Source organism: Anguilla rostrata, chromosome 8, assembly GCF_018555375.3.
Source record: "Anguilla rostrata isolate EN2019 chromosome 8, ASM1855537v3, whole genome shotgun sequence".
Taxonomy (NCBI): Eukaryota; Metazoa; Chordata; class Actinopteri; order Anguilliformes; family Anguillidae; genus Anguilla; species Anguilla rostrata.
Genome location: NC_057940.1, coordinates 20,523,783 through 20,579,815, shown reverse-complemented (window position 1 = coordinate 20,579,815; position 56,033 = coordinate 20,523,783). Strand labels below are relative to the sequence as shown.

At 40.5% G+C, this 56,033-nt stretch overlaps 1 protein-coding gene across 1 annotated transcript; it reads right to left on the bottom strand.

Moving 5' to 3' along the window:
- Nucleotides 1–477: 477 nt before the first annotated feature.
- wnt3a (wingless-type MMTV integration site family, member 3A) lies at nt 478–32,927 on the bottom strand. The gene is made up of 4 exons (XM_064346964.1): nt 32,486–32,927; nt 14,402–14,643; nt 2,045–2,310; nt 478–1,260 (listed from the first exon to the last, which is right to left on the bottom strand). Exons 1-4 carry the CDS (start codon nt 32,578–32,580, stop codon nt 781–783), a joined length of 1,083 nt encoding a protein of 360 aa, XP_064203034.1. The 5' UTR covers nt 32,581–32,927; the 3' UTR covers nt 478–780.
- Between the last annotated feature and the right edge of the window lie 23,106 nt (nt 32,928–56,033).

The window sequence follows — 56,033 nt, the reverse complement described above, 5'->3', positions numbered from 1 at the left end:
TTGAAGAGTATTCAGAATGTCAATGAAACGCATTGGAAGACAAATACAACAAGCTCCAAGGAGCATCTGAAGATTTATGGGGTTCGGACAGTGTAGCTCCCTGCATTCTGGAGACGACGACCCAGGAAGATCCCTGAGGCAGTGCCCCCATTGGAATTCACAAAGCCACGTGTCACGCACAAAAAAACAAAAACACTTTAAACGGTTTCTCATTCTTTTTTTTGTGTGTGTGTGACAATTGTTTGAGATCGCAGGCGCCTGAGACCCCTCACTTGTAGTCCCATTCATCCCTTTCAGCACTCCCCCCCTCCAAAAAAAAATCTTGCATCAAAAAACTGAGTCCTTGATTCCTGTTGTAGAGTTAGTGGTTTCCTCAGTGCTCTCTGTGCAAGCTGGAGCTTCAGTCAGTCAGTCCTCCACAGAGGTTACCCACATACAGGTTTCTCAACCTAGCAACAAGGGGAGGTGGGGGGGTGGGGGGTGGGGGGTGGGGGGTTACCTAGGACCAAGGCTAAATATCTTTGCCAAATGGCTATCGCCTACGCCGATTATATTCGTGGAGCGGTCTGCTCAATTCTGCACAGGGTTTTTTTGTGTCTTTCGTGTGTAAAAAAGCCGCAAGAAAAGGCCACATCTCCTCCTCACTCGAGACGAGCGTCAGCAAAAGGGTCTTGAGCCTTCTGGCTCCGTCTGCTGCCTTCTTCTCTCAGTTGAAACGGTTTCATCAGAGGAGGGGATCAGATAGGAGCGCAGCACGGGGTGGTGGGGGCAGGGGGGGCCCTATTTGCAGGTGTGGACGTCGTAGACCCGCACGCACTCCTGGCAACTGACGTAGCAGCACCAGTGGAAGATGCAGTGGCACTTCTCCTTGCGCCTCTCCGTCCGGGTGTTGTGGCCCCGGCCACAGCAGAGGAGGTCGCAGCCGTCGATGCCGTGGGACGTTAGGTTGCAGGCGCGGTCCCGCGTGCCGAACGACCCCGTCTCGGGGTTGGGCTCGCAGAAGTTGGGCGAGTTCTCGTAGTAGACCAGGTCGCGCTCGGTGGGCGGCTTGAAGAAGGTGTACTTGGGCCGCAGAGTCTCCACCCACCCCCGGGACTCCCGGTGCTTCTCCACCACCATCTCCGAGGCGCTGTCGTACTTGTCCTTCAGGTAATCGCCGATCACCCGGAAGTCGGGCTGGGACCACCAGCAGGTCTTGACTTCGCAGCTCCCCGACAGACCATGGCACTTGCACTTCAAGTGCATGTGGTCATTAATAGACTGAGAAACACAAGGAGGGAAGTCTTAAAAATAACATTTTAGCCCCCAAAGGGCTAAACATAATAAAATAACAAATGTGGTGCCGAAACAGTGTTTTTTTATTAGTATAGTTGCTGGCTACATCCTATTACTGTAAAGTTACTCATAATGTTATGCATATTAGTTTGAAACCCTCCCAGAAAAGGCTATTACTGCCACTTCAGAAACATTCATAAATGGCAGTACAGGTTGTGTTTTGGTAAATAATTTAGGTCAGGGCTTTAGTCTGAACTGTAAACACAGTGATGGACTCAAATGTCTTTTTGCTATTTCATTCGTGTTTATTTAGTACTAAATTGTGAAACTTATCTTTCATATTTATCTTTCATATTTAAAGAAATAGGAATACACTGTACTGTAAAATGCAATCTTCATAACTAGTCTGGAGATTATATTTAATATAAAATATATTTTTCTTTTTCTTTTCACATATAATAATGATAAGTTGACTTCAGATAATCGAGTAATTTATTAATGTGTATTTCATCATAAAAATCTAAACACTCCATATTATGGTGCCAAATAGTGAATAGCATTCTGACTCCTATTCCATTGACATACAAAATATTACATTTTAAAAGGCATATTTTGTGTTCCTCATGATGTAAAAAGTAATTATTTCTGTGGAATTCAAAAGTGAGAGAGATTTATTGAGGACTGCTGCCCAGGTCTTACAGTGTACGTATAAATGATTATGAGGATAAATAATTTGTGTGTATATCTGTCCTGAGTAGGTGTTCCTTACCGTGCGTCCGGCCTCGTTGTTGTGTCGGTTCATGGCGGAGCGCGCGTCGGGCCGGTTCTCCCTGGCGTCGGCAAACTCGCGGGACACCATGCTGCCGAACTCCACGTCCTCGCTGCAGCCGCCCCACTTCCAGCCCTCCCCAGGGGGGCCCTTGTGCCGCGTGTCGCAGCCGCAGATGGTGGCCGAGCCCTCGGCGCAGGAGCGCGTCACCGCGAAGGCCACCCCGGCCGAGGCGATGGCGTGCACGAACGCCGACTCTCTCGTGGCTGCGGGAACGAGACAGAGGAGAGGGAGTCGCTCAGCTTGCGTTGCAGTGAAGAGGCCCAGCTTAATGTCAGAGTGAAGTTTATGTACAGAAACGTCTGGGTTCTACCACTGAAATCTCTCCATACATCTCCATATATGTCTACTTTATGATAAATATAGAAGGACATAAGGGAGGAGCAAAACTATTATGATTTACTTCTCCATTAAATATAACACCTGCTATAAAATGATAATTGAAGATAATGCCGTCACTCATTTTCACTGGCTTCCTGCATATGCTCTAGTTGCCAATTCAGAGTCTTTACAGTGACTTTTAAGATGATTTATTCCATGCCCTTACTATGGACATCGTATGTACCTTTTTATCTTACTACTTCACATATTGTTGATTTTCAAAGCTGGATACTGATGCAATTCCTTGCTCAGGGGTAAAACAGCATTGCTATCTCCTGCAGTTGAACCTGCAGCCTTCTCTAGGAGAAGACTTTCTCTCTGTACATTGCGGGATTACTTTGGTTCCTGTTTGTTTTTCCATCGCAAAGAAATGATCTGCCTACCACTAACAGAGATTTATAATTTATTTACTAACCCACTGATAATCTTTTACTGAACTACAGATGCTAACTACAATGATATTAATCATAAACTATTACTTGACTCAAATTCCAGACGCGAGTCCTGTAAAAAGTCAGGCACTGAAAAGTCAGGGAGTATCGATCGAGTCCAGTCGGGGGGCCATGGGTTTCAGGAAGGACAGTGGGAGAGCCGTCTAATTCCACAAGGAGAGGGCATTTAAAGGATTGCACAGTGCCTGGTACACAAATACGTAAGTGATTGGTTGAATGAGGGCCATGCAGCATTGGTTTTACACCGTCAGCCAGTGAGTCACTGCAGATCAGGAACATCCGCACGCTGATGGTAAAAGACTTCTGCCAGAGCTGTAATTAATGGGTTCAATTAAGCTTCTGAAAGGTTATGCAATAGACAGCCTTTCTAGACGTGTCTGGGAAACAATGGCGACATTCACACACCAAACTGCAGTTGGCTCGACGCTCGTATTTACAAACAGTGCTGGTTACGCTTGTCGGTAGCGCACACAAATTTTGTTAATGCCATAATAGCAAAGCTTTGTGCTCCTGGTGGACTGTCTCTGACGCTAGTATGAAGCTCCTAGAATATATGTTCTTGTGATCTTTCAGATCAGTTCTCACTCTATGGTAGTGACTACAAGCATTAAGGTGTGTTTGAGGTTTTGTCAAAGCTTATGTTCTCATGTTCCTGCACACACAAACACATGCATATATGAACGAATGTACTCGCAGGCATACTCAGGCTCACCGCGAATGTAGACGAAGAGAAACCAACGACTTGTTAGAGCTGTGTCCTAAGTCATTATACAAGCAAATGTTGGAGATTACTTGCATTTGTGTTCATGTATCAGTATGATCTAACTTTAGAGTGTAACAATTGATGATGACCTATATCTCAATAAAAATTTCCAACTCATTGCTTTGTCAAAACACATAGGCTACCTTTAACATGTCTGAACAAAGAAAAAACTCGCTATGACTATGCTGTCTTATTCCAATGAAATAATCATGTGGCAACATAGTGTACAGTATGGTTTTTTTTTCAGTATTCATGTGCCTCCCTCAATCTAGGACCTACAAATTGATGTGCATATATTTCCTTGTCTTGCTACAATTGAAATGTTGACAATGAAACATAAAATAAAATTTTTAAGTAAAAGAACTTAAGTAATTATGGGGGTGGTGGGTGTAACTAGTTTAAAACAGGCCTTTAGGATTTCTAGCCTCCTGCTCCTCATTTCTTCACTTTCAGAGGTGCGCTTCATTGAAACACAGTTCCCGGATCTTGTACGGTCTTGCACTGAAGACAGCGTGAGCGAGAAGGTAGCGGGATTTCAACAGTCTCCTGCCCCGCTGCAGGCTTCAACCAGCAGACATATTAGGGGCATCGAGAGTGGTGATGCAATAGACGCCCGTGGCATCTGCCCCCGTGTACTCCACAGTGTCTGGCGTGGCTCTGCACCAGGCCCGGTGTCTCGGCACGCTCGATTGTCTCGCGTCGGAATGACTTCAATTCAGTCTTTTTTTTTGTTAACGATATTCCTTGAAGCAGAAAAAAAAACCCTTCGCTGGCATTCCCTTCTCTGCCTCTGAAAGGAAGGCGTGACCCCATTGCAATTTGAGAAATGAATAAAAATCAATTATTCTTATAAACCCCACCCCACTCCCCCCTCTAAAAAAAATAACTTCCCCACCTGCAAAACCGGGCCATGATAATCCTGTATTTCCCATTAGTCGCTAATTTGGTCGAGCGGAATGGCTTTTTACAATCTCCCAGCCGAGACGCGGGGTGGCCGGAGGTGTGAATAGTCGGGGCGTGAAAGACTCCCATTCAATTTCCATTTAAAACCGTGGAGTCGCCCACTTTTTATTATCAGGAAGCCAATAAAGTGAGGGGCTGGCTCCTCCCACTCGGTGACAATGATGCTGCAAAGACTGAGGAGTCGAAAAGGGTGGGGGGTGGGGGGGAGATTAGCCGGGAACGGATGAGAAGAGTCAGAGAGAGAGAGAGAGAGAGAGAGAGAGAGAGAGAGAAAAATGTACAGACGCAGAGGAGGCGGGGATTCGGCCCACCTGAGAAAGGAATGCGCCACTGGGCCTAAGTGGACTGATCGCTTGTGACAGCACACTACTAACCCCTCCCCTCCACCACCGCAGCCACCGCCACCGCCACCACCTCCACCACCTCCACCATCTCCTCCCCTCCCCCTCCCAACACACTTTGCTGGACCCCGGTATGGCAAGTGGTCCGTATTACCTGCTGGGGGCCTGAATCCTCCATTGTGCTGCCACTGTCACGCCCTGTTAGGTCCACAATGGCCCCAGATATTTTATATGAAATTTGCCCTCGCCAGTGATTAGTGGGGACCAAGTTAAGTCATAGCAACAGAGAACTATGCATTGGCCGGACCCCGCTTGTCGGCAGACGGGGAAATCCCTATTCAAACGGTTTAATAAAACAATCTAGAGGGCGTGTGAATGGTGAAAAGCGCTTTCTCTCCGGCTTAATCTCATGGTTGCGGAGATATTGTGCTCCAAGCCGGGCCCAGCGGGGAGTGGGCTAAGGTCCCCCCATCAACTCCATTTACTGCACCCCTCCTTTCTTTCTTGCAGAGAGTTAATGATATACCGGTGAGCTAGCCTCCCCCCAGCATGGAAAAACATGCATTTTATGAAAAGGAGGGACCTCCTATCACATCCTAAATGGTAACAGTTTCTCAACTAAAGGTCAGAGGTCATAACCTGAATTCCCTGACCTTTTCATGGGGTGGTTAAGTTGGGCATTACCACTGAGGAGCATGTTAAGTGCAGTTTTTCCTCTTATCATTAATTAAAGAGGCTATTACGACAGATATTTAAAAAAATTGGCAGACACAGGTAATCACATCAGTCTAGACTGATGATAAACAATACTTATAGTGTAATTTACATATAAGCAATAATTCAAATTATAGGTTTGTTTTAAAAATGCATTTCAGATCTTTGCAAACTAAACAACAATTAAATTACTAATTAGTGCATTTCATCTAAAGGGAAAGTTCACTTTCTGGAGACTTTTGATATTATTTCAGTTTTAGTGCATGCTTTCTACTGGCCCGGCCAGTTTTGTGTGCAAAGAATGTTATTTTCAATATTTAAAGAAGTTTCTGATGACCAACCAAATTTGAATTACTGATACAGATTTGTGTTTTAAAGCAAAATAATTTACTTTATGTAACTCCAAAGCAGTTTTTACAGTGACGTTATGAGGTTGTTCTTGTGTATAGTGCCTGACTATATATTTTTCCAAATTATGTTTAAACTTCTTTTCTGTTGGAACTATTTGCTATGATGCATGCAGTCTGAGACTGCTGCACTCAATGAAAAGAGCTGCATGGCTTCCTATGTCAACAGTACTACATGTGGAGAGAAGCAAATTACAGCACGAGAGAGAGGACCTCAAAGCACTAACAAATCATCAGGACTGAAAATGGTCTGTTCCTGTGCAATTCCAACTTGTGGGGAAAAAAATATCAAATGGTCTTTGTGTCACTTTCACCAATTACTTTTACATAACTAAGGTCAATTGAAAGTGGGCCAGTTGTCCACAACTGGGGTATTAGCAAGCCAATTTAACTTTCCTCTTTGAGCTCTAAGCCTCTATCAACTTGTAAATTCATTCATAAATTTGTGCTAGAAAAAATAAGATTTGGTGACTTAGCTGAAACTTTGACTATCACCGTCAAACATAATCGTATCTTTAATTTCAAATTCAACTTCTGTAGCTTGCTTAGCCCATACCCATGGAAGTGAAGAGCTCACGTCACTTTTGAACTTAGAAGGAGTCTAAGACAAGCGGGCTTTCTGGGTGTTTTGAGCATGCTCAGACGGCCATGCTGGACCACGCAGAGCACATGCGCGAATTCTCTCCTTTCAACAGGGCCGGATTCCTCCGCCGTGTGTTTTGACACTTCGGTTAATGTAAATGAATGATCGCTGATGCAGACATGGCCCCAGGGAGGTCCTGGGAAATGGACAGATGGGGGCGGGGCTTGGAACCGCACCTGAAAGAGGGCTGATTACACTGCCACACTCGACAGTATTGCCCGACCCTCCTACCTAGGCCCGGTTCGGGAGGCTAAAGCACCTCAAAGCGCAATCTCCAAGCTGCCTGACCTTCAACAACGCTCCAAAATATGCAGATATTTTCAGTAAACATAGAGATTTCAATCATATACAGCTGTTGGGATCTGAAGTCTGAGAAAGTCAGAAGCGATCATCAGAAATTACACACCTCAGAAACAATGAAAAAAACAGATGGATGGATAAAGCACAGATGAATGATGGATGGATGAATAAGTGTGTAGCAATAATACTTTTAAAGATATGTTTTGCGTGCCTAACCAAAACCCTTTTTAGTGAAATCAAAGAGACTATGACCTGAAAGAGCGAGAGAACTGGTTTGTTCAAAGAGAGTGAACTTCACAACCAGCCATTGCAAAAACCTGAGATGAAATGTGAATTAATACGCAGTCATGTTTTCATGGGGCATAGTTTCCACACAATGTTTCTACATACTCTGCACCATAATTACACAGTGGGAGTGTATTCACTTTTCAGCTTCGTTTTCGTCTTGACAGTCAGTGAAAGCCAACTGGATTTGCTCTGATGCCAGAGAGTCTGACAGTCCTAATACTGACCTGACCTTGAACACACACTGAGGACTCTTGCCTTGGGTTTAACTGCGGGTTTCTCAGGAAGTGCAGAAATTTCCATTAATCATTTGGTTTTCATACTTTGGAAAGAGCATTTTCTATATGCTATATGCTTTCTATATTTCTATACCAATTTTTCACCGGAAACATTCAGACAGTTCTGACCACCAGTGCCCCATGCTACCAGTCTACCCTCCTACCAGTATGCTCCCAATTCTGCCAGTACAGTAAAGGAATATGTATTCATTACAAAAACAGATTTTTCTCTAAATAACATTTTGTATCATATCTGCAAACAACTTTATTGTCAGGAAAATTTGAACAAAATGGTTCAAGTGGTGGGTTGTCAAACAAACACCACTGTACTGAGCAGAGCTAAAAGACACTGCAATGAAACACAACAGTTATATGACCAAAAATGAATTATCTCATTTTGTCACTCTTCTTAACTTGACCAAACAATCAGACACAAATCAATCATTGGGCATCAATGGTCTGCCAGACATTCGACCCCACGCTGGAGCTGGAGTTTTCATTCAGTTGGCTACCTGCTCTGTGTGAACTCCCAGAGAAACTGAGAGTGACTTTTGCATGCAATGACCTCTCGCTATCCATCATTCATACTGTAGCTCCAGAGGATTCTACTCATCCTCAGGCAAAAAACAACTTTTCACAAGATGAAGCCCAGATTCTGTGCTCTGTCCTTAACTTTCAGGAACAAACTTTTTTTTTGTCAGTATCAGTGACCACCATGTTCCGGATTTACATGGTGATGAAAACAGTCAGTTAAATCTGTTCATCAAAGATTATGAAATTGAGGGGGTGATTGCATTTAGCCTCTGTTCTGTGTTGACATGTGGTGTCTCGTACCAGTACTGGCAAGACATGCTCGCGTCCGCATTTGCCAAAATGTGCATTCGAGCAGATTGGCAGTAATGGGCTAAGAGTGGGATGCAAAGCCCTTGGGGCTGAGTGATCCTTTCACCCCCTCACACACACCACACACACAACACACAAAAACCATGAGAAGACAAACACACGCCCGTCTTCACGGCAGACAAACAGACAAGCCGGAACAATGCGGATGCATGGACGCGTACAAGCATCAATCAAACGAAACGAAATAAAAAAGTGCTACTACTAAGCCCCATCAAAAGGCCATGAGCCAGACTCATCCCTTCTCTGACAAAGGGCTTAATCCGGGGGCTTTGACCTTTCACATTATCAGGGGCCATGGTGACCTTAATCCAATCAAAATGATTAACTAAAGCTGGGACCTAAAAAAGCTGAACCCCCCCACCACCACCACCACCACCACCACAAACCCCCTTCCCACTCCTCCTCAAGCCTCAGCTATTTAGGGTTGAGGGGGAATGGGGGAGTCACAGTGTATTTACAAGACAATGGAGCTGGTCTGTGAACCCATATCATTACTGGCCCTACTTGAGTTCAAGCCTTCTCCATCATTGTAACAATCACTCAAGAGTTTATTAAAAGCTATTGCCCCCCCAACCCCACCTCCTACTGCAGTAAACATTAGTCTTTTTTCAGGCCTGGTTGACAGGTTAAGAAATGACCCCCGCATCCCCAATCCCTGCCCCCTCTTCTTCAAGCCCTATCCAACTCCTCTCTGAGTCTGGTGACTTATTTGGGGGTAACAGCTATCCTGAGTCCACCATGCTCAAAGGATTCAGTGCCAATTATAGCATCTTGACATTGTTTATTTGTTTGCCCTGGTTAGGCCAATGAAACTGATGCACTGGGGGCCAGTTTGATGTAGACATATTTTGCACTCTGTGTCAGGTTTATGACCAGCATTTAATCATGTTTATTATAGGTGTCTTAATGATGTATTTCAATCAATGATGACCTACATTTTCAGTTACATTTTCATCTTTCAAGCCCGCCTTTTTCATTTCAAGATCTTTTTGAAGATGTCAGATCGCCTGGATATTACATTATTATACTAGCTATAATTTATCTCTTCCAGCTGAATTCTGCTTTGTCTCGGATTTGTTACATCAAAGGTTTGGTCTATATATGTATATATATATATATATATATATATATATATATATAATAAATGTAGAAATAAACATCCAGAATATCTGACATCATGATATGCAGTGGATAAAACTGGTCTCTGAATAGTCTTCAGGATTTATCTTTTTAAAATAAATTCACAAAATCTATTGTTTCATTATTCAATGATTAATTTTAGGTTTTCTGAACTTAAACATACCCCAATAATCCTACCAAACACAACAAAACATACGTTCCCTTCAAGACTCATATGTAAATGGTTGGTATATCCAACCAAAAACATAACCTTCATTCTGTTTACTCATGAACAAAACTACCAGCCATAGGCCACAGGCAAACAAAGTCCCTGTTTTTATCCCATATAGAATATGAAATGCATAGGATGAAAGTGATTTCAGAAGCGTGGTGATCACAGTGTGGGTGACCTGAAAAGCTATGAGGCTAGGGTGGGAAAGTACAGGGCAGCACACCATGGTTATCAGGGCCTTGATTGTGGGTTTGCTCCTGCTGGTGGTACATCATTTCATGCACAGTGAAGTATGGACCACTCCAGCAAGTCCTGTCCTCAGTCAACAAGAGGCATTTCCTGACTGAGAGATGATGGAAGGGACTTAAACTTTGTCAAGTTATGAACAAGGCCATATGATATACCTTACCAAAACTGGTGCATTATAAGCCATGCAGTGAACTTATTTTCAGTTGGCTATATATATATTCTAAAAGAACAAAAATCAATAGTGAGGTCCGAATGAAATTTAAAATCAGTCTTTAACTTGGCTTTCAACACCACATTTAAGGCATAATTATTTTTAGTTTAAATAATTTTATTGTTATCATTTTTATCATTGCCTGATAATAAAAATAATTTTTTATAAATGTTACACTGCTTTAGACAGTACTTTCTGAAATGCTGATTCATCATATTACTAATGAGCTGTCTCATTATTATTAATAAGCTGTCTAGTGTGTATACAGCCAACCATGCTGAGACTGCTTAAGCATATGCAATAGAAAGAAGAAACAAACATGCAAATATAACTTCAGGGTAACACTTTACGATAAGGTTACATGAATTGGCATTAACTAATTAGCTGCTAACATGAATTAATGATGTACAAACACATTAATTAAGCTGTACAGATGAACTTTTCAGTACTTAATAGTTCACAACTACATTAGTTAATGCCAATTCATGCGACTTTATTGTAAATGTTTACCAACTTTTGATTATTGTATGGTATTATGGAGAAAAGCTGGCATCAGCAGAGTCTAAAATATTTTGCCAGAGGAACAAAAAGAGCTGAAAATATGACTCCTCTGCATGAAAACCAAGGGCTGCGGTTTGTGTTCCCTTCCAAAAATGTTAATAGAAGATGATTTGAATTGTGTGTGACAGACCTGCGTGTGTGTTCTGAAATGTTTTGTTTCGTTTTTGACACCGCCACTGCTACTCACTGAAAGGGGCTGATTAATATATCAAATAACAACTGTCCTCTTTCGAACCCTCATCTGACTGTGGATTTAAAACTGTGGGATATGCGTTTATTGCTGCACTTATAAAAATAACCTCTCAGGAAAGGGGGAATTGTAGGGAATTCCCTTTGAGAAACAAAACACACCCAACCAAATGCACATACATCATTCCACCTATCAAAACATCTCCACAGCCGAGTGGCTCAAACTGACTGTAGTATTTAAAGTAGGATTTAAAATTCCATGAGAAATTAAATGTAGAAATAATATGACAATATTTAGAATTGTAAAAGTAAGCTCACTGAAAGTTCTGAAGAAGGATGTGCACCATTGGTAATAAAAAGACAACTACTCTGGATGGACAGAAAAATAAGTTGTTGAAAACTGACAAGAGCACTGAGTTTACTTAACACTTAAATGAGTATACTTAGACTATTAAGCCAATTCAATCAACAACAAAACAATTGTCAGCAGCAAATGAATAACACTCATTGTGGGAAAGGGGATTTTTAGATCTAAGCATTTACAGTATATTCTATTTTACAAATATGTGAATCAGAAATTAAAGCAAGAACAAAATTACCAGAAACACAGTATCTATAAATAAGGAAGTCACTGTTTAATATTCCTTTAAATGAGTTTTCCAGCTATTCCTACCATCACAATCTATTATTTATTATTTTTCAAACAGTATTAGCTTTAAAACAAGGTTACAGAAAATTATATATCATGCTAAATACAATTACTAAAATGTAAAGGTTACTGTTAGAACTGTATACTGTGTAACTGTTAAAACTCTTTCTTCAGTTTTACTTTTTTCTGAGGGGTAACTGTCTCTCATCAGTCTTTGTGACTCTGTGATGTGGCTGTCGGGCATGGCTATGCAGAAGGGGATGAATGAAGCTCAGGAATTCTTCTCCTGCTGTTTTTTGCTGCCCCTGTTACTCTCTCCTCTGACTGGAGACCATAAAGCAATGCTCCGGAGCCCTTTTAGGCCGTGCAGGAGAGGTCAGATTGGATCTGTCAGCACAACAATTTGTGCAGTGACGGGAATCTGATCGGCAACCCCTGCTGTCCGTAATGCTGTGGTGAGTTTCTGGACCACTCCCCCAGCTAACTGCACTGATCTAAGGGTTCGCTCAGCTTCATAAAGCAACTCTTTAGTGATGATCAGTCCTCAGTCTGATTTATGTCGCCACCTCTAATGAGGTGATCAACATAAGTGTTTAATCAGTTTTACGCACCGTAACTAATGTGGTTTTCAGTGTGTCGATTGGATCTGTAATATGTTTCTCCTGCATGTTGACTAGGGGTTGTTTAACACAATACTCTGTGTTGATCATCTCTATGTATTAGCCATCTCTCACACAGAGCAGCTTCTGGAAGCCTCTCTCAGGGAGCCTCAGGTCTGGACCGCAGGTGAGGAGGTGACACCTGACCCCCAGACCATCTGCCCAAAAGGTGGGCGGTCTCCAGGGTGAGTCATTAATGATGGTGTGTCTCACAGCTCAAAGAGGAGGAGGAGGTGGATGGCATTAAGCTTTGGATTAGTGGGAAATGGCAGGCCTTGCTTACATGCTGGGTCAACCATCCGCTGATCAAGAAAACTCTTCTGAAAGCATAACTGATTCTCCCCCAACTTTCTATGACAATTCTACACAGTAAAACATTCAGAGTTAAATCAACTATTACAGAGTGAAAATGGTCCCTACTTGGACTCACATCTACTCTGTTTGAGTTGAATTAACACTTTACTGTGTACTATTGTGACCAGAAAAAAATATTTGTGTTTTAATGAGCTCTACTTTAATACACCTCCTCCATGATAACCCTGAAAATGATGCTCTATTACTGAAGAGTGGGTGTGACCTAACTAATGTACGCAAGCACCGTATTACCGCTAACTGCAGTTTAAAAAAAAAAAAAAAAAAGAGCCATCTTTGGCTCTCAAACACAAAAACTGCAAGTTGAGATGTCACAAAATAAAGAACATGTTTGTGTCCATTCCAGAGAAACTGAAAGCCACTGACCAATCCGCTGAATAGGGACCAACAATAGCACATAGTGAAAGCATACCCAAGGCAGATTGAGGCAGATTGAGTTTAAGGCTAGCTAGACATGTGTGCCATAATGTCATTAACAGGACATGAACAAGAGGACGGTGGAATGGCAGCAGCAGCCAGCTCTGCACTAGGCTGTTTCTGTTTATTTTTCTTAACTGAATCTATCACTGTCAACAAATAAATCCAGTAATGAACAGCTGTAAGCTTATTAACAAATACTATGCCCATTCAACGAAGCACTGTCACCGGGTTTTTTTTTGTTTTTGTTTTATTAAATTGTCATTTGTGTCTTCTTTTTTCCTGCTGTAAAAATCAACTACTGTCAATAAGTTAAAGAAAGGAAGCAATGCAAGCTAAACCCAAAACACAATCCAGTGTGATCACTTTGATGCCTGTAAATGTTGTGTTTGCATTGGACATGGCAGTACATGAACTGGTGCTGCATGTACACACTGTGCATGCACGGCTCTTTAGAATGGGTGTTGGCAGCCAGGCTGCTGTAAGGGTTAAATGTTGCATCACTGCACACCATGCATTGCTCGACCTGACAGCCAAGAAATGATTATAGCTTTTCTCTGAGCACTAGCTTCACTTAAAAAAAGAGAAACGTGTGAGGACAAAAAGAAGAAACACCTGTGTTGTTAAAGGCAAACAAAGCCAACACTAATGTTGCCTCTAATACACACTTTCTGGAGTCTTCCAGACACGCTGTTTTCAGTCCTGGCCTTGTTGTCGTAAGTTTAGACAAGCTGACTATACATTTTGACATTTTGACCGCAGTCATATAAAATGTTTCAAAAAGGAACAGGAAAAAGACAGCCCCGAACTGTATAAAAGTGTCAACTGTTTTGTTCAGAAAGGGGAATACCGTACATCTTAACACTAGGTTGTTCACGCAGCTAGACTCTGACATCAATTACTTCCGCATTTCCAACATGATGTCAGTCAGGGCACTGGGCAAGCTGTTTCTGAATGGAGTAGAATTTCACTCTCAAGGAGTAAAATATTTCTTACAGTCACAATCTGGGGACAGGAGTCATAAACGGAATGGAGTGTGGGATGGAGCCTAAGTCGCGTAGACAACCTTACAATGCAGAGAAATACATTCAGTAGAAAAACCCTCACATGCATGCATGTTCTTTCGAGTTGCAACATATGGCTGCAAATGAAATGGAAATCACCCCAACCATTAATCACACATGTATGGCACGCTTTGCGTGCTCTTACCTTTGTCCAGCACGGGTCCGAAGATGGCAAGGTTGTCATTGATGGTGGTGCAGTTCCAGCGCCGGCCGCGGAACTGATGCTGGCACTCCTGGATGCCGATCTTGACGCCCTCGGCCACGCTGGGCATGATCTCCACGTAGTTCCGGCAAAACCGCAGCTGCTTGGGCACAAGGCCGGGGATGGAGCCGCACAGGATGGGCTGGGTGCCCAGCGAGGAGTACTGGTGGCCAACCGCGAGTGACCTGTATCAAGGGGGGGGGGGGAGACATGTGCGTCAGGTGCAGTAATCAAAGCGACCGTCTACCTCTTCCAGGGGCTGTCTGGCCTGTGAGGTCGGATTTAACACGCAAACCCACTCTGGAGCTGAAAAGCTGGGGTTGGCTTCAAGATGAAAGTCCCTGGTGAGCCTAGGGCCATTCATAGACCTGCCTTCACACCTTGGAACCATTCCGCGTAATTACAGGATGCTGCGCGGCCCTTTAATGTCCACACGCTAAACAGGTCTTTGGCTCGCTGAGATACGGTGGCACTGCAATGCCGCGGCTTTGGCTTCACAGAACTTCTGAGTTTTATGACCCTCCTATCCTACAGTAGCTGACGTGCTAGGACTCCTCCTGGGGTGGGTGAGGGTAAGCCTGCATTTGTGTGGCCCTGTCTTAATTTTGCAGTGGTTTTCAATTGTTTGACTAGAACAAACATGCAGATGGTGCTGCAGTAGAGATTGATTGCACAGAGACGGGTTCAACACTAGAGATGGGGTGGCCCACAGACCCATGTTTTAAAACCTGCAGTCGCAAAAATGGCAGTTCCTTCAGCACAACCAGAGATTTGTTTGAATTGTTCCGGCTTGAAGTTGGCATACAATACAAGAAGGGCTCTACTGTTCATAATTCTCTAAAGTGCCACCCCTTCTTCGCAGCAGGACGTCATGGGGGAATTCTACCGATTCACATTTTGGCTCGTTTTCTGAGGACACCTGAGTACAATTTCATTATATTCATAACATAATTATATGTTCATGTATCCCAGACAATCCTTATAAAAACAGTGCTAAAAACCAAAAGCTCATGGACAAGACTTCACCTCTTCTCATTCCTTTTTATAAAGCATCCTGCAGACCTGCTCCCTCATAGTATATGCATGATTCCTTGGGATTCAATCAGAATTTTTTTCCAATGCATCCAAATGAAAACAAGACCAGGTCAAAACCTAGTATATGGCTGGACCTAACACACTTCATCCGGCCGACCAATGGTATAACTTCATAACTTGGCCAACCAATGGTGTAACTTCATCACTCAATCAGTCACAGACATTTGCGTTAGTAGGGGTCCAGCCAAAAACGACTCCTGCATCAAACGCATAACTTCTCTGTGTTATTTTAACAATGACATGTTCAGGCATATCACTGTCACCTACAGTCAGGCATATCACTGATTGACCAAAGTCACCTGTTTCAAGTCTCCTTCTATGCTGTGAGGTCTTAAGGTGTCCATGATTAATCAGTCTTAATCATGATTAATCACAAATAGAAGAGTCATGAACACCTTGGAGAGTAATGTTCACCTTGCCCTTGGCAACTAAGACAAAAAATGATAAACATAAATAATTCACAGCAGAACTAATTCAATAAAGAAAAATCTCAAAACTAACATGTTCCATTTATTCTAAAAAGCAGTATTCTAACATTCTAACAAAGAGTTAGACCAAAGACATTGCAATGTTTACGTTGTTACAGTTCCAGGGGGTATTCCACAAAGCGGGCTTAAAGCAAGTAAAACCCAGAACAGTTCTTTTTACTTCAGTCCATGTTCCATTGCTTACTCTTAGACATTGCTAAGCAACGAAACCACAAGTCTATGCCCATGTGGCATGGTTGTAACATCTACACATATAATGTAAACAGATGCACCTCACACATGATTAGCAACTGGCCAGCAAATGACATAAAGCCTACAGAAAATCAAGATGAAATCAAGCTGAAAAAGGTTTCTTTACTCTTTCCTTTTGGCATGACTGCATAGACAAAATAAGTGTCAATATGAAGAACCCACAACTCATCCAATCCCACATACGTACCGTTTTTGTCAATAAACGGAAAAAAAACATGACATGGTCTTTTCAACCAACACCATTTTGTCCCTTAAATATTAATTATTTATGTAGTTATTTATCATTGTTACAATTGTATCACACCTCCCTTATAACTGTCCCACACACACTTTGCAGATGTAACAGACTACATTCATTTTTGTTGAAATTGTTCACAAAGCATTTGTGATTGCCTCAAACGTACTGTGGCTCATTGTAATAAACAAGTGTACACTCTTTTTAATGAAGTTTCAGTACCCCAGGGACCACGATGCAGTTTAAAAACAGCCATAGACAATTAAAAATGTAAATACAGGAATTAAAATTATTAAATAAAAAAGAAAAAAAAAGACAATGAACTAGAAATGCAAAGTAGGCTATGCATTGTTCCTGCTGCTGGGATCTGATTTAAATTCATAGAGGTCAAAGTGGACAGCATGTGATCCATGAAAACTGTTGATTGGCTTTTGAATCGGCTGCGATCATGCACGCATTGCTTGGGAAATTCCCAAAATTAACAATCCACCGTATGATGGCCTGCTCTTAACGTTGCAGACGTGGTCTTAGCACGCTGGTGGGGAAAGGCGCAAATGGCAGACTTGTCTAACCTGAAAATTCTAATGAGCTACATCAAAATTGCACTGCGCTATGCGATATTGACTGACACAAGCCCAGCAGCAGCTCGTTTCCCACTTCGGTGTGCAGTGAGTCACATAATTACCAAATGGCTCAGATGCATGAAAATTCATGATGAAATCACCATTTTGCCAGTGCAACAGCTCGCAACATGCCGTGTGCTGGCCGGAAAATGAAGTCGTCAGTCTAACTGGTCAGACTGCAGCAACATAATAATGAGCCATTTCTATATTCACATATACGCAAGCCGCCACCTAGAAATCAATAAAAGCAATCCAGATTTTAAGATGAGTATTTCATGATGTGATGGCAAATTTTTGGTTTTCTGATTCTCATAAGTACACCTTATTTATTGAGAATTAATGCCAATGGAGTTAATATGATTCACTCAAAGACTCTGCCAACACTGGAGTGTGCTGACATGCACATCAACTGGTCTGTTCGCTTCAGCTAGTGTTAAAAGTTCAAAGTTCATAAGTTCAAAGTTCATCTGAGCATGTGCATGGACATGGGCACCGGCCAGCCTGTTCAATCTTTCTGACCAAATGAATATTCATAACTTCAATAAAGTCAAATTTTCCATGCACTTTTGGTGTTTCAGAGGACGAAATAGACAATGTAGCTTTTTAACTATTTTAAAGTAAGTATACTGTTAAATATTTTTTCTTTACCACAGTATTCAACTTTGCCCATTATCCTGTCTAGTGGCTGTAAATCTATTGACTACATCATGAACGTGACTTGAATATGAATATAATACTGCTAGCAATATGAAAACTTGTTTTAAAAATGGCAATGTCCAAATTACTGCTATATATATCGGTAACTATATAATTATTAACAATACTCTTCATCTCAAATAAACAACATTTTTTCTAAACAGCCTCATACATGAATTATAATATTATAACATGCCAATAAACAAAATATTTATCTCTCATGTAAAACCTTTCTCGTTCCTGGAAAGAGTTTTTTTTTATTTTTTTATCAGAATTGGGGGTTAATTCCATTTAAATTCAGACAATTCAGTTCATTAATTCAATTTCAGTTCATGCCCTGACAGAATCGAAACAGAATTTACCCAAAACTTGGTTTATTTATGTCTCCAAATAATTCAGGAGCAACAATGATATATTTAGAAGCAGAGGCCATTTCACAACAAAAATCCACATATTTATCCTATGCTGAAAAAAACATTTTTACTCATGGGTGAAATCACTGGGTTATTCAGAGGAGGTGATTTCTGGATGAAGACCAAGAGTTTCAGTATCAGGGTTTTGAATGTTGTCATTGTGGATAGTGTTGATGCAGAACTGCTGCTGCATCTGGTGCTGTGCACCACATTCCATACCTATGAACATCATCAAATGATAGCCTTCAGAGAGAGAACAATTTGAATAATTACAGGATGGGACTCTACCCCTTATGAAAAAGTAATATTTGCAAGCATATGAAAGTCAATAGTATAATAGTATCCTAATATCTGTATATACAGCATAAATTATGCTGCTAATTATTGTTAAACTATAAAATATATTGCTATTTGACTATATGTGTATAATAATAAGCAGATGTAAGTTATTCATTCATTTATTTATCATATGCACATACACACACACACACAGATTTGTTTTTATCAACCTTACAGCAGGTACAAATATAAACATTAACATTACCTGTGATCTTTCTGATAGGTAAGCCACACAGTAGGTCAAACTAATTATCTTGTTAATGAAAATGTAATAAATTCGTTTTAAGGCATTACGTTGCTATGTTAGGTTACTGATGGGTATATGCCCAGGTTGATAATTATAGCACACTCCTCTTAAGTGACTGGATGTCACATTTTATTCCATTGGGTACATTAAGAATTACTTCAGATTCTGATTCAGATTTGGCAGATTCTACCCAACAACTAGGCCAAAAAAAAAAGACTGGCCCTGCCTTGCGTACTCTGTCAGTCTTATACAATCACTACTGAGATTTCAGAGCATTTTTTCATTTTGTTTTTTTGAAGCCTCTTATTTCTGCACACATTCCTGCTCTCAGTGTCCACCTTCTCTTCTATAGCCTTCTACTTCATGTAGCCATTACACAGGAATAATAAAAGCAAACAATTGGTGGTGACTGGTTCAGTATTAGCCTGCCTAATATCAAGTCCTTCAGTTTTTGTAGTGCCACAGTTCTGGACTTGTGACTTTTAGCAGCTAACAAGCATATTAGTAATGCAAGGAATGGAATTTCATTTTGTTAGTGTAATTTTCAGCACGTTTCCTACTGAGCACTGGGTATCTTTGATCTTCAATTGTTCAGTTTAGGCAAATTGTATAACATTTTCTGTAGTGTCCAACAGATAGTATTTTCACCAAGCTGGTATTTCTGACTCTGAACTTCCTGATTCCTGCTCCTTAACCTCCTAGCGATTCCTCGCTAGGGATGAAATCAAGAAAAGGATGGAGGGAGGGAATCACAACAACCAGTCTGCGGTAGACTTAATTCATAATGATGCCAGAACTGGGAGTAAATTACAGGATGTGCCTCAAAATCTTCTGGGGATTCCACGAATTGTCTGTGTACAAATTATGCTGAAAATTTCCATGGGAAAATAAATAAATCTGAAGCAGTGAATGCGCTAACAGAGCAATACAAGCCAAGCTTGAAAATAAATATAGTTAGGCTTTGTACACCCTGTAAACAGTCTATGGATAAACTGGAGGCAAAGTGTTATGAAAATGAGACTGTATGCCAGCTAGCAAAAATATTACCGTATTCATAACCCTGGCAATAGATAACATATATGTGTGAGTTTAAACACTCAAGAACGTTGCACTATGGGAAGTAGAATCACTGTTTACTCGAAGGTATGAGTCTGACATACTTCCTCTCTGTACTACTGAGTGCAGAGTCGACGGTACTGTGCAACGCAGCAAAGTCACTGCAGCAGTAGACAAGACAGTTCAGTGTAACCACAAAATAACTGTGGTTTACTTTTGATTCAATACCAAAACATATATCAAATAGGTAATCTATCATATAATTTTTTACCACATCAGCTCATATCTGTTTTCCTAACCCAAGGAATAAATATTGGAAAAATGATTGAATTATTGGACATAAATTAACATAATTTCATTCAACAGCATGGAAAATACTGTTCTTTCAGCCAATAAATACAAACTTAGCAATAAGCAATACTGGAACTCTACTTGATTGGTACAGAAAAGATGCAAATGATACTGCACCACATAAAACCTTCCTCTATGATCAGAAACTACATATCCACAATGGTAATAAAATTAATTAGATATTAATGAATGGTTTCATTTCCTTAATTATAACACTTAAGACTCAAACTTGCATATTGTATATGCTTTCAAATTAGAATAAAATGTGAAAATTGAAGCACTGGCAATGGGCTGGCAATTTGGAACCTTCAATATGCGAACTATGTACAAGCGTATACACCCCCTGCTCCCGGCTCAGGAGATTGAAGCCAACTCACGGTTCTTCTCCAAAACACAAAGCGCCAGCCAGCTACTTCTTTTCACAGATCATGCCATGGGTGCCCAGAAAGCCAACAGGGGTCACACAAGCATTGGACACCGCTACCCTCACAGACTGAATTCCACCCATATATCCCTTGGGCAACTCAAAAAGCCAAATGTGCACCCTCCCTGTGGAGCTGCCAGCCACTGTTTGTGTTGGCATGGGGTGGATTTGATCTGAGAATACGGTGCTCACTCTTACGTTGCAAGGGGAACTTTTACTCAATGAGCTACCCAGCCTTTGTCTTGTCAATTTTCAATTGTTCCTTTGTGGGGATAAAAACCCAGGAAAATCCAATGGTTGTGAAAAACAAAACACTGAACCTGTTCTCCCAACAAATATGTGCGTGCGATTCCGTAAGCCCATTTACCACAACTTGCAAGCAGACCTCCTGCCCAAAGCACATTGACAGCTCTGACACTGAATACTAGAGAGTTTCAGAGTAACTTCCGCTTCTTGCTGTCGGAGTATGTCAGACACAGGGTGTGTACACAGTCTACACCTATCATCCCTTTAGTTCTCCAATACGTTAACACCCTTTTTGTCATTGACAGCCGTTATCAAAACAAATTGAGGTAGGAATGCATGGCGGGATTTGCCTCTGTGCCTTGTCCCTGATCCGTTGGAAAGTAGTGATGAGCCCTGTGTTTGATTTGGGACATAAACAGTTAGCAGTTCAAACGCTGTGCGATAATAAGCTGCAGTGATGATGTAATTGCTTTGGTTCCAATTTCAATGACGTGGCAGTGTGAGAGAGTGAGGCTTGCCTGGCTAGAAAGACGTGGTAATCCTTTGGTATTTTACCTGACCGGTCGTGGAGGTCTCATATTTTAGCCCTGAAGTTGAAGTGCTGCTAAAACTGACTGTAAATCTTGGGTCTGCTCAAGGGTGATATGAGTGCCGGGTGACAGGGCTATGGGAACACATTTTTTCACGCGCACTGAGCCTGGCTTTTGCACTGGAACACAAGAGTCAAAACAGGTATGAGCAGTCTTGCGCAAAATCAATTAGCATGCTGGCTCTTGACCTCTGCAGCTATGTTAAGCGATAATCACAGCTGACTACAAGCAATGCTTGGGGGTGACCTTTGGCACCATTTAATTTAATCTAGAGGCGTTTCCAAGCACTGAGACTACACTCCAACCTGAGTTTCCTCTTTCAACCTCGAGAGGTACTAATCCTTACTGGCCAAAACACAACAAGACCGAAACAAAGACCTTTTGAACTTCAGACAGGCCAAGGCACTGGGGTCAAAAGCACCACGGTTTACTGAAGTCAAGTATCGCAAACGAGAGAACCTTTATGAAGTGACTATAAAGGCAAAGAATAGTCATGATTTATTATAAACATGAGTCACACTTTCAGCGTGCAGAAATACCAGAGCCCTCAATCTTCTGTAATGCAAGCCTTAACCAGCTTCTAGGCTCCTTTACTTAATATATGGTCTACTAATCACATGAATCAAATGTGTTTACAAGCTCATGGCAGAAAACGTCAGAAAAAATTATTATAATGGATGAGCATTTGTCTTTACGTCATTCTTGTGCCTTCGATCAGCAAGATATGAGCTACAGCCCTTAAGAGTTATTTGCATCATACATCTTTGTCTTTTATTTCTTGGGCTGAAGTAGCATATTTACATAAAGCAACATCACTCATTAAAGTAGTGATTCAGAAACAAACTCTAATACTGTTCTCAAAACGGAGAATGTCAGTGAAAATTCTTGTTTCAGATCTATATATTTTAGTCAGCCAGTATCATTTCGGGACTTGTATATTGATCTGTGATATTCACTGGCTATTTTTTATTTAATCAAAAAACACATAGCCAGGTTCCCTTCAAATAGTTTCCACTTTTCTGTCTGCAAGAATAGCTTTCCTAAATTGGCTTCGCATAGGAAATACTGAACAAGACAGGACAAGAACGAAAGCTGCAATGAGATAATTCCTGTCTGTGATTTCTCACAAGAAAAAAAGGAAGATTTGTAAACGAGCTAACTCCTATTATAGCCTGACCTTACTTTAGGTCTGGTCACCGCATAGCCCAAGGCACAAAATGCCCAGGAACCCCTAACATCAATGGAAAGTGTCTGCATTACAACACGCTCTCGCATCTAACATGCTGAGCTTCCAGAAATCAATACTAAATTAACCATGTTAAAGTGCTATGTGTGGCTGCAAACACTTTTATTTCAACCCATGCAATGGGAAGCTGGTGAAAGATGCAGCGTGGCTTCAAAGATGCATAACTATGGATGGCTTCTAAGTGAATTTTGCAGCCAAGATAAATGTGATAATTAATTGGCAGAATGACGTGTGGAATGGGCAGTCTGCATGCCATAATGCGGAAATAGCTGAGACCTGATGAAAGCTTCAACCAGTGGGTGCGTTGAGTGAAATGAGCAGGTGCACTAAAAATGCCTCTAACAGTACATTCGTGTTGTGCTACAGACACAGATGCATTTAATAATTTATCTGCCACATTTAGAGTGCAATGTCTATTTTCCATGTATTGATTAATTCCAGAATAAAGGACATTCATTTAACTGGAATCTGGTTGGACACAAAAGTACAAAATATCAGTCATTTACTCTGTCATTTACACTGTCTGTTTCATTCCATTCCCAAGCTAGTTTTTCCAAATTCATTTCAAACTTCAATTACACTTATTTATTAGGGTTCAACTTCATAAAATACTTCATGTACATTAAAAAAAACTGCATTTAATTTCACTGTAAAGACAAAATATTATTTTTGAATTCTAGAGAAATTGTTGATTCATAGCTTATTGAATCCATGTTTTTAAGTGTTACAGGCTATGAAGATCAAAGCATGTACTGTTCATCTGTGGAATTAGCGGAAACTAGCGGAAACTCAGAAAAAAATAAAATCCACTACAGACACCATGAAATCTGGCAACTAAATGTCACGGTTCAATTTCAATTTTAAAACAGTATAGTGGTTTGGGACACTGCACTCTTAAATGTGAAGGGGCTCCTCATTGCTCTTCTATTGTGTCAAACACCAAAAGAAAAAAAAGCTTGACATTTGTCAAGCACCAGACTCCCACAGACTTCATACCAGCATGTGACTCATTGCGGGCTGAAATGAATAAGTGTGTGTACTACTTCATTCACCGTTCACCCTGAGAGACTAAAGTGCGGCCGCTTGGAATAGCATTGACGCTAAATGCGCCCATTTCCCCAGATCGCACCAACTCGGCTTCTGCTAACGCCACTTGGCTTTTGATTCTTTGTAATTTGGAAAAAAAAAAGACAGGATTCAGCTCTGATACCATGTTCAGATATTCACCCCCCCCCCCTTCTTGATTTAAAGTGGATCCAGCCCAGGTTTAATGCATACTTCAGCAAGCCCATGCAGAGGACCTCAGAATTACCACTTTACTTGTGGGCCCTCGGGCCATGTGGCTGACTTTGACATCAAGAGAGCATGTTTGGGAGAAGGAATGCACGGCAAGCTTTCACCTCCAGGTATTTGTCTTGCACAAGGTAAGGGGGGTGGTGCCGAAAAGGAAGAAAAAAAAACAGCCAACTGCCTCTCTCTGTACACACGTGTTGAGCTGGAGGAGAGCGAATGTCTGTGAACGTGGCCTACTGCAGGCCCGTGTCCCGGGTGCCTTTCCCGCGACTTCAGCCACGTCTCGCGGCCTGACCTCGCAGCCGGAGCCCGGCGCCTTCCGGCCGACGCACTGAGCATGTCTGACTCGCGTTTCCGATGCTGGGGAGCTCTTTCGTCACCGAGTTCTGCGGCAGCATTGTTCCGATTAATACCTGACTGGTCCTGAAAGGAATGACATCTCGCTTGCTGCAACAAAGATCTTATAAAGACGGCCTGATTAAAAAGGAGCGGGATTAACGGGAAGCGCTTGCTAATCCCACTTGAACCCAATTCAGCTGGCACGGGTCTCAGCTCTCTTTCTTTTTTTTTTGGATACATTACCTCCCTGCACATTCCATACCTGGTTTATTATGTTGGAGTTTGCTGTTGTTGTGCATTAAGTGGAGACCTTTCAGTGCCGATTAAGCACCAGCACACCTGTATTCCATGACAGCAGTTTTGCATTCACAAACGTGATGGTAATGGAACCCACTGAGCTGGAGTTTCTCACTTTATTGGCCTTGCTGCTGCTCATTCTGCAGCACTCCAGGCCAGATTAGATCAGCACTGCAGTGACCCGCCCGCGTATCGCAAATCATAAACACAGATCTTGATGGCTTTATTTCATTGCCAGGGGCTGGTTGCTTTGACCAGGTGGAATCCTGCCATCCAGTTTGTCAGCCACTGCTAGTGGGTAGGTGGAGGTCGTGATTTAATCTCTATCTCTCAAATGAGACAAGATCTCATTGCAAAAAAAGAAAGAAAGGACAAGGGACGAGGACTGTTATATATGACCATCGTTATCTACACAAAAAGACTCAAAAGAATCCACATTAATATGTGTCAGTAAAACAGGACCAATATTGGCCTTCCCCAATATTGCCATCTGGGTGGCTTGTGTTGGTTTGGGCTGTCCACTTTGGAGGGAGCAGCAGTTCATCAATTGTTCTCATTTTTCTCTTACCACCACATTTCACACTGCTGTGTGAAGAATGGCAGTACCTGCCAGAGATTTGTCTTCACATCTTCGGGGGCCTGCTCACCCCCTTTACCGTTATGCACCCCTCCCACTACTGACGGGTGCCACACTGCTATTTCCTGTCATGCATCAGAAGGAGCACCCAGAAACCTCTGTCACTGATTTAATGAGAACAGTCAATGGGACCACCTCACCCATGCTTTCAGTGGTCCTATTTTAACCAATGACCGCGATAAAGAGGCCCGGCCCTGCTGGGTAAGATGATCCAGTCAAAAAGGAGCATCGCTGCAAATTATTGGACCACCTGAACGGGTTGCGGAGCATTGCGTGTGAAAAAACTTGTTGGTTGTGTGTCTCAATGACAATTCATCAAAAGACTGCAGCCAAAACTGTTTTGTTAAAAGACAAACTGGCTATGTGATGAACCACGGCGTGTTGATAGGCACCGAAGACACAATATTAATTATCTTTTCAACTCCTGAAACAGAGATACCTTTTCACTTTGGCAAGCCTGCATGTGGGTCTAACTCTCCAGCCAAATATGCCATGTGCACCATTTTCAGCTCTGACAAATAGGTCTGTGCAAATCACAACAAGCAAACACATCACCCAGAAACAGACCCATATCAAATATTATAATCCCAAGGGAAATGAAATGGAAGCTGATATTATACATTCTTGACTGTACATCAAGCTTCCATATGTTTTACATTATTTGTGTAGTAAGCCTATGCCTTTATCCAAGGCAATTAACATTTTTATAGCCTGTATTTAAACACCAGGCTAGCTGAATTTGTGGTGTAGAGATCGAGGTAAATTACATGGCTAAAAAAGTTGCAATAGTAGTAAGCCACCCAGGAATTTAATGTATAGCCCCAGAGACACAGATTTCCACACTATTCAACACCTCTTTTAACACAGCAGGCATTGTGACCAATTTGAAATATATGCGATGACAAATTGGTAATGTTTAACTTTACCACTTCAGTAAAACCATGGAGCATTCGGATACACTATAGCATAGATATACCAGCAGACCAATGATGACAAAATGAATACATAGCAGTTCTTTTTAGTAATTTAGTAAATGGGCAGTAAAGTGGGCTTGTGGATAGAACCTCAATTCCTGATGGAGACCATGCAGTAGATCATGAAACACAAGGACTATTAAAAACACAAATGAGCGCCAAGAAACAATTTGGGCTGCTATGGCTTATTCATAAAGCATGCAGACTATCATAGATCAACACCGAAACACTAAGATCAAATAACTTGATTCTATATACCACAATTTCACATTATTGCCCTACATTCAGGAAAGATCCGTGTGGTGTTGTAAAGGGCTGAAATAACAACACAATCCATTTCTAATTAAAGCATTACTGTTTTCACTGAATAGGTGGATCTTTATATATAAACCTTTATGTGGGAAATTGATTATGTGTTGGCTTAGCAGACACTCTTACCCGAGAGAACCTCATAGTTCACTCTTCAGATACAAATGTATAAAGCTGAAGAAATCTGAAGCAAGTTCCTTGCTTAAGGGTACTATGCCAAAGCCCCACCTTATGGACCAGAAACCAGTTACTGTGCACTCATGTATTCAGTGGTGTCCTTTTATAAATCCTCACAGGTTGTAATATGGACACACTGGACTGAGCTTCAGTGAGGCTCACAGAGAAAAGAGACTATACGTGCAGTGTTCATTTTCTTTCAAGCTGACTGCACCGGAAGGGGAACAGGGCACAGAACAGAACTTTGTGCTGAGTGCTGCTCTTTAGTTGTACTCGTGGAGCACCTCATTCCTGTTCATCCAGATCCCACTTTACCCAATTCAACATCAGCAAAGAAAATAACTGAAGCAATCAATCTGTCAGCTGCAAGAGGGAAATATTCAGGATAGTGATCAGGAAAACAGACTCTGGTGCAGGTTGCGTGTTTGAATTTCAGGTAAGGCAGTACTGCTATACCAGCGAATTAAATATCTGAGCAGTCTGAACCGCTTCAGTACACCTTACATTGTATAACTAGTATGTATAATGCACTATAACTCAAGTTTCCCTAGATAAAGATCATTACTAACTGAGAAATAATTTTGTAATTACCATCACAACTGGAATATCACTAACTTTGCAGCCTTTATGAACCAGAACTGAATAACACGGCTGTGTGGACACTGTACACATAACATTTACATACACGTTCATAGCTGCTAGAGGGATGTGAAGCTTCAGACTCTGCTCCACTGACCATGTCCATCGGTGATTTGCTTTAGTGCGCCTAGGTTATGGTACTGCCACAGTGGATGGCTAAATTAAATTATACAATGCCTTTGAGCCACTGTATTCAACTGCAGGTCCATGAGACTAAAAGTGACCCTAAGAGTCACTTAAGGAACCAACAGAGATTGAACACACCCTTAGCCTGATACTCAAAACACCAAGTGTAATTATCAGTCTATTTCTTCAGTCATAAAAAGGCTACTATGGAACAATACAAAGCAATACTATACTTTATAAGATATATAGATAGATAAATGATAAGAGAGGGGGAGAGAGTGACAGACAGGGAGATACTGCATAACTGTATATATGCACACATCTTGGCAATGTTTTCATGCCTATTGAACATTTTTAATGGACTTGAATTGTACTCTACAGAACTGAGAAATCACTGAATGGCTTTAGGGACCTTAGGGTGAGTGACTGCTTTTCCAGTTTGCATACACTAATCTTCCAATTCTACCTGGATTATTTATTTATTAATTTTTTGGGGAAGAGATGTGTTTCCATTCATCACAATGAAAATTCTGCATATTTTATGTGTACCTCCAGCTTTTTGGGAAAAACTCCATACCAAAACTCCCTACCATGGATACATCTCTGGGTCAAACCATTAGTGGCTCGAGGGATGGGCAGGCTAATTGTTCTCACCTTGCTTTTCCACACCTGTCCAGGCTATTGTGATTGAGTATGGTAATGCCTTTGTTAGTGTTCGTAACTGTGCTCGTGGGGTTACATGAGAGTGTCAGGGTGATGTCCCCATCTGGAGCTTGTGGTGAGCGCTTCGTAAGTCCCCTTGTTCGAGGGATCCGAGACTGTGCGTCACAGGTTAACACAAAGCGTTGTCTGTTTTGAGGTCCTGGAATGCTGTCAAGGCATATGTGCCAACTTTATGAGCTTAGCAAATGTGTTCAAATGCATCGATTGGATGGTGTCGATTGGTTATCATATGACATATTTATTACGTTTGGCTCAGCCTACAACCTGCAGAGCTCAGCTTCTGAAATGTTGCACAGGAGCACATGGGCCTGCATGTTACAACAGTCTGTTTTATCGAGACAGTGATGCATGGTATGTCTGGTTGCGAAACTGTCACAGAACAGTGACTATAATATAGCTATGCAAATTTCTAGAATGCTATGCAAATTGCACAATGTCCCCATTATATACAGTAGCTATAGCTAAATTTAGCCTGGTCTGTCTCTGAGGCCACAATCAGAAATGTGCAAATAAATCCATACTGATGTGAATTCAAATAAAATGGGATGCAATAAACAGGGGGTTTGTGAATAGGATGATTCAGAATTTAAAATTCTTCTCATCTATTTTTTCAGTCGATTATATCTCAAAATGGACCATAATAATGTAATATTTCATTCAGTATGGAATTTATATCTCTGTCGAGGTAGGCTTGAAAGTAAAATTTTCAGTGTTAAATACAGGGCTGAGCAGAGACCTTTTGAGGGGTGGGTGCTCGAAGTAAGAAAGGGATACACCAACCCAAAAAAACTGTTTTACGACACCCAGTTATTGTACAGAATATATTTTACCAAAGTGAATGAATTAAATGTAATGACAACAACAATACTACTGCAAATATTGGTTTTTTTTTAAATTAAATCAAAGGGACACATCAGGTGCTCAGGGAAAAGGGACACATTCTCGAGAACTGGGAGTAACCACACACACACACACTCTCTCTCTCTCTGAAAAATACATTTGATTATAATTGAACTCACATTAACACAATTAACACTTGGAATTTTACTGTGAAGTTCTTCTAGGATAGAACAAAATACTGATTGATATAACAGAACTGTATCTTCACTATGGAGCTGCATGATGGGTTTGTTGCAAATGCAAAACATTATTCAATATGATTTAACAACTAAGGTATATCTCAAATATATCTCAAATTTCTATCTATAAAATCTATAAAAGATCCTGATAATAAACCCTCCACTGCATAAACAATGGTCACAGACAACGAGACGATACCATGCATCAATCCAACCAAATGTAGGGTAAATTAAATTAATTCCGTTAAATATCTGTTGTTATATACATTGTTATTGATAATATTACCAGGAAAGCATTTTTAAATTTTATGCAGCTAATTCACACCTTCAATAATAATAATAATAATAATAATAATAATATATATATATTTTTTTTTGTAAATTGAATTTTAAAATGTAAATTAAATCTATTGTGGCACATCCGATCAAATGTGTTGTTTTTATTCACGGTATAAACTTCAACAATGTTTTTTTTTTCATGGTGGAAAGTTATATACAATATAGCTACGCTGTATGATATGACAGTGATTTCTTTTCAGCCTAATATATTATAGAATGCTTTGCACAGTGCTACCTTTTATGTCGGCCCAGTAAAAGCATAAAAGTTTAATTACCCAAGATTCCCGTCCCTTATAGACGGAATTCAGTTCGTGAGTAAAACAGCCGATGGCCGTGCCAAGGAGTTTTTAAACTACTTGGTTGTGCAAGCTGGAGGTTGCTTGAGCGAGGCGTCTAACTCCGTGACTAATACCCCTCCAGCGGTGGAGTGGGTGCAGGTCATTATACCGCCCAAAATGTACCCGACTTTACCTCAGATATGACACGCCGTGATAAATGGTAGGCTAGAGAAGCACAGCGCAAGTTTCTGTGCAAATCTGCGTCTGATAATCCAATAAAATATTATAATTCAAATGTACAGTTATTGAGCAAAATCATTTCCATAAACCTTATTCATCTTTATCATTTATAACGAGATCAATAAGAAAATCTGAATAAAATAATAAACCAATAACGCCATTATTCCTATCATTCTTCTTTTCATTATTATTGTTGTACGTCATTCAAGTACGTATTTTACATAACGCAAATAAATCAATTATGCTACAAATCATTCTTATTGTTATTATGATTATTTGATATTTATTTGAATAATTCCAAATATACTGCAACCAGTTCACGACTATGTGACACTGATTAACCAAATACGAAAATATTCTTTCGGTATAGGTGTAAAACATATTGTTCTAACAAACATTGCGCGGTGACAGCAAGAGGAATCTAGGGTGTAGTTGTTAAATTGTATAGTCAGCTAATCTTGTATGACGTGTACAATAAATATGTCGATCCATGAAATACTGCGTTTAATTATTGCCCTTTTTTAGAACAAACTTGTGGAATACTTCAAAAGAATATTACGACATATAATATACAGTGCCTCAATAGATAACAAATTTTATTTATTGGGGAAGAGTAATGGAGATATATGTAAGAGGTGACGGATGACGATGGTGCATGCCTTTTAATTGTACCAAGTAACTTAGGCCCATATTCTCAAAAAGCTTAACAACTTACCACCTACATGTAACGATAAAGGAAATCTTAATTTATCTGATTTACAATATTTAAGTGAATATGGTTGACAACATTTTTGTTCAAGCGAAATAATTTCCTTGTTTGTGATTAATATAATTTCCCATGCATATTAAATGCATCTTCCAATAAGCAGGTGCACGAACAGGCCAATAGCAGACATCATTTCAGCTATTCTCTCTAGATAAAAATGAGTGTGACTGCACACAAGACAATACATTGAAATTTCGTAAAAATGTGTAATTAAAGTTCATTAAATCGGTTTCTGGCATTGTAATGAACTATGAAATAACCACTAAATAAACAAAAAAGACCGAAAAACAACCACGACAAATATAACAAAGGCACACTGTGAACCTACCTAAGTCTGCAGAAAAGTGTGCATTATCATTAGCAGTTACCAATGTTCTTCTTATTTTTCGAGAAATAACACCCAAAATAAAATTGTTGTATCTCGAAATGGAAAAGTTGGCTACACTGTGCAACCTGGCAGTGAAATCACCTTAAGTCTTTTGGGGATCATTTCCATAGAAATGCAGTATTTGGCTATGGGGTCGATCAAATAAGACTTGAAAGAAAGGAGAATTATTGCGGTAACAAGGTTAATACATTGAGACAAAATGTATTATACCCCCTACCAATAAATCCACTAAATCCAATAACTACAATATGTATTAGCGTTCGCAGCATTTAATTTTCTGTTGTGACAATGTCATTATAAAACTAAATCTATAGTATATAAAAAGAAAGTAAAAACAAAAAAAGGATACATATTTTAAAAATCTGCGTTACATTACTTAAGCCGTCATCTGACAGTGCGTTAATTCTTGAATAGTAACCACCGAGTTCACTTTAATTTATTTTCAATTAAAATGGACGAGTTTTCCTTATTTTCCTAACATGAGCGCTTCATTGAGAACCCAAGTAGCCTACGCAAACTTCACACCTGTCTGTACGAAAAAAGACCCAAAGAAAAATCATCCAAATGGCGCGTTTTAAACAAACTGAAGTACTCACACAAATCCACAAGCATCGAGTCAGTGCATATTGTGTGGGTTTACATACACATTCTGTTTCTCTTTATTATTATTATTATTATTATTATTATTATTATTGTCGTCGTTGTTTGTTTATTTATTTATGTATTTATTTGCATAACCAGGCTAGGTTGATCTCACTTTGAAAAATATAGTCCAATTAGCTGACGCGCTGTTTTGGTCCTTACATTTCGCTTCACTAGCCGAATAATCGCCTTCAAGTGCTCATCTCAAATTCTACTATTATGTACTAAATTCAGCTAATGTTTTCTAACAGGATCAAAGCAACGTGTTTCTGCTATCTGATACCCTCTTAATGTATCACGGTACTGTATCGGGTATCACTTTTAAAGCGTGCACTGTTCGTACTAACTGAATTAAGAAGGAGATAGTCAACTAATCAAACTGAGCTGGGAAAAATCAAGGACATTATGTAGGGTAAAACAAGCGTGCCATTAAACGCAAAATAAATCTAGTCTTACAATAAAAAGGAAAATTAAACTTACCACCAAATAGGATAACTTGCCATGACATGCGTAAGCCCACAAAGAAACAGGAAACATCCATGGTAGATCATCCTTAAAAAAGTTTCGGAAAACATTTTTTCCCCTCAGACACACGCACGCACACAGACTCGCGCGCACACACACGTTTGCAATGAAAAAAAATTCTCACTGCAGACCAAATCTCTTCCCTTGTCTGATAGTTGCTTCAGAGACAGCCCTTCGCGACCAGTCAAGGCAGAACACGGGAGGCAAATATTAAAAGTTTTAAAGCTGCTCGCTTTTGAGACCCAATCAGCATGTATTGCCAAAGGGGGAATTCTGACGATACAGTTCTCTCGCGCTCTCTTTCTCTGTCAGTCAGGCTGAACACACACACAGGAATGAGCTAATTGCAAGAAGATAGTGTTTTAGTACTCATTAGGACTTGTGGGCATCAGCACGCCGTGTGTGATATATAATGTTGTTTAAAGGGAGAAGGGGGGTCAGTGGGGTTTAAATAGACACGGAACCCCTGTGGATTGGGTAGCTATAACAACCTGTCCGGATTTCACTCCCTGGTTTCAAGATGCTAAAATGATAGAAATGTATATGTGTGAATTGCTTCAGGCCTTCTTTTATATGGCGTCCGTGCCGGTTTTTTGTTCTTTTTCTGCGCGCTGAAAGCAACGTTTTAGATGTTGTTCCCGGTGGAAGCAAAGACTAGACTAGGCTACTGCTGATGATTGTGTTGTACCACTGTTTTATGTATTTTCCCATATTAATGAACGTTGACATTATTTCAGGCAATATTTGTAAGGATGACATGTTATTTAAATTGGAATAAAACTGCACTGTTCACCGTCCAATATAACGTTCAAGCATCGCATATTATTTACACATACTGATATTAAACTTAATTATCTAACTTCAGTGTAATATTGTGGCCAAATCGCACGACTAAAAATGAGCTGTCTTTTACATAGAAGCGAAACTGCACGAAAAATGATGTTTCCTAGAGAAACGCACCCCTTTCACGCAGTTAATTGACTTCGCGCAAGAATTTAATTGAGCGTATTGTGTAGGCTACGTCAATGCATCCAACGCACCATCCATGGTCATGGGCGAGCTTAGAGGTATCTGCCAATAATTCTTGCAGAGAAATAACTTTCAAAGTAGTCATATGATGTAACTAATGGCCATCACAAAACTATAAATAACTAACGACCTTATTTTAACGTTAAACTATTCGAATTTATACGCTCGGTATAGGCTACGTATAACATAAGCTAAGTAGGCCTAATATGTGTATGTTGTAGGCAAATTCATGAAGGGGGTTAAATTAATTTTGCAAATTTAATTAAATTTTTTTTAATATTAAGCTGCCAAAAGACAATGATGCATTCATTTTCTTAAACAAGAAAATTGACATTCAATTAAATAAGGCCCAAGCAGAACTATTCCAGCAACCAAACTAGTGTGGGCTACCAGTGTTGACGCGCCTGTGTTATTCTATTAATGTGTTGCACGCGTGCAACTGAGGAACTGGCAGATACACAATTGCGTCCGCTCTTCCTGATCCACGGGTTTTCCAATGACCCGGCGGCGCAAGTTGCTGCCTCTTTTGGCAACAACTGATGTTGCTCACGATTACCTAGTGGAATTTCAAAGGAAATGCGCTCTTTTAAGATCTACCGTTATGTTTATTTAAAGACACACTGTGTTTTCTTATCCCTTTTCAATGTCAAGTGGCCGTTGATAGTGGATGTTCAGGAAAGTGGACTGTTGCCGGCTAATGATGTAGGCTACATTAACAGATAACACATGAAAATAAAATAAAATAAAAAAGAAACGCCGGTTGCGCGGGAAAACGGGTTGTTTTGTTAAACAGCCACAATTTACTTGCTCAATTCAAAATTATACAGCCTACACTGGCTTTTGAAATAATTAAAAATATACAATTAAACTTCAAAGCGCATACACAGCCGATTTATTTGCAATTAAATGCCCGCAAATTGATTACATCAAATTACTTCACAATTCAGATTTTAGACCTTATGACAAAGAAACACCGAATAGAACGACAACACAGGTGAGATAGTGTGAAAAACAAAACAAAAAAAAATGTAATTGTTGAATGACAAAAACTGAAGTCTATAAAAAAACAAAAAACAAAAAACAAAAAACAAACAAACAAACAAAACAAATCATGCATAGCCTAATCATAAAACTCAAATATCCATGAACAGTCTTCTGTGTTCATAGAATCTGCTGGTTGGCATTTTTCATATGAAATTCATTTGGGAAGAATTGTTATGAATACATGTACAATCTATATGTATTACAAGCTACCACACAAACCGCGAATAATTCCCAATGCTGGACGCTTATGATTTTCCATGCTCCCACATAGGCTACTTGTGCACATGATCGTAGCAAGGTGACTGAGTTTATCACCCAAGGTTAAGCGGAAGATCAAGAGTAATTGTATGTTTAGTATTTGACAAAACAAAACAATCTTAGCATCCAAATGTTTACCATGAATGACAATTCAGTACCTTCACAAGCCATAGCTGAACGCGACGCGGCACAATCCCTCTGTGGGGAAAGTGCCATGAAGCCAACACGCTGCAGCGCCAAGTGCACGAAGGCAGCGGCACTGTGCAGTCAGTAGGAGAGATAACACGCGCACATGCATAGTGACTAAACGCGTTGCTACCATGTGACAACGTCGGGTCACGTTTGAAATAAAAAAAAAAAAAACCTCCCACATAGTCATTGATATATGACAAGAGAAGGCCTAGACCATAAGGCGAAAAAAGTTAAGGCATATTTTCAAATATTTTTTTCAGCTGTTTTCTCGTGTTTCGGTGTCCATGTGACATACATAGACGTTCAGCATAGACAGTTAAATTAATGGTTCAGTGAAATAATCAATAAGTTAATAAATACGCTGCATTTATAAGACCAGATCTAGGCAGTATTTAATCACAAATGGTATGAAACGGATACTTGAAGTGACCCTTTAACTTCTGAGAACGCAAACTTATGTAGGCCTAAGTCATTCAATATTATATCCACAATACTGTTTCACTTATAGTAGTGCTGCTTCACATGTGCATTAGCCTTGTCGTCTGCTATTTGCCTCGTATTTTATATGTTGAGAATATATGCTGAACAATGCAATGTGAATTTAGTAAAGTTAATGACAAGCCCAACCATAGGACAAGCTTCTGTTTTGCGTAGACTATCGCCATCTAGTGACATTAGTTCAGACAGAAATATTGAAAAAAGCGTAAAGTATTCTAAAATCTGACCGCTGATTAGAGGCATGTCTGAATAATAAATCGATAGGTCGCATACTACTTGACTGTCTGCAGGAAGCTATGCTGTGCTCTTCGCTATGCTATTATAAATTAATATATATAAATTAAGTAATTTCTTTTGAGGCTATTCTCCAGCAAGCAATGTAGGTGAAATGGCACCTTGGCTGTAAAAAACAAAATAAATAAACAAATAAATAAGTAAATAAATAGATAGATAGATCAATAAATAAATAAAATGTAGCTGTCGCCTAAAAGTCTAGCTGTAGACTAGTTCTCACTGAGGGCTAACAAATGGCACTGCTCTCACAAGGATTTAGGCACAAAATGGATAAGTATGTTTCTCTGGTCACAAAGCAAAATAGTGATAACTCAGTATACATGCATTTTCCCTGAATATGACAACATCTCTCTGTGAGAATGCCTGTTCCCACACTTCTTATGAAGCAGGCAAGCATGTCAATCTGTCAATCAAGGCATGCCCTAAGAATTGACTTGTTTAAAATAAAAAACATTTCAGTGGAAGAATTTACAAGTTGGAAGCTATGCATTGTAAGAGGGTTAAGGCCTGAGAGAGTACTGTCCTGACAGAATATAAGGTAACTGGGTTGCTGTGGCCGGGCCTCTTCCTAACACTCTCCCATTCAAATGTGGTACTACAGCCCAGGCACTGTGATAAAATAAAATAATGAATTCTGAACTTGTGACCAGCCAAGTTCAGACAAATTCAAGCATGGCCTGTCTCAGCATAGTCTTGTCAGTGTAAAATCGAATGGAATTACTGCCTTTTTCATTGTTCACATTTTTCATCAGGCAGCATGCAGATATGAAACAAATCGGCACCAGCTTTGTTTTTTATTTTTATTTTTTTAATTCAGGTAAGGCAGCAAAGCAGAGTTTTGCCTTAGTAAACCATATAGTTTCATGTTTTTGTTGAAGGCTTCTTAAGGCAAAGAGAAAATACGTGTCTTAGCATCCCGAATCACAAAATTTCCATGAGCACCATGATTTGGAATGCTGTTCCTGGATCACTTGTGTTCCAGAGCATCCCTTGAAAAGAACTTAGATGTTACGCACACACGCACACAAACACACACAATCACTAGAACAGACACAAACAGTATCACTAGATGGCGCCAAAACACCAGCATTTCTGATCATATACTCTGACAGTGACATCGAGGAAGGGCGTACTGTTGTTAATCAAAGATGGTCAATGGTCACAAGTTCAGGTGAAGGCACAACAAAACCCTACTCTTCTCTACCCTTGTGCAGATGACACTTTCCTGTTATCGACTATACAGATGCCAAACCACTACTTGTATCGTTTTGTGTTTTTCAATTTGTATGTTGGTGAACTGTTAATGTTTCTGATACCATTGCTAACGGCTACAGTTGCATGCACTTTTTGGCAGTAAAATAGCATTTCTGTGCATATCAGTAAAAACATCAGGACGGTTTTATAGGAACTGTTGTTTCGAATTTTTTGAATGAATAGCTAGATAGATTCATTTAATTATTAAATACAAATTTAAAACATACCTGCGGTAAGTTAAGCTGTGACGGGCCTGCGTAAGGCACCATGCTACCTTTTCCAAGGGGGCCGATTGAAAAGCACATAGTTGGCCTCCATCTTAACTTTGAACGTGACCACCACGTGATACGCAAAGCGCGTCAGGCGCAAGTTGTAATGTTATTGTGGTACAGGAGCCAAATGCAGATGTTTTCCCTACAAGTGTGGACTGAGGCCTGTTTTCATTTGACGCTACCCATAAGCTGTGGAAAAAACGGATGCGAACAAGTGAGGAGAGGTATGAATGAATGTTTGCGTTTTCATTTCCCCCACTCGTCATTATTGGCACCCGAAAGAGAGACGAATGGGAGTGTTCAAACAGTGATGACGACACGGGCGGTCTGTTTTGCTTACAATAAAAACGCACACGAATGGCGACCTGTAAATTTCACCTGCATGGAGGTGCTAATAGTGTGTTCTATGATTTTAAAACGAAGAATGTCTGGAAATGACAGAACATTTAATAACTATGTTGCTGTAATCTGACCAAATACAAAATACCAATGAAGGAGGCTATTGCAAAAACAATTTAATGCAGCTGTTAGGCCTTGACGGGTCTCCGGATACTTGCTAGTATTTTGATAAAGGCGTACCTCGCTAAAGTATTAGAGCGACTAGAACATTTCCTGTGTAACACTTCAAACCACACAGCCACGTCATGGTTTTGACTTCACCGATATCTGCCCAAGACAGGAGGTGACCTGTCACAGAAATAGCAAAAATGTGGTGTGTACGAACTTCAGAATACATGTACAGTACAGACTAAAAGTATTAGGCCACCTGTGGTTAAAAAAAAAAAAAAAAAAAGACTTTTGGTAGAGACGAATTCGTTTGATTTATGAGTATTTATTGAATAACAAACCAAAGTACTTAAAAAAAATATATATATATACAATAACACAAAAACATTTTTATTTACCTCTCCTTTGGAGACCAAAGGAAATTATTGGAAATATATCAAATCATTTTTCCAAGTGGGAGGTGGAGGGGTGGGAGGGTTTAGTTAAATTAAATAGATAAATTGACTGAAATCTTATCTATGCTATGTTTTTTTTTATTTAAAAAACCACAGGTAGTCTAATACCATTGGCATGTAGTGTAAGTAAACTAGGTGCTAAAGGTGCAAGAAATATGGCAAAGAAGGAGTTAGTCTTAGATGTGTGGAGCCACGTAAACATGTTGTGGAATATGTTAAGTACTAACACTGCACCTGGAAATCTGAAGCTTCTTTGCAATTTCTTGCTGGAAATAACCATGCCACAGTATGTTTATATGGCCATGCATATCTAAGCCTAACTCCTTCATCTTTGCCATATTTCTTTTAACAAGCATGCCCTCTAGTGTGGAAATGGTTCCCCATCACACAGCTTTCCCCTTCAATGTGGGATATGTGGATGGAATCTTAGAATTAAGCAATTAACACAGAATCTTGTTGTAAGTACATAATTTGGTAAATATTTTAAATATGAGTGCATTAGTTGAAATTAGTTTCATTTGAAAGGACACACTGCAGAACACAATTTAGTTCAGGTCAGGGAACTCCCTGAGTTGCTGTGCAACTGTAAGGGCCATTGCTGTGAGCTGAGTGCATCTGCGCTTGATGGACTGCATTTATATAGGACTACATCAAAGGTAAGAATCAAAATCTACTATTGAAGATAGCTGGCATTTTCACAGATATGTTTTAAGGCTTTGCCTGAGCCTGCGTCAGTCCACCACACAGACATGTGGTGGTCCATTTTTAAACATACACGGCTGTTAGTGGGAATGTATTACATTTGTTGTAGTCACAGTTACCTCAGCTTTTCGCTTTATCTGAGGAGGGAATCGCAGCTACTTTGTCCCACCCTTTTTTTGTTGTCACTCAGGCCTTGTGGGTAGACCTGTGTTTCCTCCTGGATGTGGTGGAGTTCAATGTCAAGTCTAAATGCTGTGCTGACATTTGCATGCATCCTGTGAATGTAAATTTATTTGTTTTTGCAATTCACCAATTTTCTTGACTAAACTGATGTCATTACCATACCAAAGCAGAGCTATGGTACACATAGTAGCATACCTCTCTGGAAACTGGGTCATTCTGGAGGGAATTTTAGGGTTGTTCAGCACACACTGATGACATCAGAGAGGGCAATGATTGGTTAATAAGAATGTTGTTCCAGGCACAACAAGGGATGTTTATTCAGGAATGTGTCCTACTTGGGTAAATTAAAAAAATATGAATTATTTCATACTGTATCTAATCTCATCAGAAATGTCTCATTTAGCCATTTTAGATCCAGATGACAAAGAAATCTGCAGCAGGCAGCTAATGGTGTGTTGGGTAGTTGTTTGTTTGAATGTTAGAGTCACTCGTGAAGGCAAAGGGTTCTAACATGATATCATTGACACTTTTGGTAACAACTTTTGTTGGGCGGACAGCTGTAACTTGTTTGTTTATTGAAAGGATGGAAGACTTAAAGTGGTAGTAGGGTGCACAAAAGAAACAATGGACAAATATGGATAGATTTGATATTACATGTAGTGACAGAGGATTGTGTGTACTTTTCTGTTAAATTTATGTTTCCTACATTATTATCTGACACTGAGAAAATAATTGCACTGAATGGCTGATTTGACTGGAAATCGAATAAACGAAAGGGTGGTAACTAAATATTTGCATTGCTGTAATTACTAATATACTGCTTAAATTTTGTTCTCAAAGGCCTGTAACAGTTTACTTTGAAAATCTACAATTTCTCATATAAAAATGATCACTCTTACCTTGCCAATAGCTTCAGACTCAGACATTAAACACGGGGAAAGATTTTTGGTGTCAAACACACTGTAAATGGCGTAGTGTTAACGAACCGTGAGTCAAAGGTGCTATATAATTACAAGTCATTACTGTTATTTCCTCTAAGTCAGCACTTGAAAACCTGTAAACTGAAACCATGTGCGAGACTATTCATGGATGAAACCAGAAGCTCAGTGTGAGTGCACTGATTTGAAGACAGTATTCCCTGAGTTACACTTTTAAAGTGTTGAATACAGCCGATTTGGGCTGATTACCATAGAAGAGGAAATGGTTGGAAGTGTGTGGCTATATGAAGGATTCTCTTTACCGGTTCATTTTCCAGGGCTTTAAATCTCCACAGATTTCAGTTTCCCTCCTCCAGCTGGAACGGAAGACCCTGGTGCATGACATTATGGTACTCGCGCTTACCGAGAATGACCTCACCAGTGTCGCATAATTCAAAGGCAAAGTCGGGCCAAATCCAGTGCACTTGGCCAAACTCACCAACACACGCCCACTTGCACATGGATTGATGAACAGTGCCTTGCAAAATTGATTACTCCTTTAAATGGGTGAAAGCAGTGAAATGCCTGTGAAATGTCACCTAAGAAAGCTTCCCATTGACCTTGAACATCCTTGGGGAAAAATAAAATTAAGGTGGATAGTAAAGTTGGTACCAGTACTAACCTAGCTAGATAGTTTTTAAAAATGCCAAATTGTTGCAAAAATAATGTACCGTATAAGGACATTTCTTGCTAATCTGCGTTATTAACTCTCTAAATAGAAGAATTCAAAACTCTTCAAAACTACAAAATCACCAGTACAGAGATAATAGATGTAGCCTCACCATCTGTGCACCTTGCAAACTAACTAGCTGTCAACATGTAATGGATGTTTTGTTATTTATTTTGAATTTGTACTTTGGTTCTTGTTTAGCATAGTTAACATGAGTGGCTTACTGATGTTGTATCCTTGCTCACTGTTCTGGAAATTCTGTTCCACAGGTGTGGCACTATTGGTCATATTAATGCAGTGGTCAGTGCATATATGTTTGCATTAATGTGCATGACTAGAGCCAGGAAATTACATTTTCAAGTTGTCCCTCCTGTAAAAATGTTTCTACGGCCTCTGAAGACAAGGTAATGGAGCAGGTTACACACAAGTTAAAATAAATGCGCGATTGAGGATGAGATAAAGTTAAAGAAAAGGGAGAGGGAATATGAAAATCAAATATTGCAATCACACTAGCCTGAGTAATGCCTGATGCCATTGTTTTGGCAACAGGTTGTCATGTGCGTCAGAAGAGAGTACTTGCTTGTCTGCATTCTCCTGAATCAACAGTGATAACCTAATTATGGCTGGCTTGGATCAGGCTAATCTACAACAAAGAGAGAAAATACAATTTTACTCTAATCGCAAATACCCATGGCTCTTATAATGTTATAAATGAATTAATACGTTAATATGAATGAGGCTAGCTAGACATATCTTAGATTAGAGTGTGATAACTAGCCAGTGAATTAAGTATCACCTTGTTAGGTAGCACATAATGGCTATAGCATGGGACAAGAAAGAAGGGGTTCAGTTAGCACAGAAGTTTCCACTGCTTTGAGGAATAAGGACTCCTATGGATGACTGGATACCTGCAGTCTGTGCCAGGTCCCAAATTGACAGAGCAAATGAAGCAGTCAAAACTTCATATTTGTGAAAAGTATGGTAAAGCCACAGAGACTAAAATTTGTTGAACAAAGAAATATGGTGCATTCGAAGTCTGCAGCTTAGACAGCTGGGTGGCCTGGGAGAAAGTGCTAAACTCTGAGAATCTGGTGGGTACCGTGCCCATCCGGTTAGACATGTCATGTCATATCCTGTCTGAGATCACAGGCAGTCCTGGAAACTGCCCATCATCCTCTTTTATGAGGAAGGACTCGCAGTCCACCACTCCTCAGGTTGCATAACGAATGCATTTACTGGGTTCGGAACATCTGTCTCACTCACAACTGAGTGCAAAAGCTCACTGGATCCACTCCCACCCAGGAGCTGAATGGCTCAGAGGCTAAGCTAGCTGACTTAAGAGGCTGATGTTTTTTTTTCTCTCTCTCTCTCTCTCTCTCTCTCTTTCTCTCTCTCTCTCTCTCTCCCTCCCTCTTTTCACCACCTCACAAATACATGCTGATTTCTCAGGTTTTCATGCAAAATTATAGTTTACAGTCATTTATTTATAGCATCCTGCACTCAGTTTAAACTGGAAGAAACAGATTCTGTAAGTTAGCCCACACACATTGTTACCATGGATTAAATTGGCCACTGATTGAAAATAAAGCATTACACTGTGGCCCCTCAGACTTTGATGCCCTGCTTGAAACTTCTCATGGAAATGTGTGTATTTTTTGTAATTGTCACTTGTAACCACCAGGGTGCAGTATGACATAAAGTAATTCTAGAGAACACAAAAACTGTTTTAAGTTTATTTTGCTTGTGCTGTGTGTGATAAAGTAATGGGGGAGCTATTTGTCTTTTTCCTTCCATGGGCCTTCAATAACCCATATGTGATATGCCTATCAGTACATAAGTATATGAGAACACATGTCTATAAGGATAAGGAAATAAGGAAACTGAATGGTAAAAGTATGAGTTATTTCTCATATCGCTCAAGATTATCCACACAGCAGCTTTTGCAGATATCTGATTAGTGATTGAGACTGTGAGTCAGCATGTGGATGTTTGTTCATGCAACTCCCACGCTGTGTGGACATTCATATGTGTGGCTTTCTCTGGCAGGCATAAGACAAACTTGTTCAGGGTTTAATTGAGATTGGAGTAGAATGTGGTCATTGTAATTATGCCATATTCTAACCAATGTCTACTTATTTGCATGGCCTTGGGTTCATAGTAGGGTTCTTATGCAAGCCGCTTACTCACTCTGCTTTTAAGCGAACCGCCCTCGAGCTGGTTTCCTGAAGCAAGTTTGACCAATCGTGGCGGAGGGCTCACCACTACTTGTTTGCCCCTGTACATCTGTTAAGGCCTGTCGTGAGGAACAAGAGGGTGGAGGGGGCTGCTTCAAATCAGACAGGAATTTCAGGCGCCTTCCCGCAAACCCGCACATGAAACAGAGACGCCGTGCCTCCTGTCTACTGGGTTCAAATCCAGTCTAAAAGGGAACAGCGCAAAGATGTCACAGGGAAAATGTTTAAAGACCTCTCTGCAGCCTGCTGATTGTGTGTGAACTATATCTTTATAGTATTTGTATAGGTAGAGACCAGACCTGGGTCAAATGTGTATGCGTTATGTACATGAAATACTCATGTATGTAAGATAGTGACAACACTGAGAATTTGCAAACCAAAACGTGATCATATGAAACTTTTGAAAGAATTTTGTTCAGAATATTGGTGAAAATAGATTATCCTTCTCTAAATTGTTCACAATCTGCACTTCTGCTGAAAGTGTGGTACAGCCAAGAATCCCCCTGAGTATTAAAACCTTGATAAGAACATTGGTCTCCCACACAAGTGAGCGAAAAAAGCTTACTGTGGACCTAGTTCCCCTAAATAATCAGCAGACAACACAGATTGTGCCAGAATTCTACAAGGGCCTTTTTATTTTATTTATTTATTTATATTTTCTGTCATATGGATCATCCTGCATCACTGCTATGTAGTGGCTGAGTTCAGCCACTACAATACAGTGTTGAAAAGGCCAGGCCGTGGAAGTGCTTTTTTTTTGCCAAAAACCGCAGTGATGATGGTCTGCGCTCCTTTCAGTGCACACTGGAAAAACACGTTGGAGCAAGTGCGGTCCATTACGTCTGAAGTGCCCACAGAGATGTTTATGAGTAGGTTGCCAGTACAAGCAGCAAAATGCAAGGGTGCAGTCGGCCTGGTTGACCATGCAAGCAGGCGTTCTTAGGGCTTGGATGAGCTGAGGAGTTACCGCGTGCACCGGGGGCAGCCCTACTTGCATTGGAATAGCTATGAATCAATGGTTTGGGTTCAAGAAAATGGATTGCTGGCAATTTGCCTACAACTTGTGAGATTCTCCTTACTTAACCTACTCACGAACATGATTGCGTATCTCTGTCACCCAGCATCCCTAGGCCTGACCCTAGGCGTGTCCCCAAGACAAAGACGGTATCAGCAGGAGATGAAGTCAGGATGGGTGGAGCGGTCTGTGAATACTCAGCCCACCCAGTGCTGAGTTCTAGACACTGTCCACCCTTTGATCAAGGAGCCATTCCTGGATTGTGTTGGAAGTGTCAGCAGCACAGTGGTAATACTTGGAAAGAGTTGGAAAGAAGCAGTCCATCCTTAAACAGGGTGGGTAGGGGTGGGGTGGGGGGATCTCCTTGTAGTTTGGACACTGGGGGTGTGGATTTTCTCAATTCAGCAGCACAGCGTTGGATCATCCACTGTAAAGGCACTAGAGGCTCATCACAAGAAAAAAAACCCTTGGTTTACCCTGTACTGTTTGTTTAACAAATACTGTATCTAAATGGATTGATAAATTTATTTAAAGTCAGTAAAGTTTTGCAAATTAACCTAAGGATTCACTGGATTCATTCCTAACATTTTCTGTGTAAGGAAAGTTTTTAATAGTATGACGTTATGTGCTGATTTTGTGTCATCCTCCATGTCTGAGCTCAGTATAGCTTGCTTGCTCTTTTCATTTATTTTTTTCACTTCACTGTTACACAAACACACTTGAGCAAATATTTCAATCTAGATACTATAGACTTTTTGATAATGGCAGTATTTTGTGTCCGATGTCTTAATTTGGTAATCTGTAGAATGTTGATCTCTGGCACAGAACAAAACTTTAAACAGAACCTCCGAAAACAAAACTAGGATTTGTTGTTTGCCGGCCATCCATCCGAAACCTAATGACTTTCTCAGTGGCTTTTGGGAGTTTTCCTGGCTCAAAATAGGGCTTAGGTGGTGACTTTGGGTGACAATGACGTCTTTACTGCCACTGTCAACTCGATGCGTTGTGTCCCTACATTTAGAATGTGAAATTCTGTAAAGTCTTCAAGAGACCAACGCATGTAGGCTATACAAAATTAAACGTGGCAAAAAATTTAAAACACTGTCTACAGTCTCATTCGTTTATGTGACTAAGCGGATTCTATTGAAGTTAATTAAGCCAAAGTTATGTTCAAAACTTTAAAAACATAAATTCCGTATCATTTGGGAGCTACCAAATTGTACCAATACATTCACGGACCATTTCTAGTTGTTTTATAGATGATTTTCTTTTGCGTGATTTCTCCTATAGGTGGCTTAGGCTTAGAAGGAGGAATTGAGGATGCATAAATCTCAGGATGTCAGAGCAGTGACAGAGTAGTGATGTGTTGCCTTAAATAATCCAGAACCTTACCTTAAACCCGGAAATACCTTGTAAGGAAATAGGAGCAATTACTTCTACAAAATGTATTCCTCTAGATTCTCCCTCATGGAAATCCATGTATCTATTGTGTTGCACTGCTTTGATGTTTCAAACTTCTAAAACATGAAATTTGCACCTCACACAAACAACTGGACCTTGAAATGCTTGAAAGAACTGCATGGTTTAAGAAGAGGTTGGACTAGGCTTAAACATTTGTTGGGCATCAACTGAAGACGGGGGCCTTTAAAGAATAATTTGGGTCATAAAAATAAATTGCCCAAACTGGCCCACAGAACTATACATTTGTTTACATTATGCCAAGTGGTTGGTTGGACCTGCTTGCAGAAGGAAAACAATTAGCCAGAACTCTTGACCTGTACTCATGCAGTTATGTTGTTTGTGCTTGTTAAACCAGATCAAGACAGCTAATTAAACCCCAGAATTAAAGGCTATTGTTTACACCCGTAAATCCCAAATGAAATAATTTATGCTGTTCATTGGCTTCTATGCTTTTCCATCACTGCCAGAGGCTACATTAAATGAATAATTAACAGGATTTCATGAGCCTGTAATGTTCGAATGATATACTTGTTTTGGGGGAAAGGACCTGACTGGGTAATTATTATCTTTCAAGCAATAATAATTGCATATATTCACCATCTATTAAAATGCAGAAAATTAAGATGGTGGAAATAGACTGCTTGCTGCCTTACTAATTCTTATTTTATTGATCGTAGCTAGCTGCAAGGTTAAATATTGATTGGACATCAATGGCAAGCTAGTAATGTGCAAAGATAGCGTATTAACCAGGTGAACTAGTTGGCTCCAGGGCTAGATTACTAAATAGATAACTGTTAACTAATTTAGAAAATGTCACCTTAGAAAGTATTGAGACAGGAAATTGAATTTCCCAGCTACTAAGTTTAAAAATGCATTGAACTTCTTATCTTGCATAGTTTATTTTCCACTTATTGAATAATAGTGATGCAGTGGAAACAACTGTTGTGCTTACAAGCAGTCTGACACTTATCACAAGTGCAAGAAACACAACTAGATGTACACATGATATTAGAATCAGAATCAGGTTTATTGGCCAAACATGCTTTTTATACATGTAAGGAATTTACACAGTAACTCACACTGTACTTACATTCCACAATGTCAACAACAACAACAATGACAAACAACAACAAGAGTAGGTTTTACCTACAGTAAACTGTAGTAAACAGTAGTGCTATCATGTACAGCAGTAAAGTGTGTTGTGCATATGCATTGAATAAATATGTAATAAATATGAGGAGTGTATGAATAAATTATTGCACAATGAACATGGCGGTGGGTGTGTATGAATATTTTTGATTGACAGGCATTGTGCTGAGTACATGCAGTGGCAGGTCACATGGCTGGGTTAATTGTTCATGAGTGTGATGGCGTGTGGGAAGAAGCTGTTCCTGTGTCTGTTGGTTCTCGTGTGCAGTGCTCTGAACAACATGGCAGTGAAAGTGAATTATTGTAGTATTTATTATAGGAAATTTACATATTTGCAGATTGTGAGTTACATTTACAAGTCATTGTTTATTTCTAAGAATCGTGCTGTATTTGATAATTGCATTCTGCATTGTGAATCATTAATCCAGAACCTTATATTCACCCTATATTAAATGAGCAAATAAATAGGTTAGACTCAGCAAGTGTAGCCCAGGTGGTCTCTTTAAATACATAGTTAGAGAGTCTACCTGTTCTCTTCATCTGCTGTCTGGTTATAGGAACACATATCACTTGAATAAGGTGTAGTTACCAATCGAGGTAACGTGGCTCTGAAATTAGGCTTCAAGGAGCAGGATGTTCCATGTTGTCCTCATGACGTGTCTACCACTGTTTTATTTACTTAGCGACAGCAGACGTGCTGTACTCATTTTGCCTTTATGGAACACGGGGGAGCCAATAAGGACAGTGAACGAGGTGAGTGTCCAAAAACAACAGCACCTAACCAAACCCCGGGGAGCCACCGGGCCCTGGAGCTGCAAATGATGTGACCGACGCCTGAAACGGCACTGCAGACGCACAGTCAGCCTCCAAACCCCAAGCCACAAATTATGTCTGGGTTATGGAAAATATCATGCGGCCCAGGGCGGAAGGGCGGTGGAAGGGGATAGAAGAGTTGTTGCATTAGGTGGATGTGAATTACATTCTTCCCAGAGGATGTGATATGAAGGCAAGCACGGTCGGGCTTGGCTCCGAAACACGAAGGGTCAGACCGGGCTGCTCTGGGCACGTCAGTGACACATCTCTCTCCAGACGCTCCGAACTGAAACTCGCTCAACGTTGGCGTGGTCTTCAACCTCAGGCATTTGATACGGAACATCAAAAGAAATCAGATGAAAACAGCTGGAGTCAGCATTTAGAGTTTGCCGGGTAAAATGCAAATGGTGATGAAAAAGGACTCCCAGGATTGTCTGTGAAGAGTTGAATTGAACAGACGGATGTGGCTGCTTTGAGAAACGGTGGTTCTTTCGTCAGGCAGACACACCTTGAACGAATACAGATCTCGCCACGCAGAATGTTTTTGATCTTTTGTGTCTCTTCGGTATCCTCTGTGTTTACCACCCCAGGCACCTCCAAACGTCTGCTTTTTGTCTTCTCATCCGCCTAATTGTCCTCACAGCAGAGCCAGCAAAAAAAAGAAGTCAAATCAGTGCATATGTTTTACTGTGTGGTTCGCGCTATTGTTCATTTGTCAGAGTGGACCGTTCGCAGCATAATTTGAATTTTGACATTGCTTAGGGAAATACCTAGGGCTCAGACCTCAGTCAACATCCTGTGCCACATTCCACTGCATCTGAGAAGTCTCTGCTCAGAAACACTCCTAACCTCAGTGCCCAAGGGAACCTCTGTGCAGTTTGGGAAGAAAAGTAAGGCTGCATACTAACTCTACTAATCCTCTCTGATTATTCTAGTCACACAATCGGTTGAAAACAGGGCAATTTCTGGTAAATTCGGAAGGAGCGGTCAGGTTTCGGCTAGGCCTAAAATCTGAATACAAATGTATATGTTTGAAGGGTTCTGGTTTTTCTTTCTCTGAAACATCAGTCAGAAAGAACATAAAAAGACTCTAGTTAAAGATGCATAGTATGTTCCTCTGGGAAGTGGAGTCCAGATAAACGTAGTCCAGAACCTTTTGCTCAGGACTTCTAATCCTAGCTGCCCTTCTGCATCAAGTTTTTGCATACAGAGTGAGCAACAGAATTGTCATGGTCTTTATCTCACACAAAGTAGGATAATTAGTATGAGAGATAATAAACTTGTGAGAGAATTTTGCCATCCCTTGTGTTTTTTCTTACCCCACAAACGTATATGTATATTGTGTACTTTTGTTTAATATTTACCGTATGGATGTAGTAAAAAATTAATTAATTAATTAAACCTAGTATGAAACCATTTTTAATAATAGTTCCATACATTTATATAGCGCTTTTGTTTAAAATTCAAAGTTTTTCACAGTGCTGAGGGGGAAACTCACCAACAATGTGTAGCACCCACCTGGGTGATAGAGTGGCAGCACCCTATGTGCTGTAACCGGCTTTATGATATATACAGTATATTTTTTATCCTTATGACTATCTGTTTCTTCGCGTTTTGTATTTTTCTTTCAAGGCCATTTTTTAAATGGATGGTTAATTGATGAACCATGAATTATAGTGTGAAAAGTTTATGCAGGCTTAACCCCATCACATACTGTAAAAGGGTGAAGGTTAACAGGCTTATGTCCCCTGGACCTCATGTATCAACTAAATACAAAACTTATGACTGACTTCTGTAAATACGGCTGGATCAGTACCAGGCTCTTGCTATTGATCAGCTGGGACAAAGATTAATATAACTCGGCTTTGTGATTTGTTGACATACTGAGGGCTGGCTTTCCTGACCAAGGTCTTCGAGTGGTCAATGTGGTGCGTTGAGGCATCATGTCAACTACATTGTGAAAAAAAAGAAAATAAGGCTTTTCTGGCTATCTGCAGGGGAGGGAAAAAGTCATGTCTGTGAGTTACAGTTCAGCTGCCAACCCAAACAGACAGCGTTAAGCACAAACTCATACTTTAAGTGCTTTTCATGATCCGTTTTTCTTGCCTTGGGTTCAAATGGGTTTCCCCCTTTTCACTGGTGTCTTTCTGTGGGTGACGATTCCCTTGTCTGGATGTCAGGGTTTTGCAGTGTGCACAAATTTGGCTAACTGCCATCAGGTGTGGTATTAAATATTGACCAAATTATTTTTGTAAAATGGAAAAGGTATTGAAGTAACTGAAGGAGGCATCTTGACAACATGGGAAATCAGTGTCACCTGCAGGTGCTTCTCCCATTTGCCCTTGCACGTCTTCAGGCACACAACGCATCACTCATTTCCCAGTGTTTGAAAGGTTTGTTAAACCCAAAGAAATGCCCAGGTCTGAGCCTGTAACATCAGCCTATACCATTAAAATGAAGCAGATTTGTGTCAGATGGTGCCAGGGTACGCTAGAGCCAGAATGGTGATGCGCATTTCAAGAAAGAAGTGAAATGTCCATAAAGCCATGTTTTAAATAGCCGCATCTCCAACAAGCCATATCATAGAGCTGCTTCCTATTTATAGAGAGCAAACTTCATGAACACCATAAATGAATTTACCTTGGCAAGAGATGTGAGGATGTCAATAACAAATTTATGGGCGTCCTACACTGAACTGATTTTATGCAAATTCCACCCTAGTGATGCAATCTAATGTGAATATGATCCATTCCATGTTTTATGCCGTACAATATTCCAAACATTTCTTCTTTTTTTCCCACAATGAGGCTATTGGATCACATATGGAAATAAGGATTATTTCATATTTTCAGGATTCTGATCAATTCCAAGAAGTTGGAATATCATCATGGAGTTGGTATAGAAGCTTCCAGAACAGCTAGGGGTCTGATCCAAGCCCTGTCAGACCTGGTATTAGGGTATATTACAAAACTAATTTAAGCTACCACCTCTGTGCGGCTGGCTTTTACTCTAGCTTTCATAAGAGGTCCTTTATTTTAGAACTTTATCTGCCTTTTTGTGTGGAGTGCCATGTTCCCTGGGACACAGGCAAAGACTGTTTTCTCTCCATTGCTGCAGTAAAGTGAGTGCGGAGAGTGAAAGTTTATGAAGGGTGTGGGAATGAATTATCCAACCTCACCAGCATGAGAGCCCGGTGGGTATTGCCACTCAAATAGGATTAAGCCCCTTTATGTTTTGAGCACCGACAAACCTTCCAGTCGACCCCTTCGAAAAGCAGGTGCTCTGCAAGCATTTATTTTTTTATTTTTTTTATTTTGAGGCCAGAGCTGTCACTCACTCTCTCATAATGATAAATTGGAGAGTGCATAACCCGCAGGACTATATCGCCATGGTTTCTGATAGCCACTTGCGATTGGTTTTGGGCTGCTCAGACAGCACTAAGCTTGGAATTAAGGTGTGTGCCAAAGGTTCTATATGGACCAACAGACAAAATGTCAAAATGCATGCTCACACATAATTTCATTCCTGAACTGTGACTTCCATTCCATTGGGGGGTGGGGCTGTTCATTTAAATTGCACCCTGCTCATTTTTTTAGGGGGTGTGTCTCAGAAAATGTGGAGTAACCAGTGGTATGTTCACTTGAGATGTCTTTTGGGATTGTTCCATTTTTAAGGTTGTTCAAAAACGATTGCGTAAAAAACAGCAACATGCCTCCACAGGTAAATATCGGGTATGAGAAACTGGCCGTCTTGTCCACGTCTTGCTCCATTCATCACCGACACACCTCACCAGGTCCCTCTCGTCTTCGCTAATGACGTGAGGGGTGTGGTCTGTCTCAGTTGCCACCCACGTGAACACGGCTGCTTGTCGGATCTGTCTGACTGCGGAATGGGGGGTAATTCATCAAAACAAAACATGCTTTCAAAACCGCTGCTATTTCACCACTGCTTCACAAGCAGCTAAAAGGAATTTCTTGCTTGAAAGGAAATTAGGTGATCGCTGAATGCTCAATTATCATACGTGCACAAGACTGTGCATACAACATGTCATTTGTTCAGTGTCTGTTAGATCCACCTTAAGCTCCAGGGTGGCATCACACCTCCTTGGCATGGTGCCGAGAATGGTCCAGAGGCATTCCTATGGGAGTGCACCTTACATAGTGTTTACAGAAGTCCATACCTCGCACAGGTTCCCATCACCTGTGTGGTTCATGTAAACAAAACTGACTGCTGTACTACAATTAGCAACTTTTTCCTGTGACAACTGTTATTGTAAAATGGCGCAGCATTATTTGATTTTATCATATCTAACAAATATGGGGAAATGGGAGAGGGGAGGGGAATTACCTGTTTATTTTTTAAAATCCATTTCCAAAGCACAGCTCTTTTGGAAGCACTTAAGAGTTCTGTCGAAACATCCCATAATGTTCTCAGGATGCCCGTTGTGGTTGAAGCCCGTGAGCGCATGAGTCTGAAATCTCCAGTGTTCATGCAGACACCACTAACACTGCACGAATGGTGCCGGCGACCGCACAGTGCTTCATGTGGTCTGCGGCCATACCTCTGAATTTCTCAGGGTGTTCCTTGATGTAAATATAAAGCTCTGCTTCCACAAAGCCTGGGCTCATTTATCTTCGCCTCCTCGCTGAAGGTGCACTATGTAGGACCCGAACTCTGTAAACAGAAACTTGGCTTGGGGCTTTGTGTGGCCCACCTGTTGACGCTGTTGTGATTTCCGTGAATAGGAATACATTGTTTGATTTGGAGGATGAATGGGCTTCGGCCAAGATTCTGGCAGTAACTCTCTCCAGGTGTATCAGGAGTAATACTGGATCATTCCCAAAATGCCACCGGCTGGGAGCCAGCCAATCCCTGTCTATTGACAGAAAGATAAGGTGTGCACGCACACTGAGGGGTGATGGCTGTACGGATAATTGACGCTACAGGAGAATCGTCATTACATGCCTAAATCCCTTTTAACAGTTTTTTGCCCGAGAGGAAACACATTTTCCCTGAATGGAAAACAAAATTGCACAGTACTGCAACACAGAGTTTCTGTGCTGACCATCAATAAAGTTCAAAAGATGTAGGAACCTTTGTTCCCTGTAAAATACCAATTTACTTTTCAAGAGTTTTTTCTCTGCCAGAAAAACAGGAAGGGCACATTCATAGTTACTGGTACTTGACACGTTTCAATGAATTTAATTGTGGATATTTAATGGATATAACTATACATAAAATATTATTAATTAAAACTATACCTTTACGTGAGTATTTAAAACAAATCGTAAAAAGCCACAACATTCCGTGCACCTAATTGACTTGATTTTTATGGCCATTTTTGGACAAATTTAAAATGTTCCAACAAGACTAGACAACCTTGTCTTGGGCATGTTTGCCAAACAAAAGATCAAACTGATTTATTGCTCTAAGTGTGATACTTTACTTAGTGATTAAAATGATTCACCTCCAGGTGTTGCTAAATGCTACCTTAAAGAAAATAAAAACCTGTTGACAAATATTTGAGGACTGTAAATGTTCTTGTGGCGCCTGATTCCTAGCCAGAAATGTACCAACTGCCACATCTATGCTGAGAGCCACCTCATTTCTTCAGGGATGTAGACAATGTACATCTTGCACAAACAGACGACCACTGAGCCAGACCATCTGAAAAAATATTTGATAAAAAAGTAACACTCATGAAAATGTCAATGCTGTTTGGTCAAAGCTGATATATGCGTTGAGGAAAAATGCCAACACTTGGAAAAAGCACTGCATCTTGAAACACGTAAAGTGTGCACAGATCAAGCTGAGGATGGAGCACCTCTGAGTCAGATAAAAGTTCACTGTGTGGAAAAAATTCCACCTTTGTGGAGTGGCCAGGCCTAAAAATCTGCCCATAGATGGCATATCTTCAAAGCATAATCTCCAGTGGCTAATAGTAACTGGAAGTAGACTATGTTACAGCGCCCCTCAACTGAGGCCTTCTATTCTGTCCATGTGTTCACTCTAATGGCTTGCTTTTTTGTGGGAGTGCATGCCTGTGTCTATGCATGTCCAGGAATGAACTGTAATAGATTCTAGGTATACAAGGGAGGGATTCCCCCTCCCTTCCTCGCTAAGCATTCCAGGCGGACTCTGTGTTTCAGCTGGCTGGAGTTTGTATGCTCAGTGGGTGCCTGGGTGTCACCCGGAGGCCACCGCCAGGTCGTTCACATCCTGTCCGATCCTGAAAAGTTTTGGACGGGAACCTCACTGTAAACACTTTGTCTCAAATGAAGCCTTATCCAGACAAGCTAATGCTAAGCGTTCTGTCAGTGTCACTGCATTCTGGTGGCAAGGTTGAGTCCAATGTAACAGCAACATAGCCAGGCAGATAATGCCAGGTCAAGGGCTGAAGGGCACACAACTGACGAACACCACAAGGCTGTTTTATATATATGACTGAGTTCCTAATGCAAACATTAGTGATCCACTAGACCATGCAGAAATGAATCCAGCAAGGGGGGTGGGGGTATTTGAATGATATGATTAGCTATGAATGATAGCTAATTTTCTTTGGAAGAAAGTTCAGTTGGAGAATATGGTACAGAACATTTTAGCGCAGGAGGAATTTTCAAACATTGTTTCGCAAACATCATTCAGCGGGCTGCCTAAATGTTGCAGTGGTATTGCATAAACGTTCCACATCCAGCAGGCTCGCGTCATTCATGTGCTGAAGAGGGTGACGCAGTTCAAGTCTCTGCAACCAAGCATCACAGTATGAATTGCGCAACTGCAGCCATTCCAGTCAATTGACTCATTACACCTTACCAGCGAGTGTGCTGATGTTCATTTACAGCCATGCCTATCAACACTCTGGCTATGCTCAACAGCTGGCCAGCTCCACAGAGGGGAGGAGCTGCTTGTCACAAAGATGGGGCTTTCTGGCACCACCTCCCCAAACATGCCAATCTCCATCTAGCTCTCCAGAAACGCTCCACTAAAGTTCCCAGATCAATAAATCCTGAAGGTGTGAGCAAGATGGTTTCCATATTTTAAGTTCGGCACAGCTGCCTCTGCACATTCCATGCTCTGATATGTAATTCATGTGCACAGGTCAGGCACAGAGAACCCAGGTGTGCAGGCTAATGGAATGTGCTGGATCAGTACAGGGCTTTTAGATGCACAGCCGATCGAGCAGGTGAACGAGTAAATTAAAACAAGGAAGATGCTAAGTGCAATCCGCGGTGCTGTCATGTTTCGAATAGAAAATACTGGGCCATTACAAGCATAGAGATGCACATCTTTCCCATTTGGTAAACATACACACTATTGTGTATTGTGACTGACGAGAAAATGAATAGAGATGTCCACAGTCAAAAACTTTATTTTCACATTTTGCAAGAATGTATCCGTTGATATTTTAGCCAAAGCTGCATTTGGCACAAATGATGTTCGGTAGTGCAGTGGGTGAGATTTGTTTTACTTTCTTTCGATTAAACTTTTTTTAAAAACGACGCATGTCCCTAAGGTATAAACTCAGTGTCAGACATGATAGTAATACTGGCATAATTTCACTCATTAACTAAGAGTTGCATTTACAAAGAGTCATAATTAGCATATTTTTAAAAATGATGACTTCCACTTGTATTCAATTTATTTGGAAGAGGAAGGTTGCAGCACAGTGGAGAAAATAAGTTATTACAGAGAAAATAATACACTAGGAAAGGTTTTAATTCACTTCTATTCTTGTGTGTTTCCATCTTTGATGTCCCAACACAAAATACAGTGCAACAAATCTAAGTAAGAAGTTTCAAAATTAAAAGTTTGCAGTGAAATACCATACTGACCTCTTAAATTCAGTTTATTTTTCCATTATTTTAGGGATAGAAAACAAATGCTGTTTCTTCAATCTTGCATGGAACAATACTGAGGAACGAATAGGTCTCCATGTAAAAAAATATTGGATGTCTCAGTACATTATTTTATCATTTGTTACCTTGTGATATTAAACACAAATGAGGACCTATTGCTGTTTTTCCACTAGTGGAATGAGTTGGCTTTTCCCTGATGAGAAGCCCTGGCCAGGATGCAAGGCAAACAGGCCTGAAAGGTTTCCGAAGGCTCTTCCACAGACCAGGGCTGTCTAGGGCCGTCCTGTCCTACCCCACTGATGCCAGGGGAAACTGTGGCTTTTCCCTGGGGAATTTCCCTATAGTGGAAATGCACATTTTGAGGAACTACAGGTGAACAGAGGCCATGAACTCTGATTGGGCTCAGTGTCCTAGCTGACAAAACAGTCATGAGAGTAGAATTCTTGAGCATATAACATTGCTGAAGACATAAAGCATCACAGCTGAGTAAATGAATTGGTGCGCATAATGGACCAGCTGGATGCAATGTAAAACACATAAATGATCCTTTTCACAATTGTTGATAAAGAAATGGGTTCGGTCAGAGTAATGTTCACTGTGTGAACTGGACTTAATGTATTCATGTCAATGAATAACTGTA

Bases quoted from the DNA above. Each gene is read 5' to 3' on its own strand.
- wnt3a (XM_064346964.1), bottom strand. From the start codon at position 32,580: ATGTTTTCCGAAACTTTTTTAAGGATGATCTACCATGGATGTTTCCTG. The intron at 14,644-32,485 runs GTAAGTTTAATT...CCCTTGATACAG, and splicing joins GCAAGTTATCCTATTTGGTG to GTCACTCGCGGTTGGCCACC. The intron at 1,261-2,044 runs GTAAGGAACACC...TGTGTTTCTCAG, and splicing joins ACAACGAGGCCGGACGCACG to TCTATTAATGACCACATGCA.